This window comes from Nicotiana tabacum, chromosome 21, assembly GCF_000715075.1.
Source record: "Nicotiana tabacum cultivar K326 chromosome 21, ASM71507v2, whole genome shotgun sequence".
NCBI classification, from domain to species: Eukaryota; Viridiplantae; Streptophyta; class Magnoliopsida; order Solanales; family Solanaceae; genus Nicotiana; species Nicotiana tabacum.
Genome location: NC_134100.1, coordinates 1,332,071 through 1,404,159, shown reverse-complemented (window position 1 = coordinate 1,404,159; position 72,089 = coordinate 1,332,071). Strand labels below are relative to the sequence as shown.

The 72,089-nt window shown below is 35.4% G+C and overlaps 5 protein-coding genes across 5 annotated transcripts; 3 read left to right on the top strand and 2 right to left on the bottom strand.

The window, feature by feature from the left end:
• Positions 1–9,598: 9,598 nt before the first annotated feature.
• LOC107827576 (calmodulin-2-like) lies at positions 9,599–13,277 on the top strand. The gene is made up of 4 exons (XM_016654737.2): positions 9,599–9,728; positions 10,259–10,416; positions 11,710–11,790; positions 13,142–13,277. Exons 1-4 carry the CDS (start codon positions 9,656–9,658, stop codon positions 13,274–13,276), a joined length of 447 nt encoding a protein of 148 aa, XP_016510223.1. The 5' UTR covers positions 9,599–9,655; the 3' UTR covers position 13,277.
• A 9,505-nt stretch (positions 13,278–22,782) lies between these two features.
• LOC107774814 (ATP sulfurylase 1, chloroplastic-like) lies at positions 22,783–33,359 on the bottom strand. Its single transcript, XM_075242365.1, has 6 exons — positions 32,778–33,359; positions 29,888–30,280; positions 25,185–25,203; positions 24,259–24,519; positions 24,084–24,170; positions 22,783–23,237 (listed from the first exon to the last, which is right to left on the bottom strand). Exons 1-6 carry the CDS (start codon positions 33,284–33,286, stop codon positions 23,100–23,102), a joined length of 1,407 nt encoding a protein of 468 aa, XP_075098466.1. The 5' UTR covers positions 33,287–33,359; the 3' UTR covers positions 22,783–23,099.
• A 5,327-nt stretch (positions 33,360–38,686) lies between these two features.
• Positions 38,687–42,377, bottom strand: LOC107774815 (transmembrane emp24 domain-containing protein p24beta3-like). The gene is made up of 4 exons (XM_016594463.2): positions 42,033–42,377; positions 40,151–40,337; positions 39,925–40,032; positions 38,687–39,087 (listed from the first exon to the last, which is right to left on the bottom strand). Exons 1-4 carry the CDS (start codon positions 42,264–42,266, stop codon positions 38,954–38,956), a joined length of 663 nt encoding a protein of 220 aa, XP_016449949.1. The 5' UTR covers positions 42,267–42,377; the 3' UTR covers positions 38,687–38,953.
• Positions 42,378–44,830: 2,453 nt separating this feature from the next.
• Positions 44,831–45,887, top strand: LOC142175550 (uncharacterized). Its single transcript, XM_075242555.1, has 2 exons — positions 44,831–44,870; positions 45,052–45,887. The coding sequence occupies exons 1-2, from the start codon at positions 44,831–44,833 to the stop codon at positions 45,885–45,887; spliced, it is 876 nt and encodes a 291-aa protein (XP_075098656.1).
• A 5,164-nt stretch (positions 45,888–51,051) lies between these two features.
• On the top strand, positions 51,052–58,982 carry LOC107774817 (cyprosin-like). The gene is made up of 14 exons (XM_075242501.1): positions 51,052–51,148; positions 51,806–52,172; positions 52,676–52,698; positions 53,732–53,769; positions 53,871–53,965; positions 54,040–54,152; positions 54,350–54,518; positions 54,620–54,659; positions 55,810–55,874; positions 55,954–56,067; positions 56,564–56,794; positions 57,472–57,588; positions 58,416–58,501; positions 58,583–58,982. Exons 2-14 carry the CDS (start codon positions 51,828–51,830, stop codon positions 58,665–58,667), a joined length of 1,521 nt encoding a protein of 506 aa, XP_075098602.1. The 5' UTR covers positions 51,052–51,148; positions 51,806–51,827; the 3' UTR covers positions 58,668–58,982.
• Positions 58,983–72,089: the final 13,107 nt, after the last annotated feature.

Below are 72,089 nucleotides of genomic sequence, written 5' to 3'. Positions count from 1 at the left end.
CACTATCAAGCCTCTCTCATTTTGGGTTTTTCTCTCAACTTTCATCACCTTATGGTGCATGTGAAGGTTTTCACCGATAAGACTCTCTCATTTGTATCACTTTTCAGCTGGGGTTTTGGAGTGTTGCCGGTATGACTCTTTCTGTTGGAGATTAGAGTCCTTTCTGCTGTGGAACAAAATGTTATGCTCACCGGTGAGACTCTCATTTGTCTGACTTGAAATCTTTTGAAGACTGATCAGAAGGTCTTTCTTTGGACCGTAATGTGGGTTTTGGATAGGGCTAGAAAAAAAAAGGTATTAAAGGCTCAAAAATGCATTAATTTTTGGGTTATTAGTTACAACCTTCGGAATTAGATTTATTTACAACAAATGCAACATTTGCCCCAGTTTCTTGCTTGGGGATATTTTAATTGATTGGTTTTTTTTTCGTTTTTTTCAAAACTATGACCGAGCAGTGAAGCGCCTACGTATCCTCTTTGAGGAATCAGGTCAAACGTAGTTCCCAATTCCTCTTTTTTCATTTGACTTTCTTTTGTTTTTGTTTTTTTTTTCATTTTTCTTTTTCTTTTTTTTTCTTTTTTTTTTGATTTTTCTTTACCTTCCAGGCTCGTATTTCCTAGTCGTTGCTATTGATTCCGAACGAGGGGTATGAAAGAAAATAAATAAGGCTCAAAAGGGGTAACGAAGGATAAAGTGTTTAGGTAGCAGAATAAAATGCCTTCGTCATTCCAGTCTTCAAAACATGCCAAGTGCAAACAACACAATTGAACAATAGATTTATAGTCTCTTCCGATGGTGCTGGACTTGACAATTATATTCAACATCTGTTTGTTCATTTGTCACTTCTAAAGCACCGTTGGACGACACTCTCATTCTCATTATTATGAACGACCCTCATGCCAATTTAGGCGAATCTTTCTTTAACGGTTTTATTTGTGTTTAACTTGCCCCAGTTCCACATGACTCGGGCTCCAAATAATCTCAAACCGTTCTTATTTCCTTTAAATGCTTTGATCACCTTCCCAGGGTTTTATGATTAACTTTTAAGACTAGGCCCAAACTGTGTGCGCATGTCATGTCACTGGAATCGGCGCTGAACAAAATGATAAAAGGACTAAACAAAAGATGACTGGAAACAATAAAAGACCGGCTTTTGTATTAGACTACCGGTGAAATGGTTTGAATAATAAAACAAACAAAACAACCAGAATAAAATCTTAACACAACCTTGACAAAACTTAAACAAATTGATATGACAAACTGGAAAGATAAGAAGGTTTGACACAAGACAATATTCGGATTACAATCCTAATAATCCGAACAACAGAAATGACAACAAAATAAGACACCACCCGCTTCTCTTTTGCTAACCAAGGAACGGAGCGACCTCCCACTTTATCAAAATTGGCATCTTTAGCCACTGAGCTTTGCATCAGTATTGTCTAGACCATTCCAACTTCGATATCGTCAACCTTAGTCAACAAGTCCCAATAGGATTCGAGTGCTTCTGCTATCTGGCCTGATCCCCGCAAAGTGTGCTTCTGGGTCTTGTATTTCCGGCTTACCACAAACCAACCACCTTCTTTCTTTGCGATTCAAAACAGGTTAGAATGGACTCCGTCGGTCCCCATAATTAATAACATCTTTTTTTTCATTTTCTTTCTTTCTTTTTTTTTCGATTTTTTTTTTCATTTCATTTTTTCTTTTTTTTTCGATTTTTTTTTTCATTTTTTTTTGTGGTCGAATCTTATGGAGATTGCCTACGTATCATGACCCCGCATGAATCAGACCTTGCGTAGTTCGGACCAATAAAAGATAAGCAATACTAATCATTTTTTCAATTTTCATATTGAGTTTCAAAGGTTTAAAAATGACCTACAAACTTGAAAATCAAACGACCCACATATTATAATCAAAAGTTTTACAAACTCCAAAACAAACGGCAAGCTTCCTTTCTCCGTTTGACAAATGCAACCGAACGATTATTTTTGCAAATGTGGCCCTTCCGAATTTTGAGGCCGGAGAGGATTATTTTATGACACTTTACAAACTTGCTCATTCTTTTACGAAAATAGCCTTTCGACAACTGAAAGATACTCTAAGGCTATTTCGGCAAGAACGGTTTAAGACGCGGTCGAAGCTGGCTCGACTTATTTTGACCAAAAATCCAAACGGTATTCACCTGACCGCTGACTCTTTGTTTTGTTTTTTTCAAATTACAATAAAATCGTGTGTTGCAAACATGGCCCTTCAGCGCCTCGAGGACGAAGATTTTTAAGGCCGTGTGGGTCGACTGGACCAAAATCCTACCCATGACCCCAAAAATGGCTGTTTATGCGAAGTCAGCCTTCCGGCGTCCCTTTCGAGAACATTCGGCTATTTTTGACAAAAACAGCACCACCCTGACTTATTTATGACTCTTTAAAATTTGTCATATATTTTTTTTGTTGCTATTTTTAGCAAAAAGGGGGGGTTGGACACCACCCGACTTATTTATGACAAAATTAAAATTTTGACACGTTTTTATTTATTTATTGGTTTTTGGCTATTTTAGCAAAAAGGTGGGGTTGGACCCGATGAGGGTTGCCTACGTATCTCACATCCGGTGAGAATCAAACCCGCGTAGTTCGGGCCGGTCATGAATAAAGTAAATAAACTGATTTTAAATTATGATTTTTTTTTGTAAAAGAACTGCTTTAAAAGAAGAAAGGAAGTATTTTTATATTTTTTTTTTGGATTTTTGATTGATTTTCTTTTTGAAAGAAAGATTTCTAAGAATTCCTTTTCTTTTGATTTGAACTTTGAGAATTTCAAAAGTAAAAGGAAGATATTTTTTTTTCTTATTCTAAGAAGAAAGAAAATATTTTTTTTTGGAATTTTACCTTTAATAAAAGAAACGCTTTCTAAAAAAAATATTTTTTGAATTTTGAATTTTCTTTTCAATTTTTAAAGAAGAAGGAAAATATTTTCGAATTTATTTTATTTTATTATATATATATATATATATATATATATATATATATATATATATATATATATATATATATATATATATATATTAATAATTAAAAAGACTTTCTAAAGAAGTCAATAACGGAAAAAAAAATTTGGATTTTTTTTTTGTTTTGAAAATTGAGAGTCTAAAAAAAACTTTTCTAGACTTTTGGCACGACAAATATTTTTGCAACAAATAAAGATATATATACATTTTTTGGAAATAAAGAACAACTTTTTTGGATTTTTATATATATACATATTTGCAACAAATAATAAAACCACTTTCGACGCGACTCTTTTTATTTTATTAGTTATTTTTATTTTGGTATCTAAACAAATAAATAAATAAAAACTCATTTTAAAACAAGATTTTTTTTTCATTTTTATTTTTTTTATGGCAAGACAAACTATTTTTTTTTCTAATTTGTTTTTTAAAAACAAGACAGAACAACGACTCTTTTTTTTTCTTTCTATTTTTCCTTTGCTTTTAATAAAACAAACTAATAAAATATTTTTTTTTCATTTTCTCAAAATTTCGGCAGAGTTTTGACAGTTATTTGGGCATTGTTTTTTTTTTCCAAAAATAAACAATCAATTCCCTAACCGCTATTTTTTTTCAATTTCAAAATATTATTCCTGATATTCAAAAGTCAGTCAACACAAAAGTCCGAATCAAATAAATGCGCAAATAGCAGCAAGTAAGATGCATCAGGATGGTCATTTTCATTTTTTGGTACACCTGTCCTAGACAGACCCAACCCCTGTGTTGAGCCTCCAAAGTCAAATGCACGTGATGCAAACAAACGTTCCTACTAGGGATCCGGCATGAAGCTGAGTTATTCTAAGTGAAAAAAAACCTGAGGCATATTGTTCTAGCCCTGGCTTACCCAAGTGGACAGCTTGAGCCGAAATGGGGGCAACGTACCGGGAGCACGAAAGTCTGCCCGGCCTAGTTACTTGTCCCAACTTCGTCTTATTTGGTATGACTTCTAACAGAAAGGTGGGTCACGCGCACGTGTACACCATAAATTTAGAAGACTCAGAAAGAAGAAGAGTTTCGTAGCAGTTTTATACACAATTCAGATAATATTAAAGCGATAAAAGCATCATTTAGCATATTAAGCATAAATATGTAAAAATCAGATAATAAATAAAGCCAACTATAACAGTTATTTTAAGCTCGAATTTCTAACCCTGAACCAGTGGTTCTGGGCCAATTTCCCCAGCAGAGTCGCCAGAGCTGTCACACCTCCTTTTTCCGCACCCGCGAGGGTGCAAGGGAGTTTTTCCAATTAAAGGACAATCGAGACGGGATTGGTTTATTTATTTCAGAGTCGCCACTTGGGAGATTTAGGGTGTCCCAAGTCACCAATTTTAATCCCGAATCGAGGAAAAGAATGACTCCATATTACAGTCTGCGTACCAGAAATCCGGATAAGGAATTCTGTTAACCCGGGAGAAGGTGTTAGGCATTCCCGAGTTCCGTGGTTCTAGCACGGTCGCTCAACTGTTATATTCGTCTTGATTGTCTGATTTTATACAAATATGAACTTGTGTGCAAATTTTATCTTTTAACCGCTTTATTATTATTGTTTTTAAAAGAAATATGAACATCGCTTAAAACACGTCTTTGGACTGCGTTACATGAAATGCACCCACAATCCGGAACACGTTTTATTTGATGTTTTGGGATTTGGATTCGGGTCGCATGAAATGCACACCCAGGCTTAAGAAAGTAAAATATTAAACATGCGCCTAAAGAGACTATCGCGTTATTATTTTGGGGAAGACCGTGAAATTCGCTAAACGGTCCTTCCGAATTCTAATTAAACCATACATTTTGTGAGGGCCCCGCAATCTATACGTTTTATTTGGCGAGGCTCGTCTCATTTTTATTTTTACAGGATAAACCTACAATGACTATATTTTCTATTAAGTTCGTCTCTAAACTAAAAGAAAATCTCTTAATTATTTACATGCTGAAAAACGTAACTTATTAGTTATTAGTTTACGGCTAATGCGAATGGAAAATTGCGATTGAGTTTGTACAAAGAAAAACTGCTTTCATTTTATATTCTGTTATTCAATAATACTAGAACATGAGATTGACCATAATATCAAAAACAGATTAATTATTCTCCGTAATTTAAAATAACATTATTAGATGAAGAAAGTATACATATGCAACCTCATTATTCATTAATCATTCAACTACATCTTTATACGAAGAAAGAAAAATTATATTCAACCACAAATCTAAACAGGAGGAATTCAACAGGAACAAAGCCTGATTAATATTTCATTTTTCTGCTTCAAGCCGAGATTGTACAAATGTGTACCCGGAAACCGCAGTACAAGAACAAAAGAAGGAGAAGTCAGCAACAGTAATAACACAGCAACAGCAGATTCAGCAACATCGCAAACCAGTACAGTAGGAATAACAGAAAACCTAAGAGACTATAAACGACTCCAAGTATAGTGAAGAAGTAAAAGGCAGGAAGGTTCTGACTATTTCAGATCTTAAGCGAGGCAATAAAGCAGTAACTATTTTTTTTCAACTTCAAAACTCTCCAAAATGAATTCTGCCCCTGTATATTCAGTGTATACAGAATGTATATCGGGTGTATACTTCTCACTCCGCCCCCTTTTTTTTTCTTCTCTCTATCTAGTTTTTCCTCTCTTTTTTTCCACCCTTCTTCCTAAATTTTCTCTTCTATTTATAGCAAAATTTTCAAAATTTTCAGATTTGTTTTTTATTATTTTATTATTTTTTTAATTAAAAGAAATCCCACTTACAAATTGCTTTTATTTTTTTAGAAAAAGAAATCCCACCTTTATTTACTTTTATTTTTAAAATTCCAACTTTAATTACTTTATCTTATTTAAAATCCCACTTTTTATTTTTTTAAAAGAGAATCTCACTTTATTTAACTTTTCTTTAAAAAATAAACCACTATCTTTTCTTTTTCTTTTAAAAATGCTACTTTCAATTACTTTAAATTTTTTAAATTTTCAGATATCTTTATATTTATTTTTTAATTCCAACCTTCTTTTACTTTTAAATTTTTTAAAACTTTTTACTTTTTTTTAAAAATTTTCTACATTCTTTTACATTTTTTTATTTTTTTGTTTTTTATTTTTTTAAAATCATTTCCGAAATTACTATATATATATATTTTTTAAAATAAAAATAATAAATAAAATAAAATATTTTCGGATTTTTTTTTATATATAAAAAAACAAAAAATAAAACTATTAATAGTGATAATTCACTTTTTATTTTTTTATTTTTTTTTTGGTTTTGTTTTGTGTTGGACAAAAATGAAGAAGGGGTGTTGGGTTAATGGACTGGGTCGACCCAGTTCGAAATGGACTGGGTCGTAGGGAAGATTGGGCCATTTTTTGGGCCTATAGCTTGAAATTGAAGAAGAGGCCCAATTCCGACTTTCTTTATATTTTCGCTCTCTTTTCTTCTTTTATTTTTCTAAAACTAAATTATAAAAATACTTAAACTATTATTAAGAACTAAATTAAGTTATAAAGGCGCAAATTAACTCCCAATAACAATTAACGCACAATTAAGTATTAATTAAGCATAAAATTGTATATTTGGACATTAAATGCTAAAAATGCAAACTATGCCTATTTTTGTAATTTTTAATTTTTGTAAAACAATTTTAATTACTAACAATTGTAGAATTAAATCCTACATGCAAAATGCGACATATTTTTGTATTTTTTATTAATTTAGCGAATAAACACGCACAGACAAATACAAATAATTCTTCAAAATATCACAAAATTGTACACCAAATAAAAATCATTTTATTTTTGAATTTTTGGGAGTAATTCTCATATAGGGCAAAAATCACGTGCTTACAACCTTAAGGCTCATAAAAGTAAAAACGCTCCTTATTAGAAATTTCTGTTAGAAAATAATAAACAAAATATGGCTTTGAGGCATGAAAATCGACTGTCCTTAAAGAGTTATCGCCTGTATACTAATTTAGGGAAATACAAACGATTCTCTTCAGAATACAACAAAGCCTACAATAATACTTGTGATTTTCTATATTCACTTTGTTGGAAGAACTTTTATTTATAGAGCAACCATCGGACCTTTTCAAAAAAGATGTGTTCTTTCACAAACAGACCAGAGAAATTCAGTTGGCGTGGTTAGCGTTTGTTACCATTTCTTTTCTGATTTTCGGTTTTTTGAAAAAGAAAAATTCAATTGTTTTTTAACGAAAAAGGGCCTAAAATACCCCTCAACTATCAAATTTGGTCTAAAATTGCCCTCATCTACCTTTTGAGCTAAAAAAAACCCTTCACGTTAATGTTTGGGCTAACAAATGCCCTTCTTACTAACAGTCCAGATCAGATTTTTAATTTAAGTGACGTGGCATTAAATAATTGGCTAATTTAAAACCCATCCATATTATATCCAACCCACCCATACTTGACCCATCACCCAAAATTAGTCCATATTTTCTAAACCCAAAAACCCATCCTCATCAAAAATACGACTGACTCCTCCTCCTCTCTATAATAGGGTTCTTGCGGATATGTTATTGCGGATTGATTGCCAACCATTTTACTGCTACAACACCTTCGAATGGTGGTCGTAGATTTTATAAATGTTGTCATTATGAGGCTAATGGTTGTCGTTGATATGTTATTGCGGATTGATTGCCAACCATTTTACTGCTACAACACCTTCAAATGGTGGTCGTAGATTTTATAAATGTCATCATTATAAGGCTAATGTTTGTCGTTTTTGGGGGAACCCTATTATAGAGAGGAGGAGGAGTCAGTCGTATTTTGATGAGGATGGGTTTAGAAAATATGGACTAATTTTGGGTGATGGTCGGGTATGGGTGGGTTTTAAATTAGCCAATTATTTAATGCCACGTCACTTAAATTAAAAATCTGATCTGGACTTGTTAGTAAAAAGGGCATTTGTGAGCCCAAACATTAACGTGAAGGGGTTTTTTAGCTCAAAAGGTGAATAAGGGGCAATTTTAGACCAAATTTGATAGTTGAAGGGCATTTTAGGCTCTTTTCCGTATATATATATTTGCACACATTTAAGAGTATGTGTTCTAAATTAAACACATAAAAGGACAAGGACTTAAAAGGTACAAAAGGTAGCCTTGCACCACCGACGGGGGACAAGTCCCACTCTTTCCAACTTCATAACAAACTATTCTTCAATTTCTTCGTATTCAAGGCTTGAATCCGAGACCTTTGAGGATGGAGTGATCCGACTCGTCTCATCCCATTTTTTGGTGATTTTTGTTGAATATTCTTAATTATTCTTTTCGACTTAGAATCTCCAAGAAATTAAATTAAAATAGAAAAATGCGGAAACTTGGATGGTTGAGATGGCTTCCGTGACGGAGTTATAACCACGACTACTACTTCCGGTCTTAAACACAATTTGACTTTTTTTTTATTTAAGTAATTTTTTTTTAATTTAGGAAAGGCTCTTTATTTGGAAATGCCTTCAAGAAAACATTTTCAAAAGCCAAAAGTAATAATTTTTGGAATAAAAAAAATATTTTAATATTAAAAGAACATTTTGGAAAAAAATTATTATTCTCATCCTTTTTTCTATTATATTTTGATCCTCCCCTTTCAGATTTTTTTATTTTCAAATGTTCTTTTTTCTTCTTCCATAATCATTCGCTAAATAAAGTTCACTAATTATTTCCTCTTATGCTATTATTTTTCGTCCAATTTTTGCTTCTAATATTTCAGTTTTTCGTTCTATAATTTATGTTTGTTTATTTTAAGCATCAATTCTTGAAATAGTCAAGTGATCTCTTTTGAGTCTCCTCTTATATCAAAAGAAGGGAAAGATTGATTTTTTAACCCGTTACAATATTCATAAAATATATGAAATCTGTAGGAATTATTTTCTTCTATTATAATTGTAACATATCAAATGAGATAATTTTTACTTGTCATCAAAAGAAAACTAGAAGGTTATCTCAGTTCTTCCTATCCATCTGCCCGTAACCAGAGGTCTCGGATTTTAGCATTGAGAATGAAGAAAATCTTGATTTTTCCTTTAATGATTCTTACGCAACGCGAATCTGAATTAATCGAAGTATAACGTAAATACCGAATACATTATTTAAAAAAAAAAAAGGATCAACGCTTCATAGTTATGTTCTCAATTAAATACTACCGTATTTCCTTTCTTAGGTCAAACCCCTTATTTACTCCTCCTTTCTTTTTCTAACTTTTATTAATATTTCGTAAATTTTAATGAAATTGAATGTTGGGGTTTTATCACTTTTAGCTCACACCAAAAACTATTTACATCTTGTAGCCGAAAAAATATATAAAATTTATATAATTTATATATATATATATATATATATATATATATATATATATATATATATACATTCCGTATGTTATATACAAAAATTATATAAATTTTATATTTTTTTTAACTATTATTTTTACAATGGCTATATAGTGTTATTTTTGCTCGAATGTTTACTAAGTCCTCTGGGGACAATACTGTTTCCTTTATTTAAAGCCCAGCCAGTATGCATCTATGCTCATATTTCTCTCTCTCTCACACACACACACACACAAAAGCTGTTCCTCCAGCTCTGTGTCCAAAAATCCAAGAAATAATATCATGGCAGATATATTAAAAGCAGATCAACTTATTGAATGTGATGAAGAAGCAGTATTTGACAAAGATGGAGATGGTTAGTAGTCTTCTTTTTCTTGAGTTATTGCTTCTTCATCATTTTATTTTATTTTACTTATACTGTGTTTGAGGTATGCTGCCTACATCACACTTTCTTGTGGTGCGGTCTTTCCCAGAATTCTGCTTGAACACGAAATGCTTCGTGTATCGAGCTGACTTTTTAAATTATATTATGTTTCTCAAAAGCTACAAGGTAAATGATTTGTCAAATAACTTTTTCTCTTAAAAATCTCAGAAAAAACATTCATATATAGTCTAAGCATACATACTAGATTTCAATGTTTTTTATTTTAAAGTTACAGTTTGACAATGAAGGGGAGCCTTGGCGTAACCGATAAAGTTGCCGCCATGTGACAAGGAGGTCACGGGCCGTGGAAACAGCCTCTTTGCAGAAATGCAGGTTAAGGCTGCGTACTATAGAATCTTGTAGTCCGATCCTTCCCCGGATCCCGCGCATAACAGAAGATTAGTGCACCGAACTGGCCTCATACTTTGACAATGTGTTTCTAAAATTTGTTTTATGTACAGGCTGCATTACAATTGAAGAACTGGCGACTGTGATTAGATCATTGGATCAAAATCCAACAGAGGAAGAACTGTATCATATGATTAGTGAAGTTGATGCTGATGAGAATGGAATCATTGAATTTACTGAATTTTTGAACCTCATCACCAAGAAAATGAAGGTAAAAACCTCAGTGAATTGAACCTGTTATTTTCACTCTACATTCACATTTTCCCTCCCTCTAAATTATGTCAATCCAGCGGCGGAGCTACGTTCAATGAAGGGGTTCAATGGAATGCCTTAGTTGGAAAATTATACTCTATAAATAGGGTAAAAATATTTTTTTTTGTATATATATATAGAGAGAGAAGTTTTTGATCTATGGTTATGTTGACGATATTGATAAATTGTCTTTTTTTGTTTTATTTTCATCTTCCTGAGCCGAGGGTCTATCGGAAACAGCCTCTTTGTCCTATCGGGGTAGGGGTAAGGTCTGCTTACACACTACCCTTCCTAGACCCCACTTAGTGGGACTTTACTGGGTCGTTGTTGTTGTTGTATATATAGAAGTTTTTGAATCAGCAAACAACAGTAACGACCCAATAAAATCCCACTAATAGGGTCTGGGGAGGGTAGTGTGTACGCAGCTCTTACCCCTACCCCTAGAGAGTAGAGAGGTTATTTCCAAAAGACCATCGGCTCAAGAGGACGAACGGAGACAATATTAATATCACCAATAGAAAATATAAGAAAAATAACATCATAAAAATGAGAAAATAGTTTTTCAATCCTATTGACATAAAAAGAATATAGATATAGTAATAAAAGGAGTTCAAAAATTGCTATGTCACAATTTTGAATCCTGAATATGATACTCTTGTATTTTTTTCAAATCCTTTTATTAGAAAATTCCGACTCTATCATGTTATCAACAGGGGCGGAGCTACAGTTCCAGCTATAGATTCGGCCGAACTCAATAGCTTTGGTTCAGATCTTGTATTTATTTTTTAAATATTTATAAATTATGTATAAATATTAATTTAGAACCAGTAGCTTAAAAAGATTAGAATTCCAAACTCATAAGCTTGAAATCCTAACTCCGTCTCTTATTGTCAATCTAGTAGCTTTCGCTCGGTGTCCGAGGGCTTGCATGCAGAGGCGGATGTAGTGAACAACTAACGGGTTCAACTGAACCCATAATTTTCGATGCGGAATAAAAACTTATATGTAAAAATTCATTAAAATTGCAAAAATAGTGGATATGAACCCATAACTTTAATGGGTTCAATGCTAAAACCTTAAAAGTTGAACCCATAGGATTTAAATTCTGGATCCGCCTCTGTTCGCGCGCATGAATACGGCATTGCGATCACGGGCTCGAACATCACTTCAATATTTCTCTGCTTTTTTGAGGCCCGAGCGAAGGCATATATGTTAATATAGTTAATTTGTTTTTCTTGGATTGTTAAATCAGGAGACTGATGCAGAGGAGGAACTTAAAGAAGCTTTTAAGGTTTTTGATAAAGACCAAAATGGTTACATTTCGGCTAACGATGTGAGTTTTTGTCCTTTAATTTATGCTATTTTTAATTACTTTTTAAAAAAAAAAAACAATTACTATATCTTTTTTCAAGTACTCTTATAATCCTTAATATTTTTTTTTTTGTGTAGTCAATCATGTACGGTATGTACTCATAATGTTCTTGAAGACCAGTCAAAAAGATAAAAATGTTTTTTTAATCAAAGGAATATTTACAACAACAACACAACAACAACAATCCAGTATAATCCCACTTAGTAGGGTCTGGGGAGGGTAGTGTGTACGCAGACCTTACCCCTACCCTGAGGTAGAAGTCTGGGGAGGGTAGTGTGTACGCAGACCTTACCCCTACCCTGAGGTAGAAAGGCTGTTTCCAAATAGACCCCCGACATCCTTCCCTCCAAGAACTTCTCACCTTGCTCTTGGGGAAACTCGAACTCACAACCTCTTGGTTGGAAGCGGAGATTGCTTACCATCAGAGCAACCCCTCTTGTCTAAGGAATATTTACAAATAACAAATTGTAACTAAATATTAAAACAATATTTCTTATCATAAAATAATAGCTAAAGGCTTAGTGCAAAGGAGTTAAACTAGTTAAGGAGAAGGTGAGGGGTTCACATGTTAATTTTATCTGTCATTAACATAAAATATTCTTATATTTACAGTTGTTATGTTTCAAATAATCAAATCCTAGATAATTATTATGTTATCTCTGTGAAATCAATCTGTCGTGCAATGAATTTTTCCACAGTTCACACTGAACAATGCACTTGCTCCTTTTGACTTTTAATTATTTATTACTCCTCCCGTCCTAAATTAGTTGTCATGTCTCACTTCTCGAGAGTCAAATTATATGAACTTTGATTAATATTTTAAAATATATTTTTTATTTTATTGACATGAAAATAAATACAATTTGTAGTACATTTCATATAATTTTTAAATATTTAAATTTTATTATTAAATTTTAAGTTGATCTAATCTAATTTAACGTCAATTTTTTGGATAGAAAACTAGGATGGTTGGAAAATTAAAATACTTTCTACACTAATGACTAAAAAATATTTACATAATCAAGTTACTTATAAGGTAACTACAGATACAACAACAACAACAACAACAACCCAGTGTAATCCCACAAGTGAGGTCTGGGGAGGGTAATATGTACGCAGACCTTACCTCTACCCGAGGGGCAGAGAGGATAAGGTAACTACAGATAATTTTGTTAATAAATATTAATTGATAACCTAATAAAAATGATAATTAATATACAATCACATATTAAAATTCATAGTGCAAAAATATTCCATAAACAATTAGTATATATAATTTAAATTCGTTAAATATGTTTATGATTCTGTGCAGCTGAGGCACGTGATGATTAACCTAGGGGAAAAACTAACAGATGAAGAGGCAGAGCAGATGATTAGAGAAGCAGATTTGGATGGAGATGGTCAAGTCAACTTTGATGATTTTGTTAAAATGATGACCGTTGGATAGAAGCTTGATGATAAAAAAAATATTTATTAGTGTTATTTTATTAATTAGTGTTATTTTATTATTTGTATTATTTTAGCTATTATCTATTTACTACTTAATTAGTGTTATTTTATTATTTGTATTATTTTAGCTATTATCTATTTCTGCGTTACAGTCAATGAATTAATTGTAGGATTATTTGATAATTATTGGATTCTAGAAAAATTTAATCAAATGCAGGGGTGGAACTGGAGTTTAGGTTACGAGTTTGATCGAACGTAGTAGCTTTGGTTCAAAACATCAAATCATGTATTTATTTTAAAAAAATTATTAAATATATATAAATTATTAATTTAAAATTCGATAATTTAAAAGAACTAGAATCCAAACCTGTAAATTTCGAATCACGACTCCGTCTATGATTAAACGACCTCTTATTTTATTCTTTATAATATACAAAAATAAGTACTCTGTCTGTTTCAATTTATGTGACGTAGTTCGACCTGACTTGAAGTTTAAAAAAGAAGAAAAACTTTTAAAAAGTGCAGTCTGAAAAACGTTATAACACTTGTTTCGATAATAAAAGCTTCACATTAAAAGCGAAATGAGAAGTTTAAAGCTAAATTATTTTTATTTATAGAACATGATAGATTAATCAGAAAATAATATCACATAAATTAAAAATAAGAGAGTATATTGTATTCACTTAAGTTTGTTATTAGTCTACTTAGTGAACTAATTATCAGTGGAAATAATAGTCTATATGTCACAACCCAAAAACCAACCTTGTCGTGATGGCGTCTATCGTGGTACTAGGCAAGTCGACGCATTACCAAAACTAAACGATATTTTCATTTTTAAGATAAAACCAAAGCTATTTAACAATAAACCTTCCTAAGGAGTTTAAATCAAAACAAAAGTGCGGAAAGAAAGCCCAACATCGGGTGTCACTAGTCATGAGCATCTACTATAACCGTCTGACAACATCAAGACTAACATAACCTGGAAATAACTGAATACAACTAAGGGAGGATAAAGAGGGAGAAAAGCAGGGTTGTGATCGCCAAACAACTATCTTGCTAACTCCAATGGATCTGCCACTGAGTAATCAACAACTGCTACCGGGTCCAGAAATACTTGGGTCTGCACACAAGGTGCAGGGAGTAACGTGAGTACGCCAACTCAGTAAGTAACAAAAGTTAATAAAGGTTGAGCAGTAGTGTCGAGCAATAAAGCATATAAAGTTCATATCATAAAATCTCAGTAAAACTCAACAGGCTTATAAAAACAGAGTTTGAATCAAATCAGTTTATATAAATCCAGTTTCAGTAAAATTCTTTTAAAGTCTTTTTCAACAGTTTTCAAAACAAAGGCTTAATGCAACGGTGAGCGAAATGATGAAATCATAAACATCCCCTTGGGCAAACATCACTCGTATACAGCTCCTCGGGCAAACATGAATCATAAAGGGTCCTTGGGAAAACCTCACCATCACTCATATACAGCTCCTCGGGCAAACCTCACAGTCACTCAGAATCAGGGTACCCGCGCTCACTGGGGGTGTGCAGACTCCGGAGGGGCTCCTTCAGCCCAAGCGCTATAACAAGCCCCCTCACGACATAAATCAATCAGGTCCTCGGCCTCACTCAATTATGAATCAGTATAACATGTTGCGGCATGCAGCCCGATCCCATAAATATCCTCACAAATCAAGCCCTCGGCCTCACTCAGTCATAAACCTCTCAAGCCACTCGAGCTATTAGTAAAAACAGGGTACTCAGCCAAAAACAACATTTTTATATACATCAAAACAGAGTAATAAAGACTAAGTTATGAAATCAATAAGTATAACATGACTGAGTATAGATTTTCAACCAAAACAGTGAGAGGATAATAACAAAAGGCCTCTAAGGGTCCAAACAGCTCTGGCACAAAGCCCAAATATGGCATTCAGCCCAATTTACAGAAATTCTTTCTAAAACACATTAGTATTATATAGTTTCAACCAAATACGTAACGTATAGTTGCTACGGGACGGACCAAGTCGCAATCCCCAACAGTGCACGCCCACACGCCCGTCATCTAGCATGTGTGTCACCTCAAAATTGAAAAACGATACAAAATCCAGGGTTTCATACTCTCAGGACTAGATTTACAATCGTTACTTACCTAAAACCGATCAAATCTCCACTCCGCGATGCATTTGCCCATCAAATCAGCCTTCAATCGACCCGAATCTTGCCACAAGCAACAAAATACGATCAATATAGACTAAAGGAACCAATTCCACAAGAAAAATACTAAATTATAATCAAAATCTGAAATCGGCTCAATCTCGGTCCCGGGCCCACGTCTCAAAATCCAATAAAAGTCACAAAACTAAAAAGCCCATTCACTCACGGATCTACCCATACTAATTTCATCAAAATCCGACATCAAATGCCCATTCAAATCCCCAAAATCATCTCTCCAATTCTCTTCCATTCTTTTCCCAATTTTCACCCCAAATTTTCAATTTAGATGATAAAAATCAAGATACAATCATGGAATTTAATCAAAATTAAAGAAAGAACACTTGCCCCAATCACTTCTCTGAAAATCCCTTCAAAAATCGCATTCTACCGAGCTCCCACTTCCATTTTATGTAATGAACTCGAAACCCTCGTTTTGAATCTTTTAAATCTGCTTAGATACACCTTAAGTGTGATCGCGGAAGTACCATCGTGATCGCGAAGAGGAAGAAAAAGATGCTTCTGAATAACTCTATGTGATCGCATAATACCATTCGCGATCGTGTTAAACACCGCCGACAGAACTACGCATTCGCGGAACTGACCTCGCGAACGCGAAGAGATAACCATGCTGCCTCAGCTCAGATCCAACACTACGCGAACGCATTCTCACCAACGCGAACGCGATGCTCCATCTGCCACACCCTATGCGAATGCGGACCCATGTTCGCGAATGCCAAGAAGAAACGAGCAGCCTCAGATCTATCCCTTACGCGATCGCGTTCTTCTCTCCGCGATCGCGATGAAGAGAAGCGACACCAGATAACAGTATCACACCAGCACTGAAATCATAGAGACATATAGTCCGAAATCAATTCAAAACACGTCTGAGCCCCTCGGAACCCCGTCCAAACATACCGACATGTCTCATAACATAACATGGACCTACTCGAGACCTCAAAATACACATAACAACGTCGAAACAACGAATCACACCTCAAATTCGAAATCATTAAACTTTGAAATTTTAACTTCCACAATCAATGCTGAAACATATCAAATCACGTACGATTGACCTCAAATTTTGCACACAAGTCATATTTGACATTACGAACCTGCTCCAGCTTCCGGAATCGGAATCCGACCCCGATATCAAAAAGTCCACTCATGGTCAAACTTTCCAAAATTTCAATTTTCGCTATTTCAAGCCAAATTCTACTACGGACCTCCAAATCACAATTCGAACGCGCTCCTAAGTCCAAAATCACCCAGCGGAGCTAACGGAACCATCAAAAATCCAATCCGAGGTCAAACACTAAATAGTCAAAACTTGGTCAAATCTTTCAAATTTAAAGCTTCAAGCTGAGAATCATTCTTTCAAATCAATTCCGAATAAACCTGAAACTAAAACCGACGATTCGCATAAGTCATAATACACCATACGGGGCTAGTCATGCCCGAGAACTGACGAGCGAAGTGCAAATGCTCAAAACGACTGGTCGGGTCGTTACACTATAATAATTTCATCTTACAAATAATAGTCTGTAATAATTTGTTCTTTTTCATGTTTAATTCACACATTATAAATTAAGAGTTAAAAAAGAACTTACTTTTCTTTTTACCCTTTTATGTTTTACTTTAATCCTTTTCTCATCTGTGATTTTTTTATATATAAATCTTGCTTTCAGAACTAATTAAATTAACATGTGTATCCATACAACTCGAATAATTAATTTGACCCTTCCACTAGTTGTATAAAAATTATCTTCAAGATGGAAAGAATATAAACAATGAAAACAATAGCACCAATAATAATATTATAATAACCGCTATTGCGGTGGCGTAGTAAATATTCATATATCCTTAATAAGATGTCTTAGATTTGATCCATGGGTATGAAATTGCCTTTGATAAGCAGTGGTTTATCCTCTGAAGAGAGATATTTCTGTAAAAATCTGAATTAATCGGTCCCCAAAATGGATACACATACCAAATGAGAAATTAAAAAATGTATTATAATAGTAATAATAAACTTAATTTTAGCAAAAATAATATATTAGTAATAGCAATAATTGACTTGTGATTTGAAAAAGAAAAAAAAAAGACTTTGTATTTGTTTTAGACTTTTAGTCAAACCAATTAAAAGCATTTACTTCTTCACATCCCTGAAATCTGGTGGCAATGAGTTTAATTGATTTAAATTTTTGACCTTAGTTTTTCTCAGAACAAGTCAATAACTCATAACCATAAGTTCTTTCCTTTCTCCCTTTTTGAGTTAATTTTTTAAAATTACCACAAAGACATAATACTCGTGTGTACTTTATTGTTAATAAATCTATGGAGAACAGGAGAAGTACAAGTAAGGACGAAAAAATATTTTTAAAAAAATTAAGAAATAAAAAATCAAATATGTTATGTTTATTACAGAACTTATAGTGTATTCTACGACAATATTACATATGACAAAACTATAATACTAACATATAATTTTATAAATAAATAAAAAAGTAGAGTTAGCAAACCCACTTTCTTTGAGTAGGTTATGACTTATTTTTTATTTTATATAACTATCAATTAGTCGTCAATTAATTTCACTAATGCACGTTAACTAGTTTACTAGCAATCGTCATAATTTTATACATGAAAATTATCAGGATGCTACAAAAATATGGCAATTGTTAGAATTTTTCATATGGTGATTATCAGAATTTTCCACAAAACATGACAATCGTCAGAAATTTTTATATAGTAATCACCAGAAATTGCAAAAATATGGCAGCCGTCAGAAATTATCATATGGTAATCATCATGATTTGCTAAAAATATGACAATCGCCAGAAATTTTTATATGGTGATTACTAAGATTTGCCACAAAAAAATTGCAATCGTCATAATTTTTCATATGAGAAAATTCTGACAACAGCTTCAAAATTCTGGTAGCGCGAGTATTTTACCAAAAAAAATTAAGAAAGATCCATCTGGTGTAATTTTTAATAAAATAAATTGATTTTACAAACATATTAATCTTCTCTTTTGGAGTAAGCTAATGAGCAATGAGTCGAGTCATTTACTTCTTACTTAAGGTTAATTACTTCTTTCAAGCTTCAACAACTCCACGAATTTCTTTTGACTACAAAATTAAATACTTTTCTGCTCACTCCTCGAGGATGTGATGAGACGAATGTGATTCTTTCACCCTTAATCATAGGTAGAAGTGTTTATGATTCGGTTTGAATCGGTTTTCTCCTAAAAAGAAACCAAATCACGTAAGTTAGTTTTTTAAATATTAGAACCAAACCAAACCAATTAAGTCGATTTTTTTTTATTCGGTTTATGTCGATTTTCGGTTTTTTCGGTTATTTGTCAATTTTTTCTTAAATATAAGACATACACTACCAAACACATATTTCGGCGACCACATTTTCAACGTAACAGCCTTTGAGAAATCTATTATTTACCAAGATATATTGATGATAATTGAATCAAATAGTGATGAATAATTTAAGGACTCAATTAAAAATATATTATTTTTAACATGAAATAGATTCTTACACTTAACAAAAGAAAACTACCAATCAAATTAGAATGTAAAGGTAAAGACATGTACTAAAAGTGCAAACGATTAACATTTACTATAAAATTTTTGAAACTTTGTATAAAAGTATACATATATATAGGTGTAATAATAAATTTAAAATAGTCACTCCTATATTCGATTTGGTTCGGTTTTTTTTTATTAAAACCAAAATCAAACCAAATTTGATCGGTTTTTAAATTTCAAAACCAAAACTAAACCAAACCAAAAAGTATCGGTTTTTTTGATCAGTTTGATTTGATTTTCGGTTTGGTATGGATTTTCGGATTTTTATGAACATCCCTAATCATAGGTCTGTGCTCGAACACTAAAAATGAAAAAATCTCCCATAGGAGCACTTTTGATCCCTTAATTAGGTCCTGCGAGACACTAATCTGAATTAGTCGAGTTAGTGGTTCCTATATCAGGTAGTTATACAGATAAATTTCATGTAGGCTTATTGATTCATCCTTAATTAAAGATGTCGAGTTCGAACTTTAAGGGTGATTTTTTTCCCAATAAAAGCGCTTTCCCTTAAATAAGTCATGCGAAACGCGAATCTAAATTAATCAGATACCATATTTACACACGCAAAATTTCATGTAGGTATTCATTTGAAAAGTTTTTCCATACTTGACTGTTGTGTATGTGTGTCTGAAAAGTTCTTTCATGTTTGAGTGGTGTATGCATGTATGGGTATGTCTCTTGACTATAAAATTTAAATACCTTCCTTTCCTACTCGTCTAGGATATGGTGGGATGAATGTGATTTCTTCATTGTTAATTAGACGTCTCGAGTTAGAATTTTGTAAATGATCTTTTATAGGAGTGCTTCCTTCTCCAATTGGCCTTGTGCACTCCAATCCGAATTAGTCAATTAGTGGTCCAGGATATCAGGTAGTTGCACAAAAAAAAATTGTGTAGGCTTTTTGACTCATTCTTGATCAGAAATCTCGAGTTCGAACTGTATGAATGATTTTTTTTTGATAGTAGTGCTTTCTCCTTAAATAAGTCTTTCGAAGCGCGAATCTAAATTAGTCGAGTTAGTGGTTTCAGTTACTAAATTATCACACACGAAAAAAATTCATGTAGGTTTTTGGTTCATTTGAAAAGTTCTCCATACTTGACTCTTGTGTGTGTGTGTGTGTCTTTTGACTACAAAATATTTTCCTTCCCACTCCTGACAAAGAAAAGAACTGAACAAAGAAATAATTTATGTTGACCATTTCATCTCCCGAAACGAGTCAAATGAAATCTAATTTTTCGAATAATTATACTCCCTCCGTTTTAATTTATGTGAACTTGTTTGACTGGACACGGAGTTTAAGAAAAAAATGAAAACTTTTCGAATTTGTGGTGCTAAACAATTCAGAAAGGGGCCTAGAGTATTTGTGTGGTTATAAAGCTTTTCAGTAAGGTTAGAATTGTAAATTTAAGCTAAATTACTACCAAATTTAGAAAATGGTCATTCTTTTTGGAACAGACCAAAAAGAAAATAGGTTCACATAAACTGGAACAGAGGAAGTAATTAACTAAGAAATATTTAATTGATAATTGTAATTGAAAAAGGGGCACAGAAAAGCGAAAGAGAACAAAAATCATAAAGTAAATGCGAGAATTATAAAAAAGACAAATGCTATTGTTTTTGGGTTCTCACTTGGTGTCCGGTAGCCTCATTGGAGCCCGACTATATCCGAATTCGCGCCGCGTAGGGCCCTATTCGGGAGGTAACGCTCCGTATCAAGGATTTTTTCATACCCAGTGCTCGAATCTGAGACCTCTGGTTATGGAAAGGCAGTGACGGAGCTAGAATTTTCACCAAAGGGTGTCAAAATATAAAAAATTAGATATATCGTTAAGGGTAGCCAACATATATTAAATATACATAAAACAGAAAAATTTATCTTGCAATACAATGTAATTTTTCGGCGAAAGAGCATCAACTGATTCTACTTGGTTGAATGTGGCTCCGCCACTGAGAAAAGGGCAGCCCATACGCTAGAGCACATCCTTTGGTGGTAAGAGACAAATATACTATATCATATTCTTGTGTTATATCATATAATCAGTGTAATATACAAAGAATAATGTAGCAAAAGTCTTGGTTTAATATACAAACTTGTAACATGCATAAGCAAAGGGAATATAACTATAGATTTAAGTAGAAAATACGAACTGAAAATCAAATCAAATAGCATTTCATTACTCTGTTTTTGGCTTCAAATTTTGCCAATTCAAATTGCTAAGGTATTGTTTCTTCACAAAAGGTGCTCTCCTGACTTGTACATTAGCTCTTCACCAAGTGGCTTTACAATAAAAAGGGCAGCACGCACAAACCATACTGCAGTCATGCAGGGTCCGGGGAAGGGTCGCGCCCCAAGAGGGTGTGACGTAGGCAACCTACCCCTGATGCAAGTATCAGTGGCTCCTGATTCGTAGAGGAATTATCAGAATGGATGTACCAGTTGAGATGCGAATATGCGCACAAGGAAGGTATGAGGTGATTCGTGGGATTTGAAACAGCATAGTCTCGTGTTACAAGGCCACTCGGGATGAGTACGGATTGAGTTTGTTATGTGTTGAATGGAGTTATTATTATTTCTAAGACAATTGAGGATAAGTTAGAAGAAGTAGATTTGGTTAACCATGATTAAATTGGTATGATGGTGGCAATGATTAGTTCCTTCAGCGTGATTAAGTTATGCAAGTGATTTATGACGGTACGTGTGAGGCTTGTCGGCCGCCGTAATTGATTTTATTCGGAAGTATTCTAGTGTTATGGCCTGTTATGTATAGGCGGATCCCGGAAGGGATATGGTGGCTTAGACCACTACTTGAAGATTTACATATTCTACGATTATGAGAATTCACTTGTATGTTGCTCCCGTGATTTATAGGTCACACAGAGACAATTTTACCGTTGTTTCAAAGCTCCCTTTCTACGTAGGTGGCTTTACAATGAGAGCAAAAAGAGCTAAATGTAAATTTCTCTTTCCCACCTTAGGATATCAACAATGGTAGGAAAATGATTGTCCTTTATGACAATATCTGCGCAAGCATTTACCATTTCTGCACTTTGAAGTCCAAAATATAGACCTATAATTGCTTCTTTGAGGTATTTCATAGTGGTAATTTATGGATGTGACTAGTGGTGGAGGTGGTTGGCTGAGGTTTCTACGTTGTGATGGTTGGCGGTAGTAGTAACGATTGGAATAGTTGTAAAATGTTATATTTACCAAAGTCGAGGGTCTACTGGAAAACAATCTATCTGCCTTCTTGAAGGTAGGGATAAAGTCTTCTTACACACTTTTTTCCCCATACACCACTTGTGTGATTATACTGAATCTGTGTTGTTGTTGTTGAACGCCTATGTAATTTCAAAATCTGTACAAGTTCTACATGATTCACGTAAATTAAGAGCTAATAAGTTACGGCGAAAGTAAAAAAAGAAAATACAAATGCGCTAAATAGGCTAAGATCTAAATGATTCAGAATCAAACCTCCATTGAGCGAAAATAAATGGGCTTAGGTTTGCTTTAACCTATCAAAAGAATGGAAAGCAATTCTCCAACTTCCATACTACATAGTCCAATTCCACTAGAAAATATGAAACTCATTTTCAATGAAAGCAGTAACTATAATATAAGTGTGCACACAGATGTGTGCATAAATTTAGCACTATAATTTACAAGATGGAAACACTGGTTCATCAGCCTATACCTTATTAAGACAAGAGGGGTTGTTCTGATGGTAAGCAACCTCCACTTCCAACCAAGAGGTTGTGAGTTCGAGTCACCCCAAGAGAAAGGTGGGGAGTTCTTGGAGGGAAGGATGCCGAGGGTCTATTTGGAAACAGCCTCTCTACCCCAGGGTAGGGGTAAGGTCTGCGTACACACTACCCTCCCCAGACCCCACTAGTGGGATTATACTGGGTTGTTGTTGTTGTTGTTGTTGTTGTTTTGGAGAGTAATGTTGAACAAATGTTCAGACACCACATAAAGAGAGTAATTCACTTTCTAAAATCTAAATAAATGAAACATTCAAACAGGCACAGGTTGAGGAATTCTGCCATTTTCAGTTGAAGCCAAACTATCATAGTATTCCACCAAAACCTTCCAACCACCAGGACACATAAATCCATCTGGAGGACTCTCCTTGTTCTTTGCAAGCGCTCGCATCTGCAATAGACAAGAACACATTAATTGCGCAATATTGACTAGAGGTATTTAACGGGCGGGCTAGGACGGGCTGAACAAAAAAAACCCAACTTGTTCGTTAACGGACCGGGTTGGTTAGCGGGTTGTGAATTTGCGGGTTTTTGTGGGCCCGTCCGGGTTCAGGTTTAACAGGCTCGGGCGGGCTTTGCTAATATTTTTTTTAATTAAATTTTGTTAGCAACGGTACACAAATTAAAAAAAATAAAAATTTTAACCTGTTAACGGGCTGAAGCGGGTTCCGGTGCACCGGTATCCAAAATGTGTTCGTCTAAAACCCGCTCCCCGTCCAACCAGTCCCAGCCCGCCCTATATACTACATTGCCGGGCTGAAAACGGGTCAACCGGGCCGAACCGGGCTGAAAACTGGCGAACAGCAGCACCTGAGGCGAATTCAGGATTTAAACTCTATGAGTTCAACCTTTAAGGTTCTTAGTACTGAACCTATTGTAGTTTTAAGGTTATGGATTTAAATTCTTTGTTTGGGACTGAAGCATAGTAGTTGTTGTTGTAGTTGGGTTCCTATCTACTATTTATTGTAATTTTAGTAGTAATTTTTATATAAATTTATGTTCCGCGTTGAAAGAATTGGGTTCTGATTATCTGAACCTGATACTCCTATGCAGCATCGGCCTCTGAATTACAACTGGGTGAAGTCCCATAAATGAGGTATAGGGAGGGTAGTGTGTATGTTGACATTACGGGAAGGTAGAGAGGCTGTTTCCCCCTCTGAATTCAGCACAATAATTGATCTAGCACGGGGAGTGGAATGGGGTAGAATGCTGAAAGCCAACAGAGAGATAGATATACCTTGGTGCCTGAAATGAAGATAAAATCTTGAGGCCTAGAGGGATCAAAGAAAACCATTTTATTCTGAGTCTTGTCGTACGCAGCCACCTACACGAAAATTTAGTATTCACGTTAAAGTTCGAAAATAAAAATGAAAGACGCGTTGCTTTTTAATCACGGTTAATTGTTGCCGTACCCTAAAAGGCAAGATATTCAGCCGTTCTAGTCCCGGGGCCATACTGAGCACCTTCTTGCCATGATCTGCGTCATACAGATCTCTCTTCTCTAATGGATGACCCATACCAGCTGGATCTCGTCCCACGATATAGAAGTTAGCACCTGCATTGATCCGAGCCTTTGCGTGCCATTGCACCTCGGTTGGACCAGCGTAGTGCATAGGAGATGGGAATATAGAAACAACAGTTGTCTCTGGATCAAGAACACCATCTTCAAGTACCTGAGAAGAGTTTCCAGTCACGGATTCAGTTAGAAAGCAACACCATTGCCACTATATGACTCAAATAAAGCGAATCAAATTTTGTCTGAGATTTCAGTGACAAATGGGATCAAAAGAAATTGAAAACTTTTCTACTTTCTTCAAGCCGTAACTCACACAAGAAAAAGGGCAACCCCGTGTTCATGCAAGGTCCGAGGAAGGGCCACACCCAAAGGGGCGTGATAGACAGTCTACCTTAATGCAAGCATTAGTCGCTGATTCCACGACTCGAACCCGTGACCTATAGGTCATACGGAGACAACTTTACCATTGCTCCAAGGTACCTTCCGTAATTTACACAAGAATAGACGCTTAAAAAAGCGAACAGATGTCAGCAAGAAATTTTATCGAAAAGGACTGTGGAAGCTTTGTTGGTTGAATGGGGTAAGGGAATCAAGTAGTGTTGCGTTTCATTGCTTTATTTTACTGCCAAAAACAGAAGGTAAACAGAAACACACTATTTAAGCAAAAGTTACTGCCTCGGCCAAACCCGTATTCGGGCTTCTAGCCCCTATAGACGCTGGCTGGTTGAAGGGGAAGGCCAATCAAGTAGCGTAGCATTTCATTGCTTTAATTTTACTGCGAAGAAACAGAAAACCACAGGCTGAGTAAACAAAAGCACAAACCTTCTCATGTTGCTTCATTCTGCAGATAATGCTGTATTTTGTCCCGGGCCCGGGCCTTAGTGGGCCTAACGGGCCGGGCCTCGCGGTCCCGGGCTTCGTGGTCCCGGGCTCTGGCGGTCCCGGGCCTGGCGGTCCCGGTCTTCGTGGGCCTAATGGGTGGAACCGGCCCGTGACGGGCCTAAGCCCACATGGTCCTGTGCTTAACGGGCCGGGCTCGTGGGCTTCGCGGGCCTAGCGGGTTTTTTTTTTTTTTTAAAGACAATTTCTTGTAGTATCATGGCTATATTAATATGTAGTATATATGTATATCTAATTATTAAAGTGCTTGACGAAAAAGAAAATAACAAAACAATAGTAAAACACTAAATTGTCATGCATAAATATCACTTCTTGATATTATATTGTATCTTATGTATATATATTCTCTTATATATTTTCTTTTAGTATATATATTGTATCTTATGTATATATTGTAGCTTATAAATATATTTTCTTGTAGTATATATATTGTATATTATGTATATATTGTAGCATAATATATTTTCTTGTAGTATATTATATTGTATCTTATGTATATATATTCTCTTATATATTTTCTTGTAGTATATATATTGTATCTTATGTATATATATTCGCATAATATATTTTCTTGTAGTATATATATTGTATCTTATGTATATATTGTAGCATAATATATTTTCTTGTAGTATATTATATTGTATCTTATGTATATATATTCTCTTATATATTTTCTTGTAGTATATATATTGTATATTATGTATATATTGTAGCTTATAAATATATTTTCTTGTAGTATATATATTGTATATTATGTATATATTGTAGCATAATATATTTGCTTGTAGTATATTATATTGTATCTTATGTATATATATTCTCTTATATATTTGCTTGTAGTATATTATATTGTATCTTATGTATATATATTCTCTTATATATTTTCTTGTAGTATATATATTGTATCTTATGTATATATTGTAGCTTATAAATATATTTTCTTGTAGTATATATATTGTATATTATGTATATATTGTAGCATAATATATTTTCTTGTAGTATATTATATTGTATCTTATGTATATATATTCTCTTATATATTTTCTTGTAGTATATATATTGTATATTATGTATATATTGTAGCATAATATATTTTCTTGTAGTATATTATATTGTATCTTATGTATATATATTCTCTTATATATTTTCTTGTAGTATATATATTGTATCTTATGTATATATTGTATCTTATAAATATATTTTCTTGTAGTATATATATTGTATATTATGTATATATTGTAGCATATAAATAATTCTAAGTATAGACAAAGAAATATTGCGAAAAGAAGCTCATGGGTAGAAGCAATAAATTTTATTACCAAAAAATGACATATCTTTCTTAGTCATCCTTCCCCCAATGGAATGAGCACAACAAGGTACTAATACCACCATTAGAAGGAAAAAAACTAAGGAAGATGTGCCAAAATACAAGTTACATATTATTCTATGTATTATCTCTAACAAATCTCATAAATCCTTCAAGGTTCGGAGGAGGTTGCGTTGGTGGTGGTGGAAAAGAAGCTTGTTCATCACCACTTCCGGGCGAAGCCGAATCCTCCGTAAGTTCCGCTATCATTTCTTCATAAGCTTCATCTATCGCCGGTTGTGCTTCTGCAATTCCAAAGTTTCTTCTTTCCGAGCGGATCCAATCTCTAAACAATACTGATTTTTCCAAGCTATCCCTCATAGACGCTCTATGATCACCTATTTGCAGTCTTGCTTGACTGAAAGCGCTCTCTGATGCAACAGTTGAAGCTTGAATTGATAAAATATCCCGAGCCATCCTTGCAAGAACAGGAAAATGTTTTTCCCTTGCCTTCCACCATTCCAAAAGATCAAAAGAGCCGTCTGGATTCTCCTTTTCAAGTCCCTGAGACAAATAAACTTGAAGCTCATTTAGATGTGAAGTTTCATCATAATTTTCACCTTGAGACCCCCTGAACTCCGTCCAAGATTTAAGAGCTTTTAAGCCCGCAACTCTTTTAGAGGATTGTGAGCTAGACGAAGTAGGGGTTGGAATAGTTGGCCTAGCATGCTCTAAGGCAAGTTGATAAGCATTATAAACTGTTTGAGCGTTAATCTTAATTGAAGCTTTTGCATCTGCAAGTGTCGCAATTTCCTCATTTGAAAGATCTAAAGCCTTATAAATATTTGAATACCAAAAATGAGGACCTCCCAATTTCATTGTAGGATTTAGCATTGCAGCAAGACCATAAATAGGAGGGATAGGAAAAAAATATTTTTTAAACTTTTGTTTCATTTCATTTATAGCAAGTTCATAAATATCCCCACCCTCACTAAATTCAACAAACAAATCAGATAGTGCTGCAATATAAACTAAACAGTTTGAAATAGTAGGATAATATTGCCCAGAAAATGCATTTGTTGCAATTTGAAAATGTTCTAAAAAATCTAAAAGAATTTTAACATTAGTCCAATCTTGAGTGGTAAGCATTTCATCATCATCTTCACCACCTACCCGAGAATTAAACGTTGCATTAATTGGGTTTCTATATTCATATGCTACTACTAAACTTTCGTACATACAATTCCATCTAGTCGGGCAAGGTTTAGGAACCTTTCTTTCTCTAAGGCCATATTCATCACATTTTTTAAAATACTCTCTAAGTCTACTTCTACGGTTTGAATAAAAAAGCCAATTAAGAGCCATTCTAACCTTTTCAATTTCTATGTTTAATATTCGCATACCATCACCGACAATTAAATGATAAATATGACAAATACATCTAACATGGAAAATATTAGTAAATGCAGGATTTAGTGTTGTTGTAAGCATGCCTATAGCACTGGTGTTACTAGAAGCATTATCCATTGAAATTGCCATTATTTTATCGCTAAAGCAAAAATATCTACAAATATCTGCAACAGTGTTAGCTATAAATTTACCTGTGTGACGCGAATTAATTATTCTATATGCAATTATGCGTTTTTGCATTATCCATTCTTCATCTATCCAATGACTTGTAACAGTTAGGTAATCACAATCATTACCACTTCTACCAATATCAGTAGTAATAGAAATCCGATTAGGTATATGAGTAAATAAATAACGCAAATATTGTTCATATTCATGTTTGAATTTATAAATATCACTCTTAACTGTTGCGCGAGGCCAACCTTTATAAGTAGGATTAAACACTCTTCTAATATAATGAACCCAATTAGGATTAGAAGCAAAAGTATAAGGTAAGCACATAACAGTAATCATCTTTGCTAATTCTTCACGATCTCTATTTGGATCGTAATATAAAATACCTCCAGTGACAGTGTTAATTCCTGGTTGAACTAGATTTGAACCTGTACTAGGGTTAATCGCAGAATCTACACTTGTCCCCTCTAGATGCGCTTTCATTTGAAAAAATCTAGCCTTATCTCTAGGGTGTGTTTTTATGTGCCTAGTCAAACTACCTGTGCCGCTACGGTCTCCTACATATTTATGCGACATTAATTTCCCACAAGTTTTACACTTAGCCTTATTTTTTTCTCTTACTTGAGTAAAAAAATTCCAAACTAATGATGTTTCTAAGCGTTTAGCAGGTTCTCTATTAAAAGTAGGAGTTTCTACAGGTGGGTCGACCGGTGCATCACTTGGGTTATTAAGAGGACTAGTAGGTGTATCATCTAAATCCGGTGCTTGAGTTTCATCATCATCCTCATTTTCCTCATTATTTTCTAAGATGGTTTCATTAGGATAAAGAGCATTCATAATTTCATCATCTAATCTATCACCTGGTGCAACATTATGATAAAATTCACTATCGGTAAATTGAAAACAAGGGTGATCACTATCAAGAATTACGGAAGGAGGAGGACGTCTAGGTTGGCGACTACTTTCAACTTGCTTATCTTTTCTAGGTCGGGGAGCCGGGGGAAGGGTAGTTGGTTGGCCACTACTTTCACCGGTTTTATCTTTTCCTTTACCAAACATTTTTTTCAAAGTAAATGCCATATTAATTATAATTATGCAAACTAAACCACACAAAAATATATTATAAAAACGTAAGAGTTGAAACGAGTTTACCGGATTGCCGAACAACTTCTTGAAAATTGAAAATCGTTGAACACTTGAAAACTTCAATTCAACAACTTCACAATTTTTCACGAAATTTCAACAATAAATTAAGTAATTGTAGTAGAGAGATTGAGAGAGATTGAGAGATATTGAGAGATATTGATGAATTGGTGAATAAAAATGAAAGAATGAGGGGGTATTTATAGTTGAGAAATGGGGAAAAGTGTAATTATATAAAGTTTGGGGTTAAAATAAAGTTTGGGGGCCAAATGGCCATTTTTTTAACTTAAAAAACGGTCATATTTTCAGCCCAAACGGCTAGATTTTAAATATGGCCGTTTGATTTTTTTTTTTTTTTTTTTTTTTTTTTTAAAATAGCCGTTGGGCCCGCCAGGCCCGCCAGGACCGGCCCAGGCCCGCCTGCCGGTCCCGGGCCAAACGGTCCCGGGCTCGTGGGCTCAACCATGGAGACCAGCCCGTGACGGGCTCAGAGGCCCACCAAGACCGGCCCACCCAGGACCGGCCCACCAGGCCCACCAGGCCCGTTAGGACCGCGGGCCCGGTCCGGTTCAGGCCCGGCCCACCGAGCAGCATTATTCTCCAATGAAGTGGAACATCATCTGCCTTAGTGTAACCACCAAGAGGATGAAGCAAAAGGACAGGATTCTTATATCCCATTTCAAGAAGTCGTCGACGTGTGTCAGTCATCAATAAAGCATGGCCGTTATGAACAGGATTTCTCAGTTGAAAAGCGAAAACTGCATCTGCATTACGCCTTGTAAATTCATCACGAAGTTCAGCAGGTGAAAGCCGGAACCTGTCAAGACCATCATTGTACTTGATCGGTTCTATAACTTCCAAATCGCCACCAATTAGCCAGTTTCCAGCATTAATTATAGCTTCGTCCGCATAAGGAAGTCCCAGCACAGTAGTTCCCCACGTTCTTGCTATCCGTTCTTCTTTGTTATGCTTGTAAATCTCGATACTACAATTACCAGATTAACAGGGAAAGACAATAGGCGTAAGAAAGACATGACATCAGTACAGGCGGATCCAGGATTTAAAACCAATGCTAAACAAAGTGCGGAATTTTAATCTGATCAAAATCTTAGATATATTCCAAAATGTAAAAACATCTATTGAGTAAATTACAGAGTAAGTTACTCCCATTGAGCTATTTCAGTTACTACATCTGCTAAAAAGACTATTACAGATATTGGATTCAGGAAAAATAATTCATATATAGAAAAATATTTCACAGACACTGTAATTAATATTCCCCTGTAAGCACACATGATAGTGCATAAAAGATTTTACAAGTAAGATTCAGTTGCATAATATTCTTTAAGTAATTTGACTATATTATTGATGGTGAACAGCCGACCTCGTGCCATTGACATAGGCATGCCACGACTGACCTCGTGCCATGGTGGCCTGCCACGGCCGACCTCGTGTCATTGACATAGGCATGCCACGGCCTACCTCGTGCCATAGTGGCCTGCCATAGCCAACCTCATGCCATTGATATGGGCATGCCACGGCCAACCTTATGCACATCAATGTTGAAAGGGAAAATTATGAAATATCGACAAATTCGGATTTTGGTGCTTGTGATATCTAGTTAAGCACATCTAACCTTCAATTAAATGAAATATCCACTTTTGATCGTTTTGCTTGAGAATCTTCACAAATTTAACAAATTATTAATAGTTGAAACCATTTAAGTAATTATCTACCCCTTTCGTTTCACTTTAGGTGGAAAAGTTTGAATAGACAAAGAGTAAAAAGGAAAAAAGGAAGACTTTATAAATTTGTAGTTTGAAATATGTCACTATATTAGCGTGGTTATAAAAACTTCTCGTTAAAGGTAAATATGAAATTTAAGAAAAATTATTTACAAATTTAGAAAGTTGTAATTCTTTTTAGAACAACTAAAATGGAAATTTTGTAGATAAACAGAATCCAAAGACTGTGTTCTGTTAAATTTGTAAAGATACTCTAAATATCATATATTTCAGGACCAAAAATGTACTTCCTCTGACCAATTTATGTGACGCTTTTAGCTTTTCGAGGTTAGAACTTTTAACTTTTGACCAATGTTTTAAAGGCGTGGGCGTGAGGAGAGGCGTTTTACCTCTGACGAGGCGATGCGTAAGCCCTAAGATACAGGGCGTAAGTCCCACGGACCTTTAAATTTTACTAATTTCAAGAATTTTAATATAGTATAAAATAAAAAAATATTAATAAAAATTACATTAAAATCAAAAAATTATAATAAAAATCTATTTAAAATATTTATAAATTATAATTTAACTATGAATAATATGAAAAGTATGACATATATCATAATATGCAAATTAGCTGCAATGTCGTTGCAACTCAAACAACAAAAGTAATATATTCGATGCGAAATCTTATATGTATCTCTTAAGGAGTATTGAATCTTGAAAGAATTTTGATATTATAATTTAATATTTTTTAAATATTCCTTTTAATTAATATGATTTCTATTTGAAAGAGAATTTATATAAAAACATAATTCACGATTTAAATATGATTCTCTAGCATAATTTATTTTTAAGTTTCGACAAGTTAATAAAGTGACACATAATTCACCATACCATACCATGATAACTAATTATTTGTAAATAGTTACTAGCTAATACTAGACTATTAAATTAATAAGTATTGTATCTCGTAAACGTGGAAAAAATAATATTTGGGAAAATAATTATTAAAAAAAATTATGGACTATTATATAATAAAGACATAACAAAAGTTAATAAATAAATAATTTTAAATGAAAGATTTATTTAAAATTTATTATCATAGCAGTCTTAGTGGATAACGTGGAATAATTTTTATTTTAATTATGACATAAAATACTCTTAATTTACTGATTAAGAAAAAAGTAATTTTGAATAGTCAATGATTTATTAAGAAAATTTGAGGATTTACAAGGTTCTTACACACAATTGCATAAAGTTCTATTAGGCAAGCCCAATACGCTGGGCGTTGGGCATGTCTGGGACGTAAGCCCCGACGGTCGAGGCGTAAGTCTCACAGAACTAAGCCCCACACATAAGCCCAGGGGCGTTTTACGAGTGCTCTGCCCCGGGGAGCCCCGGGCGAGTCCCAATTCTGCCTTTTAAAACAGAGCTTTTGACCTATATTTAGACACAAAATAGTTAAATTTTTTGAAATAAATTTTATATATTTGAAAATAATTAAAAGACATATGAAAATTTTACGATCAAAAGAATAACTCGTTTGACTCTCGAAATCCGGATATCATCCCATAAATTAGGATGGCAGGAATACATTTTAATTAATTCAAAGTTAAAAATGCTTAGCCAAATATCACAAGGACTAAAATCATAATTTACTGGTAACTAAGGGGACCAAATATGGTACAGAAATAGAAATAAAATGGTGCCAAAAATGAAATTAATGATTTCAATAACACAGAAAAATTCACTTACTCATTTAAAATAGCAATGGGGTTATTTTTATCATCAACAAGAGTCACTCTACTGGACCCACCAATTTGATTTTTCTGAAAATCATCAATAGCTAACACAATTGGAACCGACATGTTAACAACCGACCCGTTTTCAAGTCGGGTCGAATTAAAATGAAGAGTTTGGAGGAACTCAGATTCTCTCATAAATCCTTTTAATGGGCTGGCCCAACCTTCACTTAACACATGAACCCATTGAATATCGATTTTTGAGAGCTTGATTTGGGCCAATGATAAAGCCCGTTTAGTTATTTGGGCTTTTTGTGATTCCTCGACGACGAGATTTACTAGTTTCCCGCCGTCGGGTTCTATTAACCCGCAACGGATTCGGGCCCGGGTCACAGACCCGGGCCCGAGTTTGCGGGATGAGCGAGGAAGATTGAGAGGTGTGGAGAAATGGGGTTTGTGGGTTTTGGGGAAAGGTTGAGTTGGAGTTGGAGTTTTGAGAAAAAGAGAGCTTATGGTCGCCATTAATGGAGTTGCAGAGAATAATTTTTTCTTCTTTCTTTTTTCTCTATTTTCTGTATTTGGGGATTAATAAAAAGTTGGTGTGCTATTTATAGGGTGATTAAATATTGGAGGGAGAGATTAGTTGGGTATTTTTATGGAAATAAAATATTTGATTTCCTTTGACTGATATATGTCAGCAATGTCGAAAGACAGATTCTATAGCCGTTTGGACTTTGGACAATTTCTATTTTTATATATTGTATTGATATTGGGATTCGATTAAATTAAGAGTCCGTTTGGACATAAAAAAAAAATTCTTTTTCCCAATTTTTCTTTTACGTTTTTTTGAAATCAGTATTTGTTCATAAAATTTTCAATTTTCACTTATGATGCATTTTGGAAATTTTCGAAAATTTGAAAAACTCCAAAAAATTATTTTTCAAAATTTTCACTCAAATCAGTCACAAAACTTCAAAAATAACCCAAAATTATATTCATGTCGAAACACAACTCTAAATTTCAAATATCATTTTCACTTGAAATTTTTTTTTACCCTATTTTAAAATTTTACAATTCTTATGTCCAAACACATACTAAGATTCCAACCAAGAGGTTGTGAGTTCGAGTCTACCCAAGAGCAAGGTGGGAAGTTCTTGGAGGGAAGGATGCCGAGAGTCTATTTGGAAACAGCCTCTCTACCCCAGGGTAGGGGTAAGGTCTGCATACACACTACCCTCCCCAGACCCCACTAAGTGGGATTATACTGGATTGTTGTTGTTGTTGTTGTTGTTGTTGTTAAACACATACTAAGATTCGCTCGAAAAGTTTCAAATTGAGGAGAAAACGCTCTCTAATAACAGTAATTTCCTAAAGCTCAAACTCAAGACCTCTAGTTAAGGACGAAGAATCATTATAATTTTTTTCTTAAAGTTTGGATAGTTATAATTTTTTTTCCAAGATTTTTTTACTGTTTTGCACCATTAAATTAAATATTGGATTGAGTATTAGTTGTTGTTATGGGATCACTTTTTTGTTTAAAAAGAAATTGTCTTAACAACTTTCCTCTAAAAAACATGTAGAAAAAACTTAAAAACTGTTTCAAAAGAATTTCTTAAAAAAAAATATTTCCAGAAATAAATCCGAAAAAGATATGGAATTTTTGGAAGGATTGATTCCTATAAATATTGAGTTGGGTATAAGGCAATTTTGGTGTGGGATACGGGAGGATGAACCTAGACATTTTTTTTTTGGATTACGAGGGTCAAATTAATTAATTTTTAAAATAAATTTTCAAGTTTTTAGAAATAAAATTGGTATATACTTCAAAACTAAATAAAAAGTATTATAAGGTACAATAATTAATAATTCAAAATATTTTAAAAAATATTTGCGAAAATATGGTAAAAAACTTCTTTAACTCTTTAAATAGTAATTGTGTCATATAAAGTCAAATTGTGTCTTCAATTGTGAATTTTAATGTGGATTAATCTTTTATTTCATTTATTGCTTCGGACAACTTATAATTGAAACGCTTATCCTATAAATAAATATATTGAAATTTAAACAAGAGGGGTTGCTCTGATGGTAAGCAACCTCCACTTCCAACCAAGAGGTTGTGAGTTCAAGTCTCCCCAAGAGCAAGGTGGGAAGTTCTTGGAGGGAAAGATGCCGGGGGTCTATTTGGAAACAGCCTCCCTACCCCAGGGTAGGGGTAAGGTCTGCGTACACACTACCCTCCCCAGATGCCGGGTTTCTATTTGGAAACAGCGGGTAAGGTCTGCGTACACATTACCCTCCCCAGACCCCACTAAATGGGATTATATTGGGTTGTTGTTGTTGTTCAAGTGATTATTATTATTATTATTATTATTATTATTATTATTATTATATTGAAATTACTTTCCAGGAATCCTCTACTTTTAGTAAATTTTATAGTTTGAATTCAAACTTGTACAAACAACTATTTATCTCTTTCCAATGAATGAACCATGCCCATTTTAAGGCCAAATTCCAAGTGGAATGAAAAAGAAACTTTTCTTCTTCACTATGTAAGACACTTGTTGTCACTATTTTTCAATTCAAAAGCAATGTGAATTTTTGACTCGATGTTCGGTATTCGTATTGAAGTCTTCAAATTCGTGTCGGAAAATTTTATATTGTAGGTAAAGCGCTCCTAATTAAAACGTTTTTATACTCATAACTCTAAGCCGAAATATTTAGTTAAAGATAAAGAGTATTTATCACTCACCAGTGGCGGACCCAGGATTTTGTGTAAGCGGGTTCAGTCGGAGAAGTCCATAACTAACATAAGCGGTATAAGTCGTATAAGCGGGTTCAAAAATAATTTCTATACAAAATTTACCTTGCTTTAGCCATAATTTATACATATATGCAGTATTATTTACCTTTTGTCCCATAGTGCCATATCACGAGAATCCCAAAACCCTCCATTTCCGTTGTAAAATCTTAAATGGCCATTATTATTTGGATTTATTATATTCCAAAATTCTTTTGCCATTAATGTAATTAGAATAACACTATAGCAGGTTAATTATTATTTTTATCAAGTTATAAACTATGGTTTACCATAGAAATGTACATAAATGTCATAACTTTGTACTAGGGTTGTACAAAGCAAACCGACAAATCGTACCAATCTGATAATTCGAGTCAAACCGACGAAAAAACCACAACTATGGGTTGGTTTAATTTGGTTTGGTGTTGGAAAAAAAAAACTCGATCATAATTGGTTTGGTTTGGTTTTAACTAAAGAAAGTCAAACCGAAACCAAACCAACCCGACATTACATATATAGAAATTTTAGATATATTTAATATATAAATATAGTTATTGTGATGTAATTTCTAAATATTTCTTAAAAAATTTCATAATTTTATCTTTTAAGGTATTATTTCAAGGATGGACTTAGAACTTTTTAATGTTTCAATAACTTTTATAGCCATTAATATTAGTAAATTAAATAATGCTAACAAAAGCCCAAACCAAAATCAAATCAATACTAATGCTTACAAAAGACATTCAATTCAATACTACGAACGGGAATGTATTGAATATCTATTTTTTGTTTTGCATTTAGATAAAAATGCATAACCTGTTTTTATTTTTTCTTTAGCGTTTAATCATGTCAGTAATACTCCCTTACTAGTCTACGTATTTTAGCATGACTTAGTACTTTTAAAGTATGTTTATTTTTATTATGGCTTTTTAATTAGCAATATTTATATTACATAATTTCATTATCTTTATTGTTGAATATTTTAGGATAATGCCATGACACATCTCATATTTTGTATTATTTTCTTGGAAAATACTTTATATAGTTGTATCTTACTAGGATTAAAGAAATATTTTGAGCACAAGTTATGTATTTTGTTCTACGAAGATTTTACCGAAAAAACACGAAAACCCGAGAAAAACCGAAATTAAAAAACCCGAATTTTATTGGTTTGGTTTGGTCTTTAGATTTAGTAATCCGACATAATTGGTTTGGTTTGGTAATTGTAAAATTCGAACCAACCCGACCTATGTACACCCCTACTTTGTACATATTATTACTGTTGTTTACCCTCAAAATCAAATAGCAATTGAATTTATACGCGGTTTTAAGGGTACGTGATATAACTTGATACAAATTGAAAAAATAAAATAATACTGAAATTAATGATAAGAAAATAGATGCAAACCACACAAATTGAACAGTCTTAGCCTTGAAGGTTGGTCACCCTCGAGTCAAGAAATGCCTCAATCGAGAACAAAATAACAAGATAACAAGAACTAGAAATAATAGTGTATTGCTTTTGGATGCGTATTACAATGTGTATTACAAATTATCAGACCCCCTTTATATACGAGAGAAGTCCTACTTTAGATACAATTCCACAAAAGGTAAAAAATGTCATGTTTTGCTAATTATTCGGTCACTCGTCGATACGTGCAAAGATTCACGCTGTGACATCTGACCGGTTACGGATATTTCGGTCTTCCATTATTCGGTCTAATAGTATTTCCTCGAGCTGAATCGGAGTCGGGGTCGATTCTGGAGTTACGGACTTGATGATCTTGAACGAACCCGGGGTCGATCTCCAAACCATCTCGTTTCAATCTCGATCTTTCATGCAATAGGCGAGCTCGGTTTCGCCCGTATACAACTGTCATAACATAATTTTAAATTCTTTTAACTTTTTATTTTTGGATACTGTGATTACATTTTTCATCAATTTGCTCGAAGATAACAACGGAGAAAAGAAAGAGAGGAAACTTTATCATATCCGTGATCAATGGAGAACAAATTAACAATAACCAAAAACAAATAACAAATTGTTAAAATTAGCTTTTCCTGAAAATCACACTCTAAGGGAGAATGTATATTGTTTAAAGTGAGAAAAGGAGTTTGATTTTTAAAGCAAAGTTAAATGGCGTAAATGATTTTTCTCCTTTGGAAACTGAGGTAGTATTACTCTTTTGATAACTAAAATACTAGAAACGGACAAATAAACCCTTGTACTATTCAAAATAATTTAAATATACCATCCGTTTTGAGTATCCGTTAGCACCAATTTGCCGACTGCGGGATACATGGCAATAGGTGTGTTCAAACCGAATCGGAAAACTGGACCAAATTGAAAAGCCAAACCAAACCGATTAAAAACCCCGACTAGGTTTGGTTTGACTTGGTTTGGTATTGAATAAAAAATTCGAACCAAACCGACAAATAAATATATAAATTTTATTTATATTTTTAAGATTTTATAGTGAATTTTCTTTAGAAAATGTAGAAATATTTGGGACTCTCTCATGTATTAACCTTGAAAGTAGTAAATTAACGAAAAATTATTGTTAGATGACTAAAAAAATAACTATCACATGTTACTAAAAAAATTCTCCCATTAGAATATTTTAATAGATCATATGTTTGTCAAATTTTTCCATATTTACTAAGCATATATTCACTCATCAAAGCTTTATCTATAATTTTAACAAAGTAAAATAGAAATAATTTTCATGTAACAAAAAAAAACGAAAAACCCGACAAAACCAAAACAATCCAAACCGATATAGTTGGTTTGATTTGGTTTTGATAAAAATAGAACCAACCCGGTCCATGTACACCCCTACATGGCAACCTCATAAACAAATAACCCACCCCCAATTTTAGTACCCGAAAACTCTCCACTTATTTGGTTCAATCTATTCAATAGGACAAACGAGGAGGGAAGCCTTACGTAACTGGTAAAGTTGTTGTCATGTGATCAAGAGGTCACGGGTTCAAGTCGCGAAAATAGTCTCTTGCAGAAATGCGGGGTAAGACTGCGTACAATAAACCCTTATGGTTCGGCCCTTCTCTGGACCCCGCACACAACGGAGCTTAGTGCCTGGGCTGCCCTTTTTTATTCAATACGATAAACGGTAAAAAAGTAACTTTTAATTACTCAAATAGAACATAAACCAATGTTAGACATTTCATCCAAACTCCAAACTACTACTACAATTAAGTACATCAATCACATTAAGAAACTTGATCTGTACGAATGCCGAAGTGAATCTTTTGAAATAACTCAAAATTAGTTTACCAGAATGATACATTTCTTTCAATTGCAACTGCTTACAAGGCTACTTAAGTTCCTGTAGGACGGAGCGGAAAAAGGCCGCGGAGCTTCATAAAATTTATCAGACCCGATTATAACCGATGGATTTACTGAACAGGCTTCGAATGTACAGAACTTGCAGTCCACTTGCTAATATAAGTAGAACATACTCTGCGACGGTGTAAAATAAAACACGCTTGCTTGTGCTCTCATTAGCTGCACCAGAAAACATGCACATCAGTCGAACAGTTTTAGCAGATAATGCTCAAAGCTCTGACCATGACCAAAAAAATGCAAACAGAAAGCTACAACAACACTTCCCATCTATCTTAAGAAGAAACGCGAATAGCTTCAGATGCGTTTAACAGTCTGAAGAAAAATATTACTACAAACTCCACGCAATAGAAAAGTACGACTCTTCAAATATCAGAGAACTTCACGTTACTCACTTTGCTATGATGCTCAAAAAACTTTAGACCACAGCTTCTTTTCTTGTTTCAAGTCATAAAACAATTTTGAAAAAAAAAAAAGTCATAAAGCAATTGGACAGATAGTAAATGAGTGGAGATTCATTTTCTGAATCAAATAAGGAATCTCCAAGTGCTGCAGAATATGTCAACCCCAAGTTACAATACAACCAAAATATACTAACAGAAGCAGATTGATATTATTCCAGCAATTATCAGCGTCAATAAGCTATTACTATCTAGATATACAAGAATGAGCAACTCATAATAGTCTAATAAAGCAAATATGTTGCTGAAACCAGAATGATTGCAACAACCATTAGATGTTACTGTCTTAAGAGTATGTCATGTTTCATTAAGAAAGGTATTGGCATAAACATCCACACCCGGTCAATGGTTATCGTGAACATTTTCAGAAGTAGCCATTACTTGGATTAAACGCAAAAGAAAAAGTTGCCTATGTCGAGAAATATCTCATTAGAAAGCAAATCTACCAATGAAAACTACAACAAAAACCTGTAACATTATGCATCTTCAGAATTAGAAAACAATTAAGCTTTTATTAGGGAAAATATTGGCGACTCACTATGACGATGACGAGCATCACGTGCTCTCAAGTATTTCTGCTCTGCTGTAACTGACTCCAATGCCTCCCCTAGTTCAGCAATTTTGACATTGATGGGATCCAAATGTTCTGCAAAAAGGTCAGTATAGATTATATCTAGAAACAGGAGCCGACAAACACAACATACAACATGCTTAACCGCTAATCCTGGCCATAAAAGAACAATACTATAGCAAAAAAGACAAACCATCTTTGGCTAGGTCATGTTCATTGGGAATGTGTCCAACATGTATGTAGAACGAGACTGTTTCTGGCGTTGAATGTGGATTGTGAAAACAGAACTTGAACATCCCACTCCTTGGGGCTTTGAGCTCAAATTTATCCTCTGCTGTTCCCTTCATGGTATGCACGACATTTCCTGCAGGCGATGTCACCTGCACGAGTGGAAAAGTTCACCTAAAAGGAAGATTTTGGCTAGCTAGTTCTTTTTCTCTAACTAGCCGCAGAGACAGCGGAATCAAAAAAAAAAAAAAAAAAAAAAGTTCTCCGTGTTCTGTTTATGTATTTTCATTTCTAGCATATCACCAACTTCATTTTTAATTTCATGAGTAAATTTAGGTCATGCATATTTGTAAGAATACATCAACAGTGAGTTTGTCTCATTTATTAAGTCCAATTAGTTGTGTTAGCTAGTTTTTATCATTGGAATCATGTCACATTGAGCAGCCATGGCAAGACACAGCAATGAGTCAGAAACTGATTTGACAATAAGAGGTGTTGAATTCCCACGACTTGTCATGAACCAAAAAGACGATTACATTCATCTATTTCATCTTCACCAAGGTCGATGGGAAATTTCACCCACCCTCAGTGTTCATCTCCACCAGTCCATAGGTGGACGATATTTTATGAAGAAAGTGGGGATGCGAGTTGAGGACGGATAAAAATGTTGTTATGAACCAAGGGCTGCAAGCATCATATAGGCAAGCTGTTCCAGCCTAATCAACCTATATCTATAGAAATGTATTTACTAAATTCTACTTTTATAGTCTTTTAATTCAAGTATACATGTTATGCATGGATTTAGAAGGACATAGAAATCTATAGCAAAAATTAAAGTTGCAGGTGCGCACATATGTTCTACAAATGGTGGGTACCATGATCGGGATAGGTACATCAAAAACGACCCACTGCGACTGGGGGGGGGGGGATATTCTAGCCATATTTAAAGTTATCACATCTACCCCACAGCTCCACTGCTGCTCCTACAACAAGAGAGAGCACAACATCTGCTCACAAAAAACCACTAACAAGTACCAAATTATTCTGAAGATTGCAACTCTCTGTCTGTCAACAGCTCTCACCATTTCTATCATTTTTGCATTATAGGTTTCAGGAGATATATCTGTCCTCAGTGCATTGACCTTTCTGAAAAAAAGGTCAGAAGTCACGGATAGTGCTGAAAAAAAGTGAAGTTCACTTGAGATGAAAGAGAGGCATCAGTTCATAAGCTCACAGCTCAGTAACATATGCTTGAAAGATTTGTTTCAGCGATGCATCTAAGTGAGTGAGACAAACAGAAGTCCTATGCTACATCAAATATGAGGGTCAATCCTGGCTGAGGTTGGCCCTTCATTAGGGGCGGAGCTAGCTCTTTGGCTACAAGTTTGGCCGAACACAGTAGCTTTGGTTCAAATCATATAATCTATTGAATATGTACAAATAAATAATTAAGAACCCAATAACTTAAAAGGACTAGAACCCGAATCCATAAGCTTCAAATCCTGGCTCCGCCTCTACCCTTCAGAGAGAGTATCATACACATAAGATCTAAGTGAAGTTAAGAAATCACCTAATGTTTTTTGCACACGTGAGACCTCATGGTTCTTTCTCACTTCATTGACCACTAGACTACACTCTTCGGTGCACTCTATTTTACATATTACTTCACATTATAAATTCCAATTAGCATAGATGATTACTTAATTTTTTGTATAAAATCATATTGAAAGGGATTTATCTCTTTCACTCTAATAATAAAAGATCTGGAAAAAAAAAATTCACACATTAAACAACTAAGCATAAAAATAAAAGATTTATATTTTGGAGAAAGGAAAAAAAAGTCATACAGTGAAATCAATGCCGGGATGGTCAGAGCTCCAGAAAATTTCATGATCTACAACGACGAAGTTTCCCGAAATTGTATCGCCTTCATTCAGCACGTATTCGTAAATGCATTCCTCGTCGTTTACCGTCACCGATAACGCCGTTAGGTTTCCGACGAAACTGAATACCAAAATCGCTACCAAAGTGAACACTTTCGAGCACTTCACTCCGGCTCCGGCTCCGGCTATCCTTCCCATCTCCGGCCGACGAATTTTCAGTTTTTTCTCCTCGGAATTGTGATTTGGGATTGGAGTGAAAGTGGTGTATAAGACGTGCGAGGATGGTTTTGACTTTATTAAGCTGTGTATATCTTAAAGCTACGACCAAGCTAACACTTACCAGAAAAATAATTGCAAAATTTGAACATCTCCATTTCGGTCAAAATATAACTAAATTATTGTAAATACCAAATAATTACTAAAGTATTGTCAATGATTTAAGATTTTAACACTTTTTCTATTTTAATTATAGGCTTTTTTCGCTTTTAACCTGCGCCAAAAATTATTTACATTTGGTAGCCGAAAAAGTGTATAAAATTTATAAATAAATATATATATATATATATACTATCCATCATAATAGTGTGCTTGGTAATATATTTGTTTTTTTGGTCAAAGTAAAAAAATTTATTCAACCAAAATTGTATATTTACATTCACTAGTTCCATTTGGACTCAAGAACTAGTCATCTCTATCTCTATCTATCTAAGAGTGTTAACTTTTGCATTTACATTCTCAATCTATCTACTCTACTAAAAGCACGAAGGTACTTAGAGAAATGTGTTCGCCTTTTTTATCCTTTAAAGATCTATTTTATGTTGGATAAAATTATAATTTAAATTATTCTCCTAATATTGAGGACTTCAAAATCAAGTCAAATTGTGTTTATTAAATCATTCATTGTTTGAATAAGTAAGAAGTCCTAATATTTTGCTAAATTTTATGACCTTTTCAATTAACAAAAAAATAATGTTACTATATCAATTTGGTCCGTGTTAGGAATAAAATGATAAAAAAAAATCAAATTTTCTCCAAACGTGCATGTTAGGTTTGTATTTTTTTTTTACTTTTTCCTTAAATATAATTAAACATTTAGATTATATTTGAATAAATTTATTACTGGTAAATTTATACAATTATGAGAAATAAATATATCATCAACATTCCATGTTAGATATAATTATAATTGTCATTAATAATTTATATGCTACATATTACAATTGATTTTCCAAATTTTCAATGAGCTAATATCTTAATTCTTATAATTTAGTATCTTAGTCAAAATAAAAAATAAAAAAAATAGAGAAAGAATAAGTATACAACAACAACAACCCAGTATAATCTTATTTAGTGGGGTCTGGGGAGGTAGTGTGTACGCAGACCTTACCCCTACCCTCTCTTAAGGAGACTCGAACTCACAACCTCTTGGTTGAAAGTGGAGGTTGCTTACCATCAGAGCGACCCCTCTTGTCCAGAAAGAATAAGTATCTAAAGTCGATAACATTGACCAACACTTGTTTGATTTTCTTTATTTTTAAATATAGATTAATAACTGACCATAAAATTAAAAGAAATTAATTCTATATCATTTTATAATTTTCGCAAAAAAATAGATTTTTTTTTTTGGGTGAAAAAATATGTTGATCCTCTGGTATGTATAATAGTATGCCCATCACCCTTTAGTCAACCACTACTTTTACTAATTTACGTACCAAAATATAAATACACATTCTAATTAACATTAAGATTTTGTATAAATTATTTCAATCCATAATTATTATAATATTACTTAATATCAAATTCTAAAACTATTTTCAAAATAATAATTAACAATTGCAGGTCAAATATACATAGTTTAATAGGAGTACTATATTTATATAATTTTTTTAAGTTATATACATATATGCGCGTGTCCTAAAACTAGTATACAAAAAAATATACAAAAAATATTTATATTTTTCCAGCTATTATTTTGAGAGTGATTATACAATGTTTCCCTTTTAAATTTTCGATGCCCCATATTCACAAACCCAACTAATCTAGATTCACCCTATATTTGACTTATTTAAATTTTTAAATGAGTAATTGGTTAGATAATTTACAGCTTGTTTGGATGGTTGTTACGCATTGTATTGTATCGTATTGTTACTTTAAATACAATGTTTGTTTTGATTGTTACTTAAATTTTATTGTATCGTATCGTTAAATCCGTCGTTACATAACGACGAAATGTGCCACTTTATATAACGACCGATTTGGTGTGGTCGCGTCGTTACCTTGTCTTTTTCTCTCAATATCGCCCTTCATTATTATTAAATTATTTTATTTTATCATTTACCCTATCTTTTTATATAGTAATTTTACCTTGCATAATAATTTTTCTTTATAATATTGCAAGTTTATTCTTCATAATACTGGTGCGTGATATAATGAAACGATGGCAAACGACACAATCTATCCAAACATTGTATTTATTAAACGATACAGTACAATACAATACAGTACGATACGATACATTATGAAACGATGCGTAACAACCATCCAAACAAGTTGTAAGGCTCGAATTTTTTAGTTTTTTAACACTTTTATTTTATACTTGAAAATTATTTTTTCCTTTCAACTTTGTGTTGGCAATCAAACTTTTCCTTTAACTTTTTACTATAGTCAGTTTATTAATAGAGATGTTAATTTTACTCTTTATATTATCGACTTCCTCTTTCTGTATATTCGTTTAGTATTATTTTTGTAAAGGATGTAAATTAATGGGTTGCTCTGCTGGCAAACATCCGTCACTTTCAAAAGGTTGTGAGTTCGAGTCACCAAGAGAGTAAGTTGGAGACTTCTTGGAGGTAAGTATGCCGGACGTCGGAAACAACCTCTACCATCAAGTGATTCTAGGGGATTTTTTGCGCAATTGGAAAAAAAAAATCGAGAGAATCTACTCAATTTCAGAAGCTTTGAGCCCTAATTCTGCACTTTTCAGTGGCGATTCCTGAAAATTCGACTATTAACGGTAATAATGGAGCTGACGCAAGCACTAGAGCAGTTGCTAGCTCAGTTATTCTTGATCATAACCATCCTCTTTACCTGCACCCATCTGACGGTCCAAGATCTATGTCGGTGGGACTCATCTTAACAGGTGTGGAGAACTATTCTCTTTGGAGTCGTGCGATGAAGGTTGCACTATTAGGTAAGAATAAATTGTGTTTAGTTAACGGATCGACATCAAAGAAAGATTTTGGTTCAAATTTGGGAAGTCACTGGGATCGATGTAATGCCATTCTGACTTCATGGCTTATGAGCAATATGAGCAGGGATTTGGTGACAGGAGTGTTATTTTCTTCTAATGCACAGAAGGTATGGGCTGCATTCAAGGAGCGATTTGACAAAGTAAATGCATCAAGGTTGTACTACTTGCACAAGGAAATATTCACCTTAACGCAGGGGATTTCGTCAGTGTCGACTTATTTTACCAAGCTGAAAGATCTTTGGGCAGAATATGACTCGATACTGCCGCCTCCTCCATCAGCTACAGAGTATGTTGATCAATTGGAATATCAGCGACTGTTGCAATTTTTGATGGGATTGAATGACAATTTTGAGCAAGCAAGGAGCCAAATCTTATTGATGCCAACCTTACCATCTATCGATAAGGCTTATACTATGGTAGTTCAGGATGAAAGCAGAAAGTTGATTACTGGAGGTAGCTATGGGCAAGCTGGGCATAATGGCCCTACTGCCTTGTTTACTGCCCATTCCACATCTAGATCAAGGAGAAATTATAGTTTAGAATGTGATTTTTTATCATTTGAAAGGTAATACTAGAAATGAATATTACAGACTAATGAAGTGTGAATTTTGTAACAAGACAGAGCATTTAAAGGAGAATTGTTACAAGATTGCTGGATATCCATCTGATTTCAAGCAGAAGAAGAAAGCAAATGCAGTCATGGTTGATACAATTGGACAGCAAGGAATGACAATTCCACCAGCTGCATATCAACCAAGCAGCAATGTTGAACTTGCTCAATTCTTCACTAAGGAGCAGTATAATCAGTTGCTGCAATTGCTGAATAAAAGTTCTATAGGAGAAGCAATTGCCAACATGGCAGGTAAATGTTTTTGTGGTAATATAGCATTATGTGAAAACTTAGAACTGTGTAAATGGATAGTTGATACTGGTGCTACTAACCATATGACTGGTGACAAAAGTTTGCTGAAAAATAAAACTCCAGTAGCAAATTCAGGGCAAGTTCAATTGCCTACAGTAGATTCAGCACCAATTTCTCATATGGGAGAATGTCAGCTCACTGGTGATGTACTGAAAGATGTGCTATGTGCACCAACTTTTAAATTCAATCTCATGTCGGTTTCAAAAGTGACAGAGGATCTCAAGTATAGTGTTGCTTTCTTTCCTCAATGTTGTGTGTTTCAGGACTCCTTATTTGGGAGGGTGAAGGAGATTGGTAAAAAGGAGTAAGGTTTATACATATTATCAGCAGCATTAGGAAAGACAATAAATAGAGCATTTGCAGTAACTAGTAAAGCAAGCATGAAGATGTGGCATAAAAGAACAGGACATGTTCCAATTCAAGTCCTCAGGAGGATTCCTAGCCTACAAGACTGTGGTGGTAGCTTACATAATAATCCATTGTCTAAATGTGAAATTTGTCCTTTAGCTCAACAAACTAGAGTGCCTTTTCCAACTAGCGCTAGCAGAAGTTTACATAGTTTTGATTTGATTTATATGGATGTGTGGGGACCTTATAAAGTTGCTATTCACAATGGAATGAAATACTTTCTCGCATTAGTTGATGATTTTACCAGGTGGACTTGGGTTTTTCTTATGAGACTTAAAACTGATGTTATTTTCTTACTCAAGAACTTCATTACTATGAACAAGACGCAGTTTGGCAAGCAAATTAAAGTGTATAGATTAGACAATGATAGTGAATTTTTTAACTGTGCATGCAAAGACCTATTTCAACTGCATGGGATTGTCCATCAAAGTTCTTGTCCATATACTCCTCAACAGAATGGAGGTATGAAAAGAAGACATAGACATATACTTGAAACTGCTCGGGCAATCAGATTTCAAGGCCATTTGCCTGTGAGATATTGGGGGCACTGTATTGATGATGTTGTATACATTATTAACATGATTCCTTCTTCTGTTCTGACACATAAATCACCCTATGAACTACTCCTTGGTAAGCCACCTTCACTGATACATTTAAAAGTCAGGGGATGCCTATGTTTTGCTACTAGGTTGACAAGTCATGATAAATTTGTACCTTGAGCTGTAAGGTTAGTTTTCCTGGGATATGCTGCACATCAGAAAGGTTACGGACTATTGGACTTGGAAAATAGAGTGTTCTTTTATCAGTAGAGATGTAGTCTTCTATGAAGACATGTTTCATTTTCATACAGATGAAAACTTATCAGAGTCATTATTCTTGAATACAACTCCAGTGCCAAGACAAGATTTCACTGTGGAACCAGTTGCAGTAGATAGTTCTATTATACTAGTCACCTTGGTGCATCTAGTGTGCCATGTTCACCTCTTATAACTCTTGTTCCCTTAGTTGAATATGACATTCTCTCTTCTGCTGAGCATAATAATGTTGATATCCCTACTGATTCTTCTGCTACTCCTCATGTTGAGGAAACAAGGAAATCAACTAGAGTGTCTAAGACTCTAAGCCTCCAATATGGCTTAAGGATTATGTTAGAAATGACAGGTTAAATTCTGTAAGCTGCTGCAAATATCCCATTTCAGAAGTAATTGGGTATGAAGCAATCTCTCCAAAATATCAAAGCTACTTAGCTAGCTTTTCTATTGAAGTGAAACCTACAACATACTCAGAGACAGTCAAAGACAAGCGATAGGTAGAGGCAACGCAGGCAGAAATCAAAGCATTGGAGGACAACAAGACTTGGGAATTGGTATCCTTGCCACAAGGACATAAGGCAATAGGATACAAATAGGTTTATAAAATCAAATATAGGGCATCAGAAGAGGTAGAAAGGTTCAAAACTCGATTGGTAGCTAAAGGGTATAATTAAAAGGAAGGACTAGACTATCAGAAAACCGTTTCCCCTGTGGTGAAAATAGTTATTGTTAGGAGTATGTTGTCTATTGCAGCCTCAAGACATTGGTCCATCGATCAAATGGATGTTTATAATGCCTTCATGCAAGGTGATCTAACTGAGGAGGTGTACATGACAATACCTCAAGGTTTCAATGGATCAAATGGTAAGTTTACAGTTTGTAAACTGCTCAAGTTTCTCTATGGACTTAAGCAGGCATCTAGATAATGGAATCTCAAGCTAACATCAGCCTTGGTGGATGCTGGTTTTCAGCAGAGTCATTTGTTATTCCTTGTTCATCAAGAGAGCAGCCGATCACATGGTGGTAGTCTTAGTCTATGTTGATGATCTTCTTATCATTGGTGATAGTTTTGTATTGATTCAACAGACCAAGGATGATTTACAAGATTCATTCAAGATCAAGGATCTAGGAGAGCTTAAGTACTTCCTAGGCATAGAATTTGCAAGAAATGGTGATGGTATATTAATGCACCAATGCAAATATGCTCTAAAGCTTATAGCTGAGTTGGGGCTCTCAGGTTCCAAGCCTGTAACTTGCCCTATGGAACCCAATGTGAAGCTTACAACTGCTGAATTTGACACTCATACAGGATCATCTGATGATATATTGCTGACTGATCCTGGGCCATATCAAAGGCTCTTAGGGAAGCTAATTTATTTGACCATCAGAAGGCCAGACATGTCATTCGTTTTTCAAAGTCTCAGTTAATTCATGCATAGTCCTAAAGTTTCTCATATGGAAGCTGCACTCAAGGTGGTCAGGTATATAAAAAATAGTCCAGGATTAGGGGTCTTTTTGACTGCCCCTTGTTCTGAGTCACTCTCAGCATTTTGTGATGCAGATTGGGCTACATGTCCTAATACACGCAAGTCGGTTACAGGATATTTTGTTAAGCTTGGTACTTCTTTGATATCTTGGAAATTTCAGAAACAATCTACCATTTCTAGAAGCTCAGCTGAAGCTGAATATCGCAGCCTAGCTTCAATTGTTGCAGATGTGGTGTGGATTCTTAGTCTACTCAAGGAGCTGGGGGTCCAACATCATTCCCCCGTGCCTATCTATTATGATAGCAAGTCAGCTCTTGCCATTGCTGCTAATCCTATCTTCCATGAGTGCACAAAATATATTGACATTGATTGTCATTTCATCCGTGAGAAGATTCAACAGGGCCTCATCTCCACTCTCTATTGTGCTACAACAGAACAAGAAGCTCACATTCTTACTAAAGGACTTGGTCGACCTCAACATGCATACTTGATATCCAAGCTAGGATTTCTGAACATTTTTCCCAATCCTAGCTTGAGGGGGAGGGGGTGTAAAGGATGTAGGTTAATCATAGTTAGTTAGTTAACTTAACTACAGTTAGTGTGATAATTAGTACAACTGGCAAAGGTTAGGCGGTTAGTTTAGTTATATATAGTAGGCTTGTCTCTTTCATTTTACCCTATACAAAATAATAGAACAAAATTTTCTCTCTTTATCAAATTCTCTCTGCATTCTTCGTCTTTTTTTCCTCCTCTTTAGCTGCATGTTGATGACAAATTCATTACATTTATACTTGGTATACTCTCCTAGTCATCTATATTACTTGGAATAATATTTATGGATTCAAAAGTAAATAAGAAGTAATCAAACACATTTAATAATAACTTTGAACAACAAAACAATTTTAAGTAACAAATAAAATTCAAGTAAAGTGATAAGAAGAAAAAATTACTCCTACTCACAAATTTTATCAATTCTAATTCGAAAATCTATTTACATAATAGAAAATGAAAAGAACAAGGCATGGGGCTCGATAATAGTTGTTTAAACGGTTAGAATAATAAGTAGTCCCTCCGTTTCAGTTTATGTGAACATTTTCGCTCAAAAGAATCATCCAGACTTAAAACACCTTCACATTTTTATTGAAGGATAAGGATAAGACGTATTAATTAAGTTGCTAGAAGTATCTATTGCGACCTGCTATGACATAACAAGGAAAATTCTCTACCAAGTATTTTCCACCTAAGAAAATGGCTCACACATGACATTACATAGTTTTTACATGATACATTTTTTTTTATAAACCTTATGAATCAAAGACGACGACAACAACAACAACGACCCAATATAATTCGACAAGTGGGGTCTGGGGAGGGTAATATGTACGCAGACCTTACCTCTACCCCGAAGGAGAGAGAGGCTGTTTCCAGGAGACCCTCGGCTCAAAAAAAGCAATAGGAAACGATATATTAGTACCATAAAAATGCATAATAAAATAACAACAATATAAGAGATATGAAATACAGAATACAAAATACGAAATAGATGGCTGGTATAGTAAAAACTAGCAGGTAAAGCCCTGCATCAATAGACGACCAATGACATTCTTAGTCTAACTCCTAACTGCTTAGTCTCACTCTATTTAAATTATGAATCTATTATGCAGGTAAAGCACTCTATTATGAATCAAAGACGAAATTAGTATTTCAATTTCATGGCTTTGACCTTTAATGTTTTTTTATCACTAAACTCATTGTGCTTCCAAAACACCTATGTGACTTTTGTGGTGGGAAACAGAGGTAGACCTAGCTAGGACTTGAACATTATGGTCCGAGTTCATGATTCTATCAAAATTCTATTTGATTTACTGCGTCCGAAATATTTTATTTATAGATTTTTAATACCTATACAGGATCCGAACCAAAGCCACTTCCTCGAACTGGACAATTTCTAGTGAAAATGATGGAAATGACGAAAGTTTTGCTCATTGTCAAGTACATATCAGACTATACTACTTAGGCGAAATTACATGGTGGTTTCCTCAAGTATTGGACTGATTTTCTACCAATGATAACATTGATCACGCTTTTGATTTTCTGCCTACATATAAAAACACCCTTTATATACTTTGGGAGTTTTCATCTGTTTCCTTGCCTTGTTGGTTTTTTGTATAATCCCTGGAGTTTTTTTTGCTTTTACTAAGGTACTAGCTCCTTACTATAATTGTAATTTGTATACACAATATTTTTAGCTTTTTGAGAACCATGGGAATTCTTTTTATTTCCCTTTTAATCTTCAAGCTTTCTATTTATAGCTTTCATATTTAATACAAGAATTTTAAGTTAAACACATTGAGAGTGTAACGATTTTTTTAACTAATCAGTGTAATTTGACCTATTACAACCGGTTAATTACCAATTTATCAGGTTACCACATAAAAGATTTTGTCTGGAATTATCTTATAAGTGACGTGATTGTATAAGTATTTTTTACTGTCTGTATGTGGAACTTAAACTCTCATGACTTATGTTGCGTGGATTTTCCAAAATGTTGCCGCACCCGTGTCGGATCCTCTAAAAATACACTACTTTTGCAGGATCCGTCACGTATCCAGTGACATATTCGGAGAGTCCGAACAATATAACTCATGATAAAGCATGAATGATAGGTGAACTAGTAATAATGGCAAGTCTTAGAATTATTATTTTGCTTTATCAACCTAAAATCATACATTTTGATTGAATAGAACCAGATGGAGTTAGTTGTTAAAGGGTGTAAAGAGGGTAATATTAAAATAGATAAAAATAAATAAAAATTAGAAAAACTTTCTTCTAATTGTTTTCACCTTTCTGCTATGTAGAGCTCAAGAACTTGTGGACAGCATGGGGATCAAACTTTTACTTGCAGCAATATTAATATGGGATTTCATAACCTGTGCTTTTGGCTTCAATGTATCTGCTGATAATATGATAAGGATTGGATTAAAGCGACGACCGTTGGATCTTTATAGCGTAAAGGGTGCAAGAATCTACGCTAAAGATCATCATAAAAGAGGTTCAAATAGGAACTTTGATGCACTCAAGGATGAAATAGTTTATCTGAAAAACTATATGGACGTTCAGTATTTCGCAGAGATTGGTATAGGTTCACCTCCTCAGAAATTTGCTGTTGTGTTTGATACTGGCAGTTCCAATCTTTGGATCCCGTCTTCGAAATGCATCTTCTCTGTAAGTCTTATGTTCGTACTTTTGGTGCAGATTGCGTGTTATCTTCGTTTTATGTTCATACTTTTCGGTGCAGATTGCGTGTTATCTTCGTTTTATGTTCATACTTTTCGGTGCAGATTGCATGTTATCTTCGTTTTATGTTCATACTTTTCGGTGCAGATTGCATGTTATCTTCGTTTTATGTTCATACTTTTTTGTGCAGATTGCATGTTATCTTCGTTTTGTATTCATACTTTTTGGTGCAGATTGCATGTTATCTTCGTTTAATGTTCATACTTTTTTGTGCAGATTGCATGTTATCTTCGTTTTGTATTCATACTTTTTGGTGCAGATTGCATGTTATCTTCGTTTAATGTTCATACTTTTTTGTGCAGATTGCATGTTATCTTCGTTTTGTATTCATACTTTTTGGTGCAGATTGCATGTTATCTTCGTTTAATGTTCATACTTTTTTGTGCAGATTGCATGTTATCTTCGTTTTGTATTCATACTTTTTGGTGCAGATTGCATGTTATCTTCGTTCTATGTTCATTCTTTTTGGTGCAGATTGCATGTTATCTTCGTTTTGTATTCATACTTTTTGGTGCAGATTGCATGTTATCTTCGTTCTATGTTCATACTTTTCGGTGCAGATTGCATGTTATCTTCGTTTTATGTTCATACTTTTTTGTGCAGATTGCATGTTATCTTCGTTTTGTATTCATACTTTTTGGTGCAGATTGCATGTTATCTTCGTTCTATGTTCATTCTTTTTGGTGCAGATTGCATGTTATCTTCGTTTTGTATTCATACTTTTTGGTGCAGATTGCATGTTATCTTCGTTCTATGTTCATACTTTTCGGTGCAGATTGCATGTTATCTTCGTTTTATGTTCATACTTTTCGGTGCAGATTGCATGTTATCTTCGTTTTATGTTCATACTTTTTTGTGCAGATTGCATGTTATCTTCGTTTTGTATTCATACTTTTTGGTGCAGATTGCATGTTATCTTCGTTCTATGTTCATTCTTTTTGGTGCAGATTGCATGTTATCTTCGTTTTGTATTCATACTTTTTGGTGCAGATTGCATGTTATCTTCGTTCTATGTTCATACTTTTCGGTGCAGATTGCATGTTATCTTCGTTTTATGTTCATACTTTTTTGTGCAGATTGCATGTTATCTTCGTTTTGTATTCATACTTTTTGGTGCAGATTGCATGTTATCTTCGTTTAATGTTCATACTTTTTTGTGCAGATTGCATGTTATCTTCGTTTTGTATTCATACTTTTTGGTGCAGATTGCATGTTATCTTCGTTTAATGTTCATACTTTTTTGTGCAGATTGCATGTTATCTTCGTTTTGTATTCATACTTTTTGGTGCAGATTGCATGTTATCTTCGTTCTATGTTCATTCTTTTTGGTGCAGATTGCATGTTATCTTCGTTTTGTATTCATACTTTTTGGTGCAGATTGCATGTTATCTTCGTTCTATGTTCATACTTTTCGGTGCAGATTGCATGTTATCTTCGTTTTATGTTCATACTTTTCGGTGCAGATTGCATGTTATCTTCGTTTCGAGATACAGATCAAGACTATCCACTACATACACAAAAATTGGTAGTTAGCCAATGGACTTAAAAACTTCTATTTTTGATTGAATGTCATGTGATTCAATGAAATCTTTAATAACATGTTTACGTTTGCGCCTTTTACTATAGGAAAATCTTGCAAAATCCCTTTTGGAACAAGATCAGTGCGCGGATTCTTCAGCCAAGACAATACTAAAGTTGGAAATGCTGTTATAAAGCAGCAGGTACTATCTTAATTCTTTGCAGCTGAAGTTTTACATATATTTTCAACGTTATTGTTGAAATAAGAATCTGTCAGGTTTTTACTGAGGTAACACACGAAAGATTTTTCACATTCTTGCGTGCACGATATGATGGAGTACTAGGACTAGGATTTCAAGATGTTGCTGCAGGACGAGTAACGCCAGTATGGTAAATATATATATCCGTTCATAGGTTACTTACTTTTTTGCATAATTTCTACTGCTTGTTTAATTATGTCTGGCTCAAGCATTGTCTTTAACTGATAGCTGAATCGCGAATGGAAAACTATACAGTATAACCGCTCCCAGAAATAATAGTTGTCAAAATGTATACACATAATATACAATTTAGCACTATAATTGCAGGTATAATATGTTGCTTCAGCGTATCGTTACAAAGCCAATCTTCTCATTCTGGTTAAATCGAGATCCTAAATCTAGTTTCGGGGGTGAAATTCTATTTGGAGGCGTCGATTTGACTCACTTCAGGGGTCAACATACCTATGTTCCCGTCGCTCAAAATGGTTACTGGGAGGTGATTAAACTGTGTAGAGTATACATTATATTCTTGTGTCTAGAGTTTTCGTCTTATGATACTTAATCCCCTGATCATATTGTGTTTGTTATATATTCCAGATTGAAATAGGCGATCTCTTTATTGGTAACAATTCAACAGGTAATCTATTCACATACAGATGTTCATTCACTTCATTTCCAAACCAGACTATTGAGCAACTGTTGTTTTTCTGTTTTTTCCTTGGGATTGTTAAAGAAATAGCCGTCAAATTCAATGTTTACTTCTTCTAGCCGATATACATTGATTATATACAGTTGGGGCATTTGTATCTATACCCACTTTTTGTGTCACATTTTAACTTGTGCCCGCTTTGCAAAAAAAATTACAAGCGTACCTGCTTTTTCGCATAACTTGAGCATACGGGGCTGAAGTAGCAAAGGTAATCACGCAAAACTTCAGCATTCTAGTAGCGGGTCTGAACTTCAGCTCTAGAACTTAAGTTTTTGTGTTGTAACTGGGAAACTTCAGCTCTAGAGCAGAAGTTTTTTTACCACCTATTAATATTACATACTAGAACTGAAGTTTCCAGTTACAACACCAAAACTTCAGCTCTAGAGCTGAAGTTTTTGTCTTTGTAACAGGGAAACTTCAGCTATAGAGTGTTCAATATAGCAACATGCATAGCATTTTGTCCATTGTTGTTAAGCATTTCTGAGCAATCTGGGCAGTAAGAAGATGCTCGCTAGCTATTCGCAACATATGGCATAGCATGAATTAGAATCAATATGAGTGAAACCTAACTGCTTCTTCATTGCTCATCATTCTTTTTTTCTAAAGAAATAGCCATTTAGGTAGTACTATTAGTTTTTTAAACGACACATTTAATCACACAGAAAGAGCAAATGCAATTTTATCACCATTCACCAGCCATCATCTAACCAGTCAATTGAGGAATAACAATGAACTTGGAAATTTCAATGATGCCAAAATCATAAGTTTTTATATTGTTCTAAAATTGAATAAGAATGAGAGCCCCTAAAGAAGGAGAAGAAGAAGAAAATGGAGGAGAAGGAGGATGAGAAAGGAAGCTGAAGTTACTTAAAAAGTGGGTTCAAGTTAAAAGTTTTAAAAAAAAATGTGTATAGGTTAAATGAGGGCGATCAAATAGGGCGCCCCGTGCAATTTTTACTACACAGTTATACATAGATTATGCATGAATTATACATATATTATACATTCGCTGGCTATTTATAATTTAAGAATTTAGGCGGGCGACAACTTGGGTTATTTCTTCTTTTTCGTTTCACAGGTCTTTGCAGAGGTGGTTGTCCGGCTATTGTGGATACTGGAACGTCTTTTCTTGCTGGTCCGACTGTATGTATTTCGACGATTGCTCCCTTTTTCTTCGTATTTTGCTACGTATTCTTAATCATTTATGTGTGCTAAATTTCAGACTATTTTAACTCAAATAAATCATGCTATTGGAGCAGAAGGAATTGTTAGTATGGAATGTAAAACTGTTTTCTCAAATTATGGGAATTTGATTTGGGAAAACTTAATATCAGGGGTAAGTTCTTTTCCACTTCTCGTTGTTTTTCTATGCATACTGTATGCGTCTCGAAAGGGAGTCTTGGTATAACTGGTAAAGTTACTGTCATGCATGTGATCAGGAGGTCACAGGTTCGAGCCCTGAAAACAGACCCTTGCAGAAATGTAGGGTAAGGCTGTAGAGGCGGATCCGGGATTTAAATTCTATGGGTTCAATTATAATATTTTTAGCATTGAACCTATTATATTTTTAAAGTTATGGGTTCATATATATTATTTTCGCAATTTTAATGAATTTTTGCATACAAATTTTTACTCCGCGTCGAAAGTTATGGGTTCAGTTGAACCCGTAGGCAGTACACTACGTCCGCCTCTGTAAGGCTGCATACAAAAGACCATTGTCGTCCAACCCTTTCCCCCGACCCCGTGCATCTATAGCAGAAACTTAATCCACCGGGCTGCACTTTATATTGCATGCGTCTAATGCTTTAACATCTCACTCTTTGTTTCTGCAGTTACAACCTGAAAGAATTTGCCACAGAATTCGCCTCTGTAAACATAACGTCTCGTTCGACGAAAATGTACACAGCTACGAGAAGAAAATGGTGGTTAGAAATTCAAAATTGGAGAAATTATCAAATGATGAAAGTGCTTTATGTTCTTTCTGTGAAATGACAGTTTTCTGGATGCAAGTAGAGGTTAGAAAAGAGAGAACAAAAGAAAAAGCATTTGAATATGTTAATCAGGTAAAGCATTTGCTGAGCATTTGAATAGCTTCCTATTCTTGTTTCTGTCGCTTTGGTTAATTTTTTATCGTGTTATTGATTACTGCTTGCTGCTATTGCTTCCTTTTCATTTCCCTCGTTAGACTGTTCGTAGCATTCATAGCTACAACCCTAACTCAATTATTTCCTAATAATTGTTGTACCTCACAAGTCACATTAATTGGTTGACCAACACTATCTCAATCTTGAACTACTAGAGCGTTATAAATATTCGGCATCTTGCTCAGGGAAAGGCTACGTCTAATACCGGACTGATGATTTGAACGACACGCCCCGGTTTTTTTCCAAGCGTGGAAACCCCAGAACCAGAAGTAATTGGATTAATTCTCATAATAATAAAATAAATAAATATGTCGAAGTATTTTTGCAAAAATTATCGAATTCAAAATAAATGTCCGCTAACACGTCCATCAGAAACAGCCTCTCTATTCTCACAAAGTAAGGATAAGGTCTGCGTACACTCTACCCTTCCCAGACCTCATTTATAAGATTACACTTGATTTTTTGTTGTTGTTGTTGTTGTTTATCGCACTAGCCATTCTTTAATATATTATACTAGTGAATTTACCTTACTACATTGCTTTAGAGTAAGATATATCTATACTTGTATCTAATGCCTCTTTTATTTTGTGTTGAAGCTGTGTGAGAAGCTACCAGATCCGAGAGGAAAATCATTTATCAACTGTGATGTCTTTTCCCTGCCACATATTACAATTACCATTGGGAATAAATCTTTCCCCCTTTCTCCGGATCAAGTAAGTTGTTACTGCCAGTGGCAGAGTCGGGATTTGAAGTTTATGCGTTCTAAACTTGTTATTGAATCCATAACTCATTTTTATTACTGGGTTCGTCCGAACCCGTCAACTAATATTCTCCCTCCGCCCCACTAAAATAGCACGGTATAGCCAATTTTTGGACTGGTCATTCAAAAATAGCCACCGTTTACGAAGTCAATGAAAAATAGTCACTATTTTGTTGCAACAGAGACCGGTCCTGCATAATATACGGGAGTTCGGTGCATCTGTGTACGAACTCCAGCATATTATGTTGGACCGGTATACTTTGCTGACTCATGTATAATATACGGGAGACTGGAGCACCGGTGCTCCAAACTCCAGTATATTATACTGGACATTTATACTTGCTGGAACTCCAGTATATTATGCTGGAGTTCTAGTGTACTTATGCTGGAACTCCAACATATTATGCTGGAGTTCCAGCATAGTTATCCTGGAACTCCTGTATAATATGATGGAGTTCACGCATACTTATGCTGGAACTCCAGTATAATATACGGGCGTATTTTTCGAGTTTTGAACAGTCTTTTCGCTCAGATTTATCTTTACATGAAAAGTGGCTAAATTTCGATTACTTTTGAAACTGAGCTATTTTTGAATGACTAGTTGTAAATCTGGCTATTTTTAAATTTCTCCCCTCCGCCCCCGGTTACTATCCACACTTAACATGCTACTACAATTGAACTTAACATGCTATTACATGTTGCACAAGCACTTTGATTTATTTTTAGACGCCTGTTTTTTGTTTTCCGCAGACTAACTTTCTGCGTGTATTTTGGTAATAGTATGTTATCAGAATCGAAAACAATCACGGTGCTCACTGTGTTAGTGGATTTACAGCGTTGGATGTGCATCCACGACGTCCCCTCTGGTAAAAAACAATTGTGGTGCGAGTTTTTCAGATCACTTGTACATGAAATAGACAAGTGATTTTCAAAATTCTTGATTGCAGGGTTCTTGGAGATGTATTTTTGAGAGCATATCACACTGTTTTTGACTTTGGTAATCTACAAGTTGGATTCGCGGAAAGTGCTTAGATCAAAATTTCATAAATTGCTTGGTTTTCGTTCTAGTCCGGCTTTTCCCCGTACCCTACACATAACGAGAGCTTAATGCACCGGACTATCTTTTTTCTTGGTTTTCGTCCTATATATTGTCATGTAAGAGCAAGCTCTGCAGATATTGGCAATTTGGAGGCACAAACTCTAAAGGAATTTGTTCTAGATGTTTGCTTTTTTGTTTTTTCCAGTAGTTGGAATAATGCATAAATTAAAGAGGTTGTGTATAAAATTGCTTTAGTAACGAATATATTTGTAACTCTACTCTGCACAGGTTGAAGCCTTTATTTACGATCAGATCCTCTCTAAACTCCCCTATGATCACTTATCAAAGAGAAGTTTTTTCCTATATTATAGCGACAAGTCTATTATTGAGTTTTATAATTAGAGTAAACGAACTACTATATCTTAGTAACGTTGTTTGAATTGCCTAAGCAAAAGCTACACCTATGTGGGTTTACCCCACCACTAGGGGCGGAACTAAAAGGGTGAACATCTTTTTGTCGAAAAATTATATTATGTATACAAAGTTAAATTTATTCTATATATATATATATATAATAAATTTAAATCCCTTAAAAAGTAAAATAATAACTTCTCTCTGAATGCTCTCGGCATACTTTAGCGTGATTTACTAAACTACGCCACTGGCCATGGGAGGGAGAGGAAGACCTAAGGGCTAAGAAGAATGTTAAGAAGGTTCAAGTAGCAGAATTCATAGCATCGACAAGTCGGAATGAAGATTCAAACAAATCTACGCCAGTTCACGGAACCCTAATTCGTGAAAAGGAGATGATCACCCCAAAATCAATGGAGAATTCAAAAGCGGCGACAACAAGTATAAGTAGGAACTTGAATTCACTGTATACGAACAAACAAGCTGAATTTCAACAGATCGAGGTACTGAATTCGAAGAGCATGGGTAGCAAAAAAGTTGAAGGAGAACATGCAGCTGGAATTAGCATCGAGAAGTAACCGATTGTAACTGAAACTAGTACAGAGAAAGGAGGAGCAGAAGTTGAGGAACTTAAACATGCTGGGGGAGTAGTTGTTAATGAAGGCAAATCATGGGCAAATCTGGTTGCTGGGAATACATTTGCTGCTAGAGGGATGGGATTAACGTTTGTGGCACCAATAATCCAAAATGGGGAGAGAATTGTTGAATTACAAAAAGATGAAATAGAAAAGGAACAGAGAAGTGGAAAATGGCAGTTATTTTGTATGTGGTTGGAGATACACCGAGTATTAGAGCTATAGAAAGATTTATTACTTCATAGTGGAATTTTGTGTCTAAGCTGAAAGTGTACTATCATAATGATGGTTTTTTTGTGGTGAAATTCAGAAGTGTGGAAGAGTGGAATGAAGTGCTATATTCAGGGCCTTGCACAATCAACAGTAAGTCTGTAATTACTAGGGCGTGGACAGGTAATTTTGATTTCAATGAAGAAGTACTGAAAACAATTCCATTGTGGGTTAAACTGCCAAATTTGCCATTGAATTGTTGAGGAATGGATTCACTAAGCCGTATAGGGAGTGGACGGGGGAATCCAATCTATGCTGATGAGTGCAAGACTAAAGTAGAAAAGATATCCTATCCTATAATTCTTGTGGAAATGGACATAACAAAGCCATTGCCAACAAGAATAACAGTTAAGGATCCGAGTGATAGACAATTTGAATAAACAGTTGCATATGATTGGAAACCTATTTATTGTAGCACTTGTTTGCACTTGGGACACAATTGTCAAGCCAAACAAGTACATCAATAAATAATTAAGCAACAGAAGCAGAATCAGGAATGGAAGCCAAATGAACAGGGAAATCAAGGCTTCACAAGGGATGATACAAAAAAAGATGCAAGGAATAAAGAATCAGTTAAAAACCAAGCTAATCAAATGCAAGATATACAAAGGACAATAGTTGAGGAGAATGAAGGATGGCAAGCAGCTAAGGGTAAATCTGCCACAAAGAATACCCAAACATCAACAACAAAAGAAGTAGCAGTGGGTAATGGATTAATTTTTTTTAATGAAATATGCTCTAGCAATATGATTAACAGGGTGGATGGAGGACAATGTAGCCATGGGGGAGGTGTGAAGGATGGGATACCAGCCAACATATCTTAAATGAAGTTAGTTAGTTGGAATGTTAGAGGATTAAATAAAGTTTATAAGCAAAAGGAGATGCAGAGGTATATCAAAGAGCATAATATTAGTATAATGACTATTATAGAACATAGAGTACAAGAAAAATTTTCACAGAAAATTATTCAAAAAATAGCTCCTAGATGTGAATGGTGTGCAAATTATGATGGTGGAGGTAAAGGTAGGATATGGGTTATTTGGGATCCCAAAGAAATCAGATTCACTATGCTGGGGTATAAAGGTCAGTATATTCATGGGGAGGTAGTTATTCTGGATACAAGGCTAGAGTTTACATTTACAAGTATATATGGGCTACATACAGTAGAGACAAGAAAGAGTTTATGGGAGGATTTGATAAGCTGGAGTCAACATCAACAAAAGCCTTGGTTGTGTATGGGTGATTATAATGCTATACTGGTTGTGGAAGATAGGATCAATGATAGCTCAGTACAAGAAAATAAAATCAAAGACTTCAATGATTTCTTAATAAATGCTGGGATGTGTGAAATGAGAACAGTGGGAAGGAATTTCACATAGACTAATTAACATGTGTTTAGTAGAATAGACAGAGCAATAGCAAATGCAGAGTGGGTGACTAACATGCCTCAAATAGATGTTGTGATTATGGATCCTTTCTTCTCGGATCATTCCCCTTCGTGTGTTAAGTTTGGAGATGAACCAAAGACCTCAAAGTTTGTGATGACCCAAAAGGTCATCTCTTGTATTAGAAGTCAAATATGTGTTCCGAGGTCTTAAAACCTCCTTTTATCTCTTCTCGATTTACGTGCACAGTTCGGGCGTATATCCGGAAAGCCTTTATGTGAAAATTTGAGGAAAATACTAAATTTTGCCTTTAAAAATTGAATTAAGTTGACTTCAGTAAATATTTTGGGTAAACGAACCCGGACCAGTGATTTGACGGTCCCGGGGGGTCCGTAGAAAAATATGGGACTTGGGCATATGCCCGTTGAATTCCAAGGTCCCTAGCCCGAGAAATGATTTTTTGAAGAAAATTGCTTAACTAAAAATATAATGGTTTTTGGGAATTTAACGATACTTGATTTCGATGGTATCAGACTCGTATTTTTATTTTGGAGCCCGATACAGGTTTAATATGGTATTTAAGTTATGTCTGTAAAAATTTGGTAAGAAGCGGAGTTTATATGACGTGATTTGGACCCTCGGTTGTGAAAATAGAAACTTTAAGAGTTCTTGAGATTTTTATTGATTTTAATGCTAAATTAGTAGTTCTAAGTGCTATTTTGGCTATTTGATCGTGCGAGCAGGTTCGTATGATATTTTTAGACTTGTGTGCATGTTTGGTTTGAAGCCACGAGGACTCGGGTGAGTTTCGGATAGGTTTCGGGGTATTTCGGACTTAGAGTTTCTACTGTTTTGTTGTTGCAGGTGCACAGATATATCCTTTTTCGCGTTCGCGAAGGAACTCTCGCGAATGCGAATAGTAAAATTGTCTGAGGGAAAATTCCTTCTACGTGAACGCGAGGCACAAGTTGCAAACATGGAGCATTGGGGGAGTTACCCTTCGCGAACGCGATCTGCGAATGCCATTTTGGCAGGGACTTGGGGGAGGGGATTGATACACTATGCGAACGCGGCCAGCAGCTCGCGAATGCGAAGGTCAGGGGGAAATACCTTCGCAAACACGTAGTGTGTCTCGCGAACGCGAAGGTTAATAGAACCGCTGCATCGCGAATGCGACAGTCTTCTCGCGAATGCGAAGAAGACTTGTCCAGTGATTTTAAAACAGAACCTAGGTAGGGATTAGACCAAAATTTCATATCTTCTTCCATAGAATTCGACCTTGGGCGATTTTTGAAGGGGATTCAACACCAAATCATAGGTTTGTGTTCTTAAACTCATCTTTTTCACTTTCTATCAATACCCATTAGATTTCTAGGCCTAAATATTGTTCTCTAAGGGTAGAAATTAGAGATTTTGGGGAAATTGGGGATTTTGCAAATTTGGGAATTTAGACATCAATTTGGGGTCAGATTCTAAAACCAATTACATATCCGGGTTCGGGGGTGAATAGATAATCGAGTTTTTGAGTTTTAATGGAGCGGACCCGAGGTCGGGTTTTGACTTTTTGGGAAGAATGTTGGGAAATCTACAATTTTTCATTTGAATTGGTTTCTTTGGTTTCAATTAATGTTAATAAGTAAATTATGAATAAATTCGGGCGTATTGGAAGTGAAAACTAAGGGGAAAGCGGTATTTGAGGCTTGAGTTTGGCCGTGGAATTGAGGTAAGTGTTTGGTCTAACCTTAGCTTGAGGGAATAGGTTTTGTTGTCTTATTTGCTACGTGTTAGTATTGAGTACGACGTATAGGTGTGGTGACGAGTATCTATCACAGGAGATGATGCCATCTTAATACAGGAGACTAAAGAGTGTAAGCACGTGATTTTTGCTTCACGGACAATCGCTCCAAAAGAAAATAAAAATAGTGGCGTAAGGCTTCGCTGTACAATTTTTCGATCTTTCCGTGACATGTGTTGTTAGTCGTTTATGAGTCTGTCCAGTTTGCATCTAGTCATTATCAAACAAAAATACAAAATATATATATATATATATATATATGTGTGTCGTTAAAAGAAAATTCAAAATATAAATATGTGAGTCGTTCGTTCTAGGTTGTGATTTAACTCACTTAAATATTTTTTGTGATAATTATGTGGAAATGTTATAGTGTTGTTGATTTTAATTTTGCTATTTTTATTTATTATTATTAAAAGAAAAAAAAAGAAAAAAAAAAAAGTAAGTAAAAGAATGAGGGAAAACCGGTTTGGGCCCAAAAGAAATGAAATAAAACAGGCCCAAACCAGCACTCAGACCCAGTCCAAGTCCAGGCCTGCCCAGGTGCCTCCTGAAACGACGCCGTTTCGGGCAAATAAATCCAAGCCGTCCGTCCAGGCCAATCCAACGGTTCAGAATCCCTTTCAACAACCCGTGTTCAAACCCGACCCAATAACTAATCCGACCCAACCCCTCACTTAAACCAAACGACCTCGTTTAATTACCAAACGACCCCGTCCCATTTCTCAACATCAGATCTAAGCCGTTGAGATCATCTGATCTAACGGCTCAGATCCGATCAACCTCACCATATATAAACCTTCCCTTACACCCCACGCCCCCTATCCGAACCCCACCCCTCACTCGTCTCCTTCCCTGAACCCTGAAACCCCCAAACCCTAGCAGCCGCCCTAGCCTTCTTCGCCATTAAAGCCGGCGGCACGAACGCCGGTGACCACCCCCTGAACACCCTAAGACCCCCTCACTCCCCTGAACACGAATCCACTAACCACGAACCTCGAATCATCTCCTATCGTCTCGAATCTGGATTTGAAGATTCGAGACAAAACTCGATCTACACCAAACCACCCCATCTTCATACCAGACACCCCCCTGACCTTCCTAGTGACCAAACCAAACTTGGTTTGGTCCGAATCTACCCACAACTCCCAAAAATCCAGATCTGGAAATCCAGACTTTTGAAACACATGCACTTGGGGAACCCGGCCAGTTTTGACATAGGTTTGAGGTCTAATAGACCTTAACCAAGGTGTTCTCATGTGAGAACACCCTGGTTAAAGTTTGTTCGGCCTCAAAAGTTCGAAGTCGAGTTTGATTTGGTTCTGTTTTGGTTTAAACGTTTTGGTAAGTTTTCCGTTCTTTTGTTTTATTTCCAAATAAGTTGTCAGCATATCTCTTTGTGTTTGTTTGTTATTTTGTTACTTTTTCCAGATTTCTTTCATCTCTGTTAAAGACCTTTTATTTGGTCGATTGTCTTCTGTTTGTTCTGAATACACTCTGTGATAAACATGATCGTCAGTTAGATTAATCGTCAAAGGAACTAATTCATATAGGCCCAGTAATTTAATAAAAGTTGTCTGATGCCCTTTGGGTCCCTAAACGTATTGTTTATGTGAGCGATTGATTATTATCTGTTATAATTAGTATAGTCGACTCGATAAATGTCGTCGATTAGTTTTCTATAACTAATGAAACGAACGAACTAATAATGTCGCATGACTAATGAGCCTGTATTGTGGTTTGAATTGGGCATTGCCTATGAATATTAGTTTGTAACTACCTTGTAAACAATTAAAAAAGCCAGGCTGGGGCAATTCTGAAATCGAATGGTTAAAGCCCAAGGTGCCCTGATACTGCAATGGGCAGGGCAGTGATAATCAAGGGCTAGCAAGGGTAGTCTGGGGTTTGAAAAGAACAAAAATGATTAGTTTAAATGAGCTGACAAGTAGGGTACTAATTTGGGATTAAATTAATGCCAATGGGGAACAAGACACAAGAGCATGGGAATTTAAAATGAATACTAAAAATGAACCCATAACTCTTGATTAAAGAAAGCCAGGCGTGGGGAACAAAAAGGGCTGGCATCAAAAGATGCTTAGGATGGGCTTAATAGGGATGGGCAGACTGCAAAGTGGAGGAGGCAGGCAGCTTAGCTGCACTAGGTCGATTAGCTTATAAATAAGTTGTTTTAGAACAGAAGGGGGGGCTGAAGTTTAAGGGTCTGAGGCTGGACTTTTAGCTTTCAGAGAAAAAAAAAACAAAAGGCTGTAAAATTTTTAGTCTAAAGAGAGGTCTAGTGAGTTCAAAGAAAACTAAAAAAAAACACAAGTTAGTTTCCAATAAACACTGCAACCAAACACTGCCTGAAAGTTGTTTAAGAGTGCATATTGGTCAAGCTGTCTTGGCCAAGTTCTTGGTTTGCATTGGTTGAGCTGTTTCTGGTTATTCAATTGGTAGTGTTGCTGCATTGAATACTCTGTTGTTGCTGTTTGTTTCATCCTTCTTTTCTGGGTTCATTGGTTTGGTACTCGACTATTTGTTGGTCCTCTTTGTTCTGGGAAATATTGTTGGTCGTCTGAGGTTTGTGGAAAACATTTGGTTTGGTTTGTTGCTGTGCTGTTGCTGTGTATCTGCTGCTGCTGCGTTTGTGGCATACTGCCCAACTGACCATTCTTTTCTTCTTTTCGTTCTCTATACCAGGTACATGACTAATACTCTGTCAAATGTAATTGGAAAGTTGAGCATGAATACAAAAGAAAAGACCTGAAGAGTGACTTTTATACATAAATTGTTACATTAGACATCATGTACTGTATAATGATTTTCATTTTTGTTTGGACAATAGAAACAGCCTACATACTAAGTATATCAATGTAGGTTAACGAATGCTAGCCTTGTATGTATACTGCTAAGTGAGAATACGCCCAGTGTAATAAGTTGTATTTCAAACTTAGTCTGATGGTATAGTATATTCTTTAATGTAGGCCAAATAGGAAAGCTATCCATTTTAGTTAAAGTTCTTTCTCCTTCTGCCATATTGTCCCATAAACTGATAAACTCATTTCACAAAATAAAGAATCAGTTTAGGGCCTCAACCTCATGAAGGTCGAGCCCAAATCGAAGCAAACTAAGTAGGCCCGCGTAGAACAGGCGAAGGCCCAGGTCTGGCCCATCGCGCATGGGCTGGATTTGGGCCCAGAATTGTTTGTTCGGCTGATTGCATATACAGCCCCATTTCTGAAATTTTTTTTTAGCTTTTCTGAATGTCATTACAAATAGCTTGCAAGCATTTAATTAATTAGGACTATATACTGTTTTCAATTGATAAGGACAAACGCGATAAGAAACGTAGTTGCTATAGGATAACCTTTTAAGGTAAGAACAAGATGAGCCTCGATGAAAATAAACACAACGTGCCAATGCGGGGCCCTTGTTAAATGTATATTGTTGAAGAATTTAGTTTCCGGGACGGGTTGTTTAGCAAATCTCACAACCCTCCTAAAATAACAATACGTTAGACTCTTTAGGACGCGCCTTAATAAATTTTACCTTCTTAAACTCGGGTGCACATTTATGTGACCCAAACCCAATTCTCAACGGAGTCGAAATGTGTTTCTAATCACGGGTACATTGATTGTGACGTGGTTCGAGATGCGTGTCCATGACGAAGCAAATCCATTTTAAAAAGAAAAAAAAAAAAAAAGAATGAGATGAGCCTCGCCAAATAAAATACAAATTGCGGGGCCCTCAGTAAATATTTGCTTTAAAAATTGTTTAGACTTCGGGATGGACCGTTTAGTAAAATTCCACGGTCCTACCCAAAATAAATACGCTAGTCGCTTTAGGCGCGCCTTTAATAATTTAATTTCCTTAAACTCGGGTGCACATTGATGTGACCCAAATCCAAATCTCAACGGAGTCAAAGTGTGTCGACGACCACGGGTACATTGATTGTGACGCGGTTCGAGATACATTTTCACAACGTTGCAATTCTTGATAAAAACAGTAAATGATAAAAGCGGTTAAAAGTTAAATTTTGCACATAAGTTCACACTTTTATGAAATCAGATAATCAAGCCGAATATAACAGTTGAGCGACCGTGCTAGAACCACGGAACTCGGGAATGCCTAACACCTTCTCCCGGGTTAACAGAATTCCTTATCCGGATTTCTGGTACGCAGACTGTAATATGGAGTCATTCTTTTCCTCGATTCGGGATTAAAATTGGTGACTTGGGACACCCTAAATCTCCCAAGTGGCGACTCTGAAATAATTAAACCAATCCCGTTTCGATTGTCCTTTAATTGGAAAAAACTCCTGCGCCCTCGCGGGTGCGTAAAAAGGAGGTGTGACAGCTCTGGCGACTCTGCTGGGGAACATAAAACCCAGAACCAATGGTTCAGGGTTAAGAAGTCGAGCTTAGAATAATTGTTATTATTTGGCTTTATTTATTATCTGATTATTACATGTTTTTGAGACTAATGTGCTAAATGTTGCTGTTACCGCTTTGATATTATTTGAACTGTATATAAACTGTGCCGAAACCTTTCTCTTCTCACCTCCGGGGATGTGCTCACTGGTTGAGACTCCTTATTCTGTTAGTGTCATACCCTAAATAAAAGAGGTTCGGAAAGTTTCTAAGCCGGCTGGCCTTTTGGTTCCCGGAAAGGAGCTCCTTCCTCAACTCGAGTTGTCCGCTCGGGTACACTGTCTAGAACACCGACCCAGGTTTTGAACATAGAATAACGTGACTTCATGCCGGATCCCTAGTAGGAACGCTTATTTGCATCACGTTGCATATGACTTAGGGGACTCAACACAGGGGTTGGGTCCGTCTAGGACTAGCAACCTGATATGAAAAGACCATTCTGGTGCATCCCACTGTTTTCCGTGCATTTATTTGTCTCATGCCCGCATGCTGACCGGTGTTTGAATATTTGGAATATTGTGAAAAAAAGGGAAATAACGGTTAGGAATTGATTGTTTATTGTTGAAAAAAAAAACAAATACTGTCAAAACTCTGCCAAAATTTTGAAAAGTCGTTGTTCTGCCTTTCATAATAAAAAATATATCAATAGAAATATAGAGTTGTCTTGTCATAAAAATAAAAAAAATCTTATTTTAAATTTTTTTTTTTATAATAAAAAAGAAAGTCTTGTGTGGTCTTTACTTTTATTATTTGTTACAAATATATGTATATATATATATATATATGAAAAATTCAAAAGTTTTGCTTTATTTCAAAATGTATATATCTTTATTTATGGCAAAAGTATTTATCTTGTTAAAGGTCTAGAAAAGTCCTTTCAGGCTCCCAGTTTTTCGAAAAAAAAAAAAAAAAAATCCAAAATATTTTCCGTTATTGACTTCTTTAGAAAGTTTTATATATATATATATGAAAATTCAAAATTCACAAAAAATCGCATATATTTTTGTTTTTAGCAGGATAAGTGTCGTTTGTTAAAATCTTGTTAATAAATGTGCAGAATGAGCACGATTCCGAATGAACCCTTTTCAATCATGAATAAAATTCCCCTCCAATTGCGGCTCTGGTGGAATGATTTGGGCAAAGAGGGGCATGACGAAATCAAGAAGTATCTGAAAGGCCTCACGAGTTTGTTGGATATCAGGCCACGAGGAGATATCATAAGGGCACTAGTCCCCCACTGGGATCCTGCGCACAATGTCTTCCGCTTCTCAGATTTCGAACTTACCCCAACTTTAGAAGAAATAGCAGGGTATATCGGCAGCACTGAGACTCCTTTGAGGCACAAATATCTGATTGCTCCAAGAGCTGTAGCAGTACACCGGTTCCTGGACTCCTTAAAGATAGTCAGAACAGTTCATAACCCTGACTTGGCAAAAGGTTTTTGCAGCACGAGTTTCATATATCAAAGATATGGTCACATAGGAGGATTCGACAAGCCAGAAAACCAGTTGTGCAGCAAAGGTAATCGCCAGAAGTGGGAAGAACATAGACGAATTGCTTTCATGATAACTTTCTTAGGACTACTAATATTCCCAAGAAAAGATGGGAATATTGACATAAAGATAGCAGGGGTCGTCAGTACGTTGCTCACACAGAGTGATAGTACGTTGGCGCCCATGATAGTATCTGATATATTCCGGGCACTCACTTCTTGCAAAGCCGGAGGAAGCTTTTTCGAGGGTTGCAATTTGTTGTTGCAAATGTGGATGATCGAACACCTATGTCACCGAGCCCAGTTTCTGAGCCATGGATCCGCTGGAAAGACCTGCATAGAGGAGTTCTATACCAGAGTTGATGAAACCTACCTACCAGAAGGAGTTGTAGCATGGACCTCATATTTCCAAACCCTCAACGCCAGTCAAATACAGTGGGCGCTAGGATGGTTACCGATCGACGAAGTCATATACATGCCAGCAGCCAGGCCCCATTTTCTTTTAATGGGACTTAAGAGCATTCAACCATACGCGCCGCATCGGGTTTTAAGGCAACTTGGGAGGTATCAGATAGTGCCGAAAGACGAGGATCTGAGCATCCAGGTAATCGAGATCAGTCCCGACGGCCAGTTTCCTGAAGCAAGGGTTCGTCAAATTTGGAGCCAATGTCAATACTTAGAAGCAAATACTTGTGTAATGAATCGGGCAAAAGGGGAAGTTTCGCCCGGGTATCAAGCCTGGTACAAAAGGGAGACATCACCTGGAAGACCGACCAAAAGACCTCACCTGCAAGAATTTGCCAAATCTTCACAAGAACAGTGGGACTGGTTGGCCAAAGAGCAAGAATATCTTGTCAAAGCAGGCAAACTGAAGCAACAAATCCAGGATATGAAGTTTGAGTGCCAATTACAGTCTGCTGCCCACAAGGGAGAAAAGAACCAGTTAATCAGAGAAGGCGAGATCCTCAAAGCTCAGATCCGGAGAATGAAAAAAGAGGCTAATAGCCAGCTAAGAAGCCAGGCAGATAAAAGATTGATAGCAGGGTTAAAAGATCAGGTTGCGGAATGCCAGGAAGATTTGGAAAAAGCCAGGGCCAGCACAGCAAAATTGCGAACCAAGTGGGCAAAGGGTGCGATGGCTCGGAGGCAGCGCCTGCAACAAGTCATAAGGGAGTATGAACTGAGCATCGGGACATTAAGGGAAACGAATGCCTCTCTTCGAGAAAGGATCCTCAAGCAAACACGAAATGCCCAAGACGACAGAAGGCAATATTACGATGCAATGACCAGAATGGAAAGGCAAATGGAGATGTTCCAGGATCAGCTTGCCAACAATACGCAAACACTGGGATTGAAGAACCAACAGATAAGGCATTTGTTCACAGAAAGGGACAACATCCGGGGAAGGATTGATGAAATAGGGCATTACATCTACATGAAATGCTTGGCATATGAGCGAACACCTCGGAAGACCCTCCTTGTTTCCATCATGGGTTGCGTCCGCCGGATTATGAACGAATTGAAGAGCTTGCAAAGAGACCTTACACCTAGAGCCGCAAAAAGGCCGGATGATGCCTCACGGCCCCTTAAATTGAAGAATTAGTTTTGGTCAAGTCCTGTTTATTTGGCTTTGGTTGTTTTTCCATATGTTGTTTTCTTTTTCGTTAAACCGAGTTTGAAACCGTCGAGTTGGTACTATTGCTATTCCTTGCTTGATGTAATTTGTAACAGCAAAACTTTGAGAATGAATTCAATGATTTCACAAAAATTGTGTGTTTTTACTTTAAGGCAGAACTACGCCTGGTCTGATTCACGCGGGGACGTGATACGTAGGCAATCCCCATAAGATTCGACCGCTTTTAATAAATAAAGAAAAGAAAATGTAAATAAAATAAGACGCGGGGTTTCGCAGAATACTCTAAAAAGAGACGAATGAACAAACCGGGATGACGCATGTGGTTTGAAGCAAAGCATGTAGAAACGGTTAACTGCCTAGGTGCATTGCATCCTCTATGTGTTATGATCAAATCTGTTAAGCTCTAACACTAACAAAGTTTGTTGTTGTCTGATAACCAGACAGTTAGTTGTTAAAGAATTCTGGCAACACATTCATACCAAACCAGATCCAAAGGACCGGTAGCAACAAGCATGACTACTTCAGAGAATAGTAATGAGGAAGAAAGGCCGATGAGCCAGTTGCTAAAAGAGGCAATGGAAAAGATTGAAAGGATGGGACTAGAGATGCATGCAATGCAGCTAGCCCTGGCCAAAACACAAAAGAGCCCTGAGACACTGGGACACATGCCGGAATACCCTCACTCTGGCCCCTCCACAAGCCGCCCAAATCCCCTCTATCATCAAGAAAGAAGCCCTCATGATTCCCAAGCTCCACCACCCCATCAACCTCTCCCAACACCCAATATTCCCATTTTTGTGGGACCTGCATCGGCCCCTTTGCAACGAACGACCAGTGAGCCATTGTTTCAGGCTCACGATACACAATTCTATCCCCCTGAACCTACATTCCATGCACCCGAACCACAGGCTTACAATCCCCATTTGGAAGTCCCGGCAGAGGTTGAGAAGCCGGTTAAGGCCCCTGAACAGGATGAAGTGTTGAGAAAGTTCAAAAGCCTGGAGCAATCCTTCAGGAACTTACACGGGCTGGGCAATCAAGTCAGCGTGGCATACAAAGATCTGTGCCCTTTCCCAGATGTCCAACTCCCGGCTGGGTTCAAGATGCCCAAGTTTGATTTATATGAAGGGCACGGTGATCCCATGACACATTTACGGGGATTCTGTAGCAAAATGAGAGGGGCAGGAGGCAAGGATGAGCTGTTGATAGCTTATTTCGGCCAAAGTCTGAGCGGATCTGCACTGGAATGGTATACCAGGCAGGATTTCAGCAGGTGGTACACGTGGGATGACCTGGCGCAGGCTTTTGCAGGTCATTTCCAATACAATCTGGAGATAGTCCCAGACCGTCTCACGTTATTGAGA

Coding starts and splice junctions, on each gene's coding strand:
- LOC107827576 (XM_016654737.2), top strand. CDS start 9,656: ATGGCAGATATATTAAAAGCAGATCAACTTATTGAATGTGATGAAGAA. Junction 10,417..11,709: donor TCATCACCAAGAAAATGAAG/GTAAAAACCTCA, acceptor TTGTTAAATCAG/GAGACTGATGCAGAGGAGGA. Junction 11,791..13,141: donor GTTACATTTCGGCTAACGAT/GTGAGTTTTTGT, acceptor GATTCTGTGCAG/CTGAGGCACGTGATGATTAA.
- LOC107774814 (XM_075242365.1), bottom strand. CDS start 33,286: ATGGCGACCATAAGCTCTCTTTTTCTCAAAACTCCAACTCCAACTCAA. Junction 24,171..24,258: donor TGAATATCTTGCCTTTTAGG/GTACGGCAACAA, acceptor ATTTTCGTGTAG/GTGGCTGCGTACGACAAGAC. Junction 23,238..24,083: donor TCTTCATTTCAGGCACCAAG/GTATATCTATCT, acceptor TGTCTATTGCAG/ATGCGAGCGCTTGCAAAGAA.
- LOC107774815 (XM_016594463.2), bottom strand. CDS start 42,266: ATGGGAAGGATAGCCGGAGCCGGAGCCGGAGTGAAGTGCTCGAAAGTG. Junction 40,033..40,150: donor ACATGACCTAGCCAAAGATG/GTTTGTCTTTTT, acceptor ACCTTTTTGCAG/AACATTTGGATCCCATCAAT. Junction 39,088..39,924: donor TGATGCTCGTCATCGTCATA/GTGAGTCGCCAA, acceptor TTTCTGGTGCAG/CTAATGAGAGCACAAGCAAG.
- LOC142175550 (XM_075242555.1), top strand. CDS start 44,831: ATGGGTTGCTCTGCTGGCAAACATCCGTCACTTTCAAAAG. Junction 44,871..45,051: donor ACATCCGTCACTTTCAAAAG/GTTGTGAGTTCG, acceptor TGCACTTTTCAG/TGGCGATTCCTGAAAATTCG.
- LOC107774817 (XM_075242501.1), top strand. CDS start 51,828: ATGGGGATCAAACTTTTACTTGCAGCAATATTAATATGGGATTTCATA. Junction 54,519..54,619: donor CTCAAAATGGTTACTGGGAG/GTGATTAAACTG, acceptor TATATATTCCAG/ATTGAAATAGGCGATCTCTT. Junction 57,589..58,415: donor TCCCCCTTTCTCCGGATCAA/GTAAGTTGTTAC, acceptor TTTTGGTAATAG/TATGTTATCAGAATCGAAAA.